General features: G+C 40.3%; 6 protein-coding genes across 11 annotated transcripts in view; all 6 read left to right on the top strand.

Moving 5' to 3' along the window:
• Positions 1-17: 17 nt before the first annotated feature.
• LOC123984061 (MARVEL domain-containing protein 1-like) lies at positions 18-2,424 on the top strand. The gene is made up of 2 exons (XM_046070669.1): positions 18-860; positions 2,166-2,424. Exon 1 carries the CDS (start codon positions 249-251, stop codon positions 744-746), a length of 498 nt encoding a protein of 165 aa, XP_045926625.1. The 5' UTR covers positions 18-248; the 3' UTR covers positions 747-860; positions 2,166-2,424.
• A 6,354-nt stretch (positions 2,425-8,778) lies between these two features.
• LOC123984352 (phosphoglycerate mutase 1-like) lies at positions 8,779-12,774 on the top strand. The gene is made up of 4 exons (XM_046071198.1): positions 8,779-9,044; positions 10,034-10,308; positions 10,948-11,128; positions 11,710-12,774. The coding sequence occupies exons 1-4, from the start codon at positions 8,906-8,908 to the stop codon at positions 11,877-11,879; spliced, it is 765 nt and encodes a 254-aa protein (XP_045927154.1). The 5' UTR covers positions 8,779-8,905; the 3' UTR covers positions 11,880-12,774.
• Positions 12,775-13,554: 780 nt separating this feature from the next.
• Positions 13,555-26,164, top strand: slf2 (SMC5-SMC6 complex localization factor 2). 3 transcript variants are annotated; one of them, XM_046070943.1, is made up of 21 exons: positions 13,555-13,716; positions 14,412-14,446; positions 15,825-16,363; positions 16,499-16,747; positions 17,561-17,606; positions 18,212-19,680; positions 19,810-19,892; positions 19,988-20,101; positions 20,204-20,371; positions 20,710-20,815; positions 20,905-20,992; positions 21,094-21,235; positions 21,356-21,443; positions 21,558-21,734; positions 22,762-22,856; positions 23,009-23,096; positions 23,236-23,352; positions 23,510-23,587; positions 23,732-23,818; positions 24,642-24,710; positions 24,850-26,164. In XM_046070943.1, the coding sequence occupies exons 1-21, from the start codon at positions 13,682-13,684 to the stop codon at positions 25,453-25,455; spliced, it is 4,479 nt and encodes a 1,492-aa protein (XP_045926899.1). In that variant the 5' UTR covers positions 13,555-13,681; the 3' UTR covers positions 25,456-26,164. The 3 variants fall into 3 exon arrangements, with proteins under 3 accessions (XP_045926899.1, XP_045926898.1, XP_045926900.1); XM_046070942.1 differs by having other exon boundaries at positions 13,556-13,716; positions 18,209-19,680; XM_046070944.1 differs by lacking the exon at positions 14,412-14,446 and having other exon boundaries at positions 13,568-13,716; positions 18,209-19,680.
• A 1,117-nt stretch (positions 26,165-27,281) lies between these two features.
• On the top strand, positions 27,282-38,170 carry washc2c (WASH complex subunit 2C). Of its 2 annotated transcripts, XM_046070897.1 has the most exons (30): positions 27,282-27,486; positions 28,738-28,881; positions 29,084-29,248; positions 29,428-29,496; positions 29,683-29,856; positions 29,975-30,068; positions 30,150-30,217; positions 30,316-30,372; positions 30,493-30,597; positions 30,716-30,800; positions 30,998-31,057; positions 31,175-31,299; positions 31,419-31,509; positions 31,605-31,658; positions 31,747-31,941; positions 32,053-32,207; positions 32,791-32,871; positions 32,958-33,059; positions 33,158-33,265; positions 33,360-33,535; positions 33,688-33,811; positions 34,054-34,485; positions 34,592-34,729; positions 34,829-34,930; positions 35,068-35,142; positions 35,392-35,451; positions 35,925-36,152; positions 36,266-36,970; positions 37,077-37,248; positions 37,397-38,170. In XM_046070897.1, the coding sequence occupies exons 2-30, from the start codon at positions 28,738-28,740 to the stop codon at positions 37,540-37,542; spliced, it is 4,290 nt and encodes a 1,429-aa protein (XP_045926853.1). In that variant the 5' UTR covers positions 27,282-27,486; the 3' UTR covers positions 37,543-38,170. The 2 variants fall into 2 exon arrangements, with proteins under 2 accessions (XP_045926853.1, XP_045926854.1); XM_046070898.1 differs by lacking the exon at positions 35,392-35,451 and having other exon boundaries at positions 27,283-27,486.
• Positions 38,171-39,187: 1,017 nt separating this feature from the next.
• zfand4 (zinc finger, AN1-type domain 4) lies at positions 39,188-53,621 on the top strand. The gene is made up of 10 exons (XM_046070645.1): positions 39,188-39,502; positions 40,949-41,260; positions 42,691-42,766; positions 43,469-43,536; positions 43,662-43,848; positions 44,240-44,387; positions 44,870-46,111; positions 47,233-47,287; positions 50,881-50,995; positions 52,561-53,621. Exons 2-10 carry the CDS (start codon positions 41,077-41,079, stop codon positions 52,694-52,696), a joined length of 2,211 nt encoding a protein of 736 aa, XP_045926601.1. The 5' UTR covers positions 39,188-39,502; positions 40,949-41,076; the 3' UTR covers positions 52,697-53,621.
• A 5,347-nt stretch (positions 53,622-58,968) lies between these two features.
• Positions 58,969-66,069, top strand: part of march8 (membrane-associated ring finger (C3HC4) 8) — a 79,033-nt gene continuing 71,932 nt past the window's right edge. Inside the window, exons 1-2 of one of the 3 annotated variants that reach the window (XM_046070572.1) lie at positions 58,981-59,097; positions 59,321-59,371. The gene's annotated coding sequence lies outside the window, so the exon portion shown is untranslated. Of the gene's footprint in view, positions 59,098-59,320; positions 59,372-66,069 lie in introns of all 3 variants that reach the window. The other 2 variants (XM_046070574.1, XM_046070573.1) reach the window with 2 other exon arrangements.

The following is a 66,069-nucleotide window of genomic DNA, read 5'->3' on the forward strand; positions in this document are numbered from 1 at the left end:
AGAGGAAACGGAAAAGACGAAACATACAAGAAGGTTTTTCATTTCAAAACCCCGGGGTTGTGGAAAGAACAGGGAGTTCCTTTTTATTACCTAAACGTGTCCACTTTTGGCTTCATCGTTAGACCACAAACCCGGACTTCCTCCCCGTTGTTTCCACAATTTGCCCATCTCTTCCCCAGCTGTTTGCAGCTGGCAGAAAGCACCCGCCCTGTTCGGGAAAAGGGACGGAGAGTGACCGGAGGAGAGAGATGTCACCCCAACCTCACCAGCCGCAGGTGAGGCAGAATATCCAGAAGTTCCTCAAGAGTTTTTTGGGAATCGTCCGGATCCTGCAGATTGTGTTCGGGGCCGGGCTGTGGGTCACCATCGCCGCCAACAAATACGAAGGATCCATCCATTTCGTCCTGTTCGTCGCAGTCCTCTTCTGGCTCCTCACCCTCGCCCTTTTCTTCCTCACACTCCTGGAGAAGCAGGACCTCGTCCCGCTGCTGGGAGGGGAGCGTTGGTTGTTCACCAACCTGGCGCACGACGTGGCCGCCGCCGTGCTCTACCTGCCGGCCATAGGAATCATGATCTACAAGACGGACCGCAACTCGTACTGCAACCTGGATCAGTACACGCACCCCTGTCTGTACAAGGTCTACCTGACTGCCGCCGTGTTCGCCTGCCTGTGCTGCCTGGCGTACATCCTGTCGGTTATTTATGGGGCGTGCAGGAAGTGTCGGGGAGAACAGACGGTCATCTGAGGAGACTGAAGTGGGGGTTGATGGCAACAGATGGGGGGGGGGGGCATCCACAGCAAGATGAGGAATAGTTAACTTCACTGTAATAACTTAACTCAACAGCTACTCTAATCACAGGTTTGTCTCTATTGTCTGTCAACACCAAACTTTCCACTTTGGTGAGTCATCCCTCTGTGGCCTTATAGTCAGTGTGTTTAAGGGACATATATAAATACTCAAGCAGCTCCTGGTGCAGAGGCCTAGCTACCCAGAATGGCAGTCTGATTGAAGACGTGTTTCTATATTAAGGCACAAGTGACGTGTTTGATTCCTAGTTGTAGTTAAGGCCATGTCGCCACCTTTTCCCAGTAATTTAATGTAAGTGTCCTTCATAAAGAATCACTCAATATTCCTGTAGGGACTTATAATGTGCTAGCAGTAGCCTATATACGTGTTAAGTGTACAGTACAACAGTGGTGGACAGTAAATAAGTACATTTTCTCACGAACTGTACTTAAGTACAGATACAAATACCTGAGTATTTGAGTAAACTTGAATATTTTCTTTTCAAGTCACTCTCTAGCCTACTTCAATTCCACTATATCTCAAAGGGAAATATGTACTTTTTACTTCACTACATCTGGAATATTTAGTTACTTTAGTTACAAATTAAGCTTTTTAGACACAAAACATATGAAGAGTTTATAAAATAGGATTTTGTTTATGAATTAAACTACCCAACAGTTTATAAGTACAGCAGAAACAATTAGTAGGTTGACTGAAAATTAATTTGCTACTATTTTGTTTTTCCAGCTTCTCACATATGAAGATTTTCTGCTTTGACTATATGTCTATAATAACTGCAAAGTTTGTTAATAAGGGTTTGGACTGTTGGTTGGACACAATAAGCAATATGAAGGTGTCAATTTGGGCTCTGGGTAACCGTGATGGCAGAATCTTTACAAACCAAACAATCACTCGATTAATGGAGAAATTAATCAGCAGATTGATCAAGAGTGAAAATAATCACAAGCTGCAGTCCGTTACTAAATAGTTCAAAAGGAGCTTGAGCTCAACAACATGAGGAATAGTAATCTGATTATATAATATTTAAAAGTAAAACAGCCACAGGGGACATATTTCTGCATAAAGTACTTTTACTTTTAATACTTTAAGTACATTTTCCTGATTACACTTTTATTTAAGTAACATTTTCAATGCAGAACTTTTAATTGTAACAGAGTACTTCAGTGTGGTATTACTTTTACTTCAGGATCTGAATACTTTGTCCACCACTGCAGTACAATGGCCTTAACATACATTTTGGAGATTTGTGTTGGTACTGTCCAAACTAAAACCTAACATTATGACAGTTGTTTTCACAGGGGATTCTTTTCAGTGCCTTTATAAAGTATATATTTTTTATGTGTTTTTGTATGACAGCAAACTATACGGAACAGTTAATGAAGCATGACGGAGTGAAACACTTGTGGGTATCCTTTTCTCATTTCAACATTGCATACTGTTTTATCAGTGCCTTTCTGTCAGAGTGCTGTATACTCAACAGGTTGTCACAACAACAACCCAACAATATGGATGTGATTGGTGCTACTATGTGTATGCTGAACAAAAATATTCCTGAAGTGCTTATTATGTAAATCCAAAGAGCAAAAAGCGCACGAATAAAGACCAGTAAGTGAGAGCCAGTGAGATTTTTCTTTGGTTGTCATCACGTCTTGGTACAAAGAAGCATTTTGACAAGCTGCTTGTTGAAAATTTTTTGCAAAATGCTCTTTTAATTTAGAGCAAGAGCTGGGCCACATGTAAATATTGTGCTTTTGGTGGCTTTTTCCAAATGAAACACAGATTGAGAGGGACTAGTGACGGAAGACCTCAGGAACTTCCTGTTGGGAGATAAAAGCCTTGGCCAATCAGCAGGGATCATTTATATGCTATGCCCCTTGACCACATGAAAGACATGGATCTTTAGACTTATCTGTGTCTCTAACAGACAACAAGAGAGTCACTCTCAATGTGCGCACACACTGACAACGTCTGTAGATGTGTTGTATGATAAAGAGAATGTGTGTGTGTGTTGCATGGGAGTTATGTTGGGGGGAAAAAGTCTGTGTTGTGTGTGTAATAATCTGGAAAGAGGCTTGAACTTACCGGAACAGTCTGTTGGGGTTCTGGAGGTGGGCTGATGTTCAGCCAATGGAAATGAAGCCAAGCGGTGGAAGATGATTCAACTTCTTGTCTATTCCAGTGAGCATGTAGTTCTTAAAAAACATGCTGCAGACAAGTTGCTTTTGGTTACCTTTACACAGTCAGCAAGAAAGTACCATTGCTGTGTGTGAACAGCTGCGTGATTCCATGAAAAATTTGTATTTATACTTTGAATGCTTGTTGCCGGCATTGCGACGTGTATGTGGTAAGAAAATCTTCAGAGTACTCACACACTTCTCCTGTTTGTTATAACTTATTCTTGGAAGGGAGCATTAAAGATAAAAATGCTGCATTGTCACATCCCAGTTTCACAATCAAGAATCACAACAAAGGCAATAACAATGCAGAGATTAGAATATAAAAGCAGCACAAATGCAAAATATGAAAGATGTGAGAAATATCTTTTTTTTTTGCTTCCAAGAATATCTGTTGTTACATGATTCTTGCAAGTATCCTTGACTCATTTATTGGTTACATTTCAGAGGCAAAATGACTCTAAAAAGTGACCATATAAAGATAGAGACTGCAAGCAGTATTTACTCAGTTTGTACTTCATGTCAAATTATGCTGAAAGAACTGTACAGTAAATCATCCAGTGGGTCAGTGGCATTTCTGTGCAGTGACGACAGGAAAAATACAGTGTGTATTTGAGTGCAAGGTGACCAGAGTTGCAGGAGTGTAAGGGTTAACGTTAACCAGCTGCAGCACCGGGATATAAATCTAGTACTTCTAAAGGAGGAAAGGAGTCGCCCCCCCCCCCTGACACACACACACACACCCTCTCCCCCTCTGAGATTTCCACAGAAGTGTTGTTCTGTCCACGTGTCAGCGCCTGTGGACAGGACAACAACCAAACAACCAAATGGAGACAATACACCACAGCCCAGTGTGCTGCATAAACAAAGCACCGAATCCAATAGATATCAAAAGTAACCATGGTGAATCATTTAAGTTTTGGATGACTCACAATTATTGCGTATGCTGACAATTAAGGCCAGAAAAGGATTCTCCACGTTTACCCTGAAAGTCTTTTTGAGCTTATCACATGAACAGTCTCCGTATTATTACAGCGAACACTTTATAGATAACACGTCTGTTGTTAGATTTTATGTATGAGCCCATTGTGAATCTTTTCCTTAAACCTCACATCCATGTCCAAACAAGAAACCCTTGTAACCACAGGTAATAACACGAATTTGGCACCATAAGAAGGGTGTGGGCACCACAAGAGTGACATTGTTGGATTTTTTTCCAGCTACACAGACAGTAAAGAAAATCTAGACAACTTGGTATAAGGGGGTAAAGAGCCAGGCGCTTCTCTGGAGTGCCAACTGTGTGATATTTACTTTAGCTGCTCGACCAAAGAGACATTTCCTGTATGTGCTCTCCCACCCGTCTGCAATAGACCAACTGTCCAATAGTCATCATAACCCCTCTAAATGGTTTCTTTGGCCCTCCCTGAAAGTTTAGCATTATGCACTGTTGTCATGGACTAATGTCAATGAACTAAATAACTGATGCAGAGTTCCCAGCCAGAACATCTAAAAGTGAGCTCTTAAGTCCACATGGATAACAATGACATGACTGTGACTCATGGCTAAAAATTAAATCACTGGCGAGATTACCTTGGACAAATGGCAAGAATGTCGTTTGTCCCACTCAGTAAAAAATCTGAAAAACATTGATGCAGAAAAGCATCGTTAGAGCTGGTAGAGAAGGTCGTGTCAGATCTATTTTACCAGGTCAGATGATGCCTAAAAGGGATTCAACTCAGGTCTATGCTAAAATAAAATGACAAACCTTCTAACCATACATCACTTTGTTGCTTCAAGATTTATCATTATTGTAACAAAAAAAAACACTACGAATCATTAAACCATACTGACATCACCATGAACATTTGAAGGGTTTTAGTCCATACTGGCTGTGAAGATAAAATTTACCCCTGAAGTGATTTCAATAAACGCTGAATGCTTTCTGAAGTTCAGATTATGCTAATGAGGCATAATTGGTGTGAGTGGGTAATTTCCAGAGTCACATGCTATTTTTATACAAGACTTCCTCTTTCTTTCAATGTTCTTCCACCAAAGTGCAGCAGAGAAACACTGTCTTTGTTAGATAACCATTTGATTTGACTAACTGCTGAAGCCTCATATTAGCTTCAACTGTTTTAAAGAATGAGGACTGGATTTTGTACCCAGTCTCTTATACTGAAATTACTTTGGGAAAGAATCACTTTCATCACCTGTATGAACAGGAGGAACAATTATGGCAACCAAAAAACCCTTCGGTGTTCATATAGTAATGTCAGTATTGTTTTAAGACAGACTTGAAAAAATGTGAACTTATCCTTTAAACACTTTGGGTTTTTGTGTATGCTCGGCATTATTCAACAGGTAATTTTAATATTTAAAAGAAATATCAACACATTACCACTATAACCCACGCATGTTTTTACTATGCACAGTCCTGACGTTCATCTCAGTAGCCTTGTTTTCTCACAGACCAGAGCCTGATGTTACACAGAGTTTACTGAACCAGGTGCATATACTTGGTTTGTTATAACACATTCAGCAGCTGTCCAGGGCTGGATGAGCCCCGTCTGTCTTACCCACCCAAATTCTGGGTGGGTAATTCCCAGTGGAAGTGCTCCAGCCTATCCAAGTGTGTCTCTTTTTTTTCCTGTCCTGACGGTCTTCCTCCCCTGTCCCGTTTTTGGAGACTACATGTACACACATGAACCATGAAAACACAGACACACGCACACAGTAGTGCCCTGCTAACCACACTTTCATCAGAAACTGCTGAGACGAACATTCCAGCACAGAGGAGAGGGAAAGAGGGGCTGGGACAAACAGATGGAGACTGACAGAACAAGTGAATGAGCAGGAAGAAAAGCAAGAAGTGAGAGGGGAAGCAAAAATGCCTTAGGTAAAGTTCCAAGCAGGAATCTGAGATTGACATTTCCTGTCTGTGTAAGGCATGAATCGGCACAGTGTTCCAGGCGTGTAGGCCTTGTAGTTTGTCTCTGACACTCGCCACTTTATAGTTTCCTAACATGGTGACTGGGGTTACTGATTCCACATCTGTTACAGCAGCTTTAGCCCATACAATACTTCTGAATGGGCACAGTGTTCATGTGTTGCGTGAGGGCAATGGCAGCCAGTGGTGGGAAATTATGCTATTTATAGAGCCTTGAAAATACCACAGCTTTCTTCACAATGCCAATCGTTAGCCAAGCTGTTGAGAGTGTGTTACAGAGTGAATGCGTCTGAGAAAGTTAAAGTGAAAAGGAGGGGGAAATGTACTAGAAAACTCTTTACATACAATGCATCTTTAAAGAATTTCAAAGGGACACACTCTGGGAAGTAAAACAAACATTCCTTCCAAGTGTGGTTCAGTCCATGATAATTGTTCACATGGCTCAGAACGGCTTCCCAGCCTCACTGTTCCCACAGTCTTCACACACAGAAGCCCAAATTCTCCTTGTTACTTCACACTGTTGTTTGCTGAAAAGCATCAAATCTAAAAGCATAATTTCTTCTCTTATTCCCACCGATTCTCTCAATTTATTCTGGTCATAAAATGACCAAATGTTACTAAGACCACGATATTGGAAAAGGTAGATATATTAGTGTTGTTACAGTGCACTGCCAGAATTATGAATCGTAGTTTGATAGCAACAGCAGCAAAATCAAATCAAAATAACAATATCCAATGTACTGAAGAGACACTGTGGGGAAAAAAACTAAAGCTATTAAGTCACAGATAACATGTTTCTGATGGACTTCATGGCTACATGTTCAAGGTCTATTGCTCATTACTTTGATGGGAAAAAATATTTTACCTGGATACCTTTATGTACTTTGCTCATCTTATGTGGTTTTAGTCAGTGTTTTGATACATTGAACATCTATGATATTGTTTTGTCTGACGTATACTCCTTTCCGGTGAGAAGTGAGTTTCCACTGTGGCTGAAGGCTGATGAAGGCTTTTCTCGTAGACTCCGCATTTGTTCTCTAGCATTAAATGTTCTAGTCTGTTTCTCTGGGCAGACTCTCTGATCACCCTTTTAGTGTAGGGGCTCTGCCCTTTGGCTGAATCTCGTGCTCTGCTATTCTTATTTTTAATAAATATCTCAAAGACAATTTGTAAGGTATTTATTTGTTCATTCATTCACAAGGAAATATACAATTTCTACCACAAGTTCAGACATAAATATAAAATTTCACTGAGAAGGTTATAAACAGTGATTTAATTTACCCACTAGGAGGTGGAATAGGGCTTCACAAAACATAGGCTACGTTTGACAATTTGCAGTTTGGTATATTGGTTTTAAAGGAAATGGCCTAAAGTTTGTTTTTCTTATTTTCCCCCTAAACACATCCACTGGAAGTACATGGACAGCAGTGCTGTCTTCTCTGTCACCTGGACTGCATAAAACAGATCAAATGTTAAAAACTAAACCTGTGTATCTTTTTGACTGCAGCTTTACAGCAGAAATCCAGCAGCAGACTTGTTTCTTTTCAAATATATATAGTATGTAGCTAAAATGTCATCATGTCAGACAAAGCCAGTGGCACAACCAAAGAATCTATGTAGTGCTTTCATATTCTGCATAATGGTGTAATGCAATGCTGTGTAAAAAAACAGAGACTGTACAATAGCTTGAACAAGATATGGCAATGTGTCAATAGAATTTCATCTCTGAAGTGGTGAGAGGCAAAACACTTGATCTAATGGCAACTTGCAACATGAGAATAACTGGAGTCCACACCTATGCTAGGACATTTGGTACTGTAGGTGTACATGGAAACAGTGTTGCACCCACTTGAGGGGTGTTCTAACCCTTAGGTCTTTTTTCCAGAAGAAATGTTCGCTATAGTAACTAACGACAACAGTTTTTGACCAAAGTCACCACCTGCAGATCTAAAGGAAGAAAAAAAGTGGCCAGAAAGAGAGGGGATTAAAGGTAGGCTACAGAAAATCAAGACAATTTAACCAGGCTCAGACTACAGACGTTTTAATATCCTTACCGATTTTGAAATCGGGTTGCATCGTGCACATGAGGGGAAACTTCACAGATGTTAATCTCAAACATGCACACACTACAACATTTGAAAATAATGGTGCATCACACACTACAGAATTATCTGACAGAGGGAGCAATGCACCACCTCATGTGATCTCACGTGATCCCACGGGTGGAGCAGATGTATTCAAAATGGAGACTGACCTGATGCAACCATTGACTGTGGACACTAGTGCAAGAACTTGCTGTAGGCTTAGAAATGATGAGGTACAAGGAATTCTCTACAGATTTCTTGCACATACGTTCTTCAAAATCCATACTTGGTCCAGCTGTCCTTAGAGTTCTAGTTCTTAGCTTAAGTTGTCTGCTGTATCTTTTGTTGCTTTTGTCTTGAAATGTGTGACTATGGCCATATACCTCTTTGAGGGGTCTTTATGGAATAAAGATAAGTCTAAAAGTCCCTCTACGTCTGTCAACTCTTTAAGATACATGTTACACAGTAACATCATTGTGATAATGTAACCTTATCTTTGATGTTTGGCCTGTATCTTTCTCACATGTTTTATAGATAGATAGATAGACAGATAGATAGATAGATAAATATGGTGTAGTCTAGAGAAACACAATGAAAAGTCAATAAAGTACAATGTGCAATATGAAGGTCAGGGAACAGTCATCGACGTTCACGCCCACCGCTGTCATTGGTCGAGAATTATTTACGTTCTTTGGCGGAATCTCATTGGATGTGAAAACCAGGAAGTAGGGGAGTAGCCAATCAACGGCATAAAAGTCCTTACCGGTGTGACAGCAAAGAGGCTTCCTTTCTGGAGTAGCGAGTTCTCAATTTGACATCCTCTGCATCCGTTTTTTTAAGTTTAATTAATGAATTAGTCATTCATTTCATTCGGGCATATTGTAATCAATCATGGCTGCTTATAAATTAGTGTTGATTCGTCACGGAGAGAGCAACTGGAACCAGGAGAACCGCTTCTGCGGCTGGTTCGATGCAGATTTGAGCGAAACCGGGGAAATGGAGGCGAAGAGAGGCGGACAGGCCCTGAAAGGTGAGGAAGAACTTACTCATTTTGCTCCCATCATCCACTGCAATATCTCCGAAATACTACAGGCCTTAGCACCGCTACGATTGCATAATCGCCTCTGCAACAGATCAAGATACCGCCCCCCGAGCGTGTCAGGAATATGTGGAAGATGTGCAAACGTGCAGAAGTGATGCCTTTATGTGGCTGCAGTAGTACAGGGCCATTGAAGGAGAGTTTATTTAGAGTTTCTCATTAAAAAAAATGATGTGATAGTCTGCTTGACCCCAGAATAAAAATTTAAAAAGGATAAGGAAAAAATCCACAGCTGGTCAGTTTTGTTAAATGTACATCATGCATTTGGCCTTTTCTCTCTTTGTTACCAGGAGAACAGTGATAAATCACAGCAGAGACCTACAGGCCCACTAATCTAAATACACTGAGAGTAGCTTCAATAAACCACAATGCAATGTAGCCAGAGCTGAAACCATTAGTTGATTAATCAAGTAGTCAATTGCCAGAAAATGAATCAGCAAATACTTTGATAATCGATTAATTGTTTCAGCCATTTATCAGGCAAAAATGTCAAACATTCTCTGGTTCCAGCTTCTCAAAGGTGATCATTTGTTTATCTTTGTCATATGTGACAGTAAATTGAATATATTCAAAATAAGCACATTGAAGACATCACTTGGGCTATGAGAAATTGTAAACGACTTTTTAACATTGCATAGACTAAATTGAGAAAATAAGCAGCAGATTAATTTATAATGACGAGTTGTAAGCTGTTGCCATCAATGGAGCCACATAGCACCTTGTATTTTCAATTAAGTTGAGACTCAACTATCTTCATGGTATCATTTAGTTTAATGCAACATGTGCAGACTTGTTATTGTGGAAAAATTAAACAAGGCTGAAAGAAACAGTCAAAGTATTTAAGTGTAATTTTCTTTTAACAGTTGCAGTCAAAATGCATTCAACTCTCTAAAGTGCCTCTCACTCTCTGTAACTCTGAGATGCCGGCTTTCAGTTTGACATTTGCTACACCTCCGTGCTGAAGCGGGCCATCAGGACACTGTGGCTGGCCCTGGACAGCATTGACCAGATGTGGGTGCCAGTGCATCGGACCTGGCGGCTCAATGAGCGCCACTACGGAGGCCTGACTGGGCTAAACAAGGCAGAGACGGCCGCCAAGCACGGAGAGGCTCAGGTGAAGATCTGGAGGCGCTCGTTTGACATCCCACCTCCCCCCATGGGCCCAGACCATGACTACTACACTATCATCAGCAAGGTAAGATATGATATCTACAGCATATATACACAACCAAGGAGCTTTGTTGGCCTGTGAGGAAAGAAATGCTTTTGTCCATATTGACCAACTTGATCAACTAACTGCACACAGGAATAACAAAGAAGAGGCATGACTAGAACTGATCTCTGCAGTTATGCCATAAAATCAGCTATGTCACTATGAATGAGTGAAAGGTCATGTGTCACGGTCTTTTTGTCCACAGCACAGTCAGCTGTTACTGTTTGGTAGCGTGTGCCCTAATGTTATTACGTAATAGTACGTCCAAGATGAGTTAATATATAACTGGTCTACTAAGTTCAAGTTCAAAGGTCAGTCAAGGTGGAAACAAACTCATCGGATATCTGTGTAGACAGCGGTATTTAGAAGGTAAGATGTAGTAACCCTACACTGGCTGGATAAGTGATCATCAACATGTTAATGGTGTTATAAGAAGAATTAGGTAACTTAGGTAGCTGATTGCTTAATGCCTGCAAATGATAATGAACACGTCACTATATTGCTTACTTAATGCACATGGTCTCATAGATAGCTTTACTCCTCACTCACATAAATACATGTGGACAATAATGTCTTTTTATTCTGGCCTATTATGCATTTAACATTTTGTCTTCCCTGCAGGACCGTCGCTATGCAGACCTGACCGAGGACCAGCTTCCTTCCTGCGAGAGCCTCAAGGACACCATCGCACGGGCGCTGCCGTTCTGGAACGAGCAGATCGCCCCTCAGATCAAACAGGGGAAGAGGGTGCTCATTGCTGCCCATGGAAACAGTCTGAGGGGGATTGTTAAGCACCTAGAGGGTGGGTGGCGTTTTTGAGTTTACACACAGAGCTTTGATTAATTCTTGTAGACAATACTTCTCACCACTGACTTTAGCCGGGGATGCCGTCTTGCTTTGGCAGATGTTTTTCATATTTCATAGCTTCTTAGCTGAAAATACAAGTCTTTTACTTGTAATCTCAATATTTGACAGTTTTCTAAACAAATGTTTTTAAGTAGGGACTGTCCATTTTTTGAAGTTTTTGAGACCGGCATGCACTTTAAATAATAATCTATGGAAGGTTACTTCCATTTTATTTTTGAAATATTAATATTGTAACATTATGAGAGTTATAAATGGTACACATAAATCTACACTTTTCAGACACTTTCACTTTGTCACAATGTTTAGGTACTTCAGTTTTATTACTGGTTTGTCTTCTTGGAAAAACAAATATGGGATTTTTCAGTTGTACTTAAACTCTGTCACAAAGATGCAAAGTAGTCAAGAATCTTGGAAAGAATAGTGATTGCATATGGCATAAAACATGGTGGTGATCCAGTGAAAACATATTTATAATGAAAAACAAACTGTTCTTTTTGTATGTGCTGCCACCTGTAGGAATGTCAGATGAAGCCATCATGGAACTGAACCTGCCAACGGGCATCCCCATACTTTACGAGCTCGACAAGAACCTGAAGCCCTTGAAGCCCATGCAGTTCCTCGGAGATGAGGAAACTGTGCGCAAAGCTATGGAGGCTGTGGCTGCTCAAGGAAAGGCCAAGAAGTAGAAAAGAAGAACAAAAAAGTGTATGATAGTGTAGGATGTCCCTAATGACTGGCCTCAGATTAGTGTATTTCCTAAATCTTAAGATTTGTTTTGGACTGTAATACATGATGAGCACACTGTAGATTGTTGTCAAAGACAACCTCCCACTACTTGCACAGTACAGGGATAGTAGATGGTGAACAATTGGAGTATATTAGGATCAGGGGAGCCACAGCTCTCAAGAGATTGTAAATATTTTTTGCAAAATGGTCCATTAATATTACAACCTTTTTAGAAAAGTAGCACTGAACTGAATAAAAGTATTACTGTAGGCTGAGATGATTGATGTCAGGGTAAATGGTAATGAGCCTAAGGAAGTTATTTGTGTCTGATCATAATGACTTCATAATCCCATTAATATTTAAATGGATGACTTAGAGTAGTGGAATATTATAGTATGTTATAATTTAATAAAAGAAGACTTTTTATTTACACTCAATGGCCATCTTAGATTTTGTATGAGACAAGAAATGGACCACTGCAGAAGGTGACAACTTATTATCTCATTTTTCAAAGCATTTAATTGATGCATTACACTGATAAAAGGATACCATTTTGCAATCTCTTGAGAGCAGGATGGGTCAGTAGGATGGCTAAACAGTCCTTTTCTTTTACTTTCTCTGTCTATGAATCGTATTTGTGAAGTGTCCTTGTATGTTACTGTCTGTGTTGTGTCTGACACTTTGTATTTTTCTCTTCATGAGGTTCATCATCACCTATTTAAAGGTGCCAAACACTGCATTACTGTCAGTACTGCACTGTATAAGTGATACAACCATTATTTGGATTATAGCCCTCCAGTTTACAGTACTGTTGTGAAGCATGATTAACCAAAAATAAAAGGTCTATAAATGTAACTATTTGTTATGACTGCCTTTGGTCTGTCTGTCTTTTTCTTTTGGTGTCATAGTACTGATGTGCCTCCAGCTCCTTTTACTACATTAAATGCTCACAGGTGGCCTCACAGCCTAATGAAGTAGCAGAGGTGGTTTTAGGAAAACGGTCTACTAGGATTTGTTTTGAAATATTCCATTATGTCATAGAGTCTTAAAAAATGTAATTCCCTGTGTGCTGGTTGAATGTACCCTGAAAGCTCTGATGTAATACACATCAACTATGTACAAATCTAATGTGTTTGTGTCTGCTTGTCTAATCTTGATGAGTTTTATTTTTATTTTAGTCTCTACAGTATAGTTGTCAGACAAAAACATTTTAGAGGTATACTAACATCAAGTCTAGCTTATGACCAAACTATTAACTTGAGTTGATTCATGTTTACTTACTGACCAAATTTAGGCAGGTTTTTAGCAGGTATTGGTGGTCAGGCCAATTTGTTATCAACAACATAAAGTAATAATATGGGAAACTGCCAAAATATAAATGTAGCTTGTTTATTCTGATTAAAAAGCATTTACTTATAATTCTCCTCCCAACCACCTCAAATTGATAACACGTGATTTTCCTGTTGTCAGTGGAAGTGAAGAATCACTAAGTAGACTAGAAATACAGCCATATTTTCTAAATAGCCGAAGGTGGCAATAGAGAAAAGTCATTAAATTTGTAGAAACCTTTTCAGTGGAACATCCCTTTATACTGGATCACTGTTGGACTCCAAGTACCATAATGCAATTCGTGTAACGTTAATGTTGGTCGGTCAGGCGGCAGGCGGGAGAAGATCATAATGTTGAGATGACTTCAGCATTGAAGCCCTGAGTGCGTTATTGTAGCTGTCTGTGGTCATAGACAGCCTGCCTAATCTTCAAAATGAGAAGAACAACAGAAAATCAAGGAAACACTCGGTAAGAAAACCTGCCGACTTTGTTTGCACTCTGTTGCTAAGTTTTAAGTGTGTTAGCCAGCTAACGTTAGCTAAACAGATCACTTCCTGAAACAACGACTTACTAATATTAATTTTCCATATTTTTATTTTAAGTTAACCAGGCATTATGAAGAAGATCGGTATATAACGTTGCGCTCTGAAAATACGGAACGCTAGGTACTTAACGCTAATTACACTGCCATGTTGTTAAAACCATGTAAACATCCTTTATGTTTCCTTGCTAGCGTGCGTGTAACGTTAGCATAGCAAGCGTTAGCCAACGTTAGCTATGTTTTTCTAGTTGCTTGCATCAGCACTGCTCCATATTGATCGTTGTGTTAATGCTACGTCTGTTTGTGATTGAGACTGAACAATAATATAACTAATGTCAAAGCGACATAACCGCGACTAAGTTAATCCTCTGAAGCTTCAACGCTGCTGACCCATGTTGTCACCTAACGTAGCATGATGTGATTGGTGGACAGGCAGAAATTGACTAGCAGCAGGTGTCTTATGTCCGCAACTCGTGATAAGTTTGTTGGCTCTGTGACACTTTGGTTCTTTATCTTGTTATTTGAAAACTACACTGCTAAGTTACATTATTGTCGCCTTGGTGACGAAACTAACGTTGATTATCAAAACATGATCAGTTTCCCCTCTCTGGCTTTCTTGCAGAACACTTTCAGAATACTTTTCTCCGAGGAGTAAAGGTGGGTCAGTGCCAGATCGTGCCAGATCCTGCATCATCAGTGTCTCGTAAAACCACATTGTGTTTAGTTAAATTTGCTCCGTGATACTTGCGATAACATATGCATAACTTAAGAGTTATGCATATATATGCATATATAAAATAATTTACTGTGTAGTAAGGGATGGCATGACTAGGTTTGTTTTTTATATTGGGTACCTTAAACAAAAAACAAAAAAATGTAGTTTAATACAAAAACCCTTCTATAAATCCTACCTTCACAAAAGTTATAATGTTCAGCTTTGTTAAAACTGGTTTGCTGTTGAGTCAAAGTTGGAGTTGTGGTGCTGTTGAATTTAACTGAATTGAATTGTCCACCCCTTTTATGTCAATGAGTGTTGACAAAATATTAGAAGTGTATATTTGCATGTTAAGATTTGCAAATAACTTTTTTTTATTTTACTTGCCCATGTGTCCAGTGGACATATTATGTCTACAGTGCTGAAACACACCCTTGTCACTATATGCTATTTGAGTTTGTCATACATTCTGTTAGCATCAATATTGTATAAAATTAAATGCATGAAAAATGTATGATTTTGTTGAAGTCTTCCAGAGTGCATGAAAGTTCAGAGTCATTGATAAAATCATGTGGTTGCCACTTGTAATGTTGCCTGACCTGCTTTAAGTGAATAATTTCAGTTAGTCTTTGTTGGTAGTGATCTCTAGCCTCCAGTAGAGCTTTGTTGGTGGTGAGGAGTTACCCTCCTACAAATGAGGCTTGTTTGTACTGCTTAAAACTGATAAAGTAAGAAGTAATGACAGATCTGTTAAACGTGCAAACGCTTAATTTCATGCTCTTATTAACCTTCAGAAAAACTAAATGATCTTTTGCAAATGAAAATATATGACAGTACCCCGCAAGAGAAAAGGATGGCAGAGCTGCAACAACAACAACATAACAATTCATTTCATGTCACTTGGATTTTTAAAAGAAGAAAACCAAAATACAAAACATTTGGTTGAGGAAAATCTATTTGGGTGGGCCATCGCAGTGAAATCTCAACATGGCAAACCATAAATCCAGCAACATCCAGCTCTAATTAAGTGAGGATCTTATGCCTTCCTCCTGGAGCAATTCTAAAATAAAAATGATGTCTGAACATTTATTAGTAGTAACAGAATATAGCCCAAAGAAGTGATGGCACTAGGTGCTAAAATAATGGAAAAATAATAACCACCTTGTGTCGCGCAGCACAATAAAGAAAAATGCCACATGACTGATAGACGAGCCACAGCTATAGGCATCATGTACCCTGGCTGACAGACGAATGACAACATGTCAAACCTGTTCACATATGACTTAAGACCATAATGTACACGTTTCTTCTGTGTTTTAGTGAAGGATCTCGCACTCCAGCAGCGCTCCACACCGCATTTCACACCTTTTCTCCACGAGACTCCAATGAAGCCCTCTCAGGTCCCTAACCGGCTTCCTCACCCTCCACCCAGGAGAATGTTGCCACTTCAAAGCCCTGAGCTGTGCCACCGGGACAGACTGGGTCCACCACGGCACCCTTGTCCCATGTATCCACCAGGGTTTGGTCCAAGCAGCCCAACTAACATTGGGTACTCAGCGAATAGGCCCCATCCCATGCCCAGGGACAGACTGGGTCCTCTGCAGCACTCTGCTCAACCTCCGGGGTCTTTCTACCCACGAGTTGTACCAGTCAGCCCAACTAACAGTGGTATTACAGCTAACAGACTGCAGCAGTTACCTTCCAGTGTCTTCCACCCTACTTCCCCTCCCTTTATGAAAGATTTAAGCAACCACTCCCCGTCATCCCACATCCGGAGAGATCCAGTGACTGAATCCAAGATCACTTTGTCTCACTCAGGAAGTAAAAATGGAACCGCACAAAGACAAGAATCCATCAAGGTATTGTCTTCTCTTTTTTAATAAGACAATTAGTAAAACCTAGATTTGTTTTTACAAAAGGGTTTTGATTGTGACCTTTACTAAAGCAGTTATGTCCTGCTGAATTGTTGTGGCTTTTTTTTTTCATTTATTTAGGCTCAATCCAGCGATGTGAGGAGTTCCATACAAACTGTCCAGCTCCACAGGCCCCCTACGGCCCCATCACTCAACACCAGAGCAGCTCAAGAAGTTTGCCCCCTGCCCCTCTCAGACTCAGAGCACTGGAGTCCTGGTAACAGCCAGTGGTCCTCAGGGGGCTACCAGCCTTCTCTGAGTACCCAGTCTTCTGACAGGGGTAGTGGTTCCAGTTTACCCATCATGCATAGCCCTGTAGCACCTTGCAAGGTAAGGTTTATCATATGTGCTGTAAAACATCAACATCTTAACATCAGAGAACATGGTGTCTTGTTCTCAGCCTTGGTAATATGATTTAAATAAAGATACAGGTGATATAACCTTATAATCAGACTGAATTGCCATTTTGTTTCACTTAACCATAATCACCGTAATTCAGTTTCACTTTCATTTTAGCTTTTTTCTGTTTGGAAAATGTTGCTATTTTGCCCCCAACCAATCAGTAGTAAGGGATCTATCCACCCCACCAATGTCAGTCAACACAGAAGCTGTGGTGGCAGTAGCTAGGAGCAGTTATCATGCATCATTGAAGAAATGTCTGTCTAAATAGTCCTGATTTTGAAGTTCACTTAGATGTATAGTCGTATGTATAGCTGATCTCATCCAGGGTTGTTGTCACCATTTCTTCTGGCTCTGCCACAGAAAGATGACGTCTCCATTTTTAATTCTGCCTATAAAGCTCTGACTAGCCTGGTGTTTTTTGCCAACCAGGGAAACAGCCATCAATAGATGCAAGAGCAAGCTTATTAGAGCTGTTAGCATTGGAACCAGGATTCAGCTGGTTGGTCTCGAACTAGCAAGTCTTAGACAAGTTAATTAGCATTTGCCAGGTGTTTTGTAAGTCAACAGATAACAGTTAACAGATATTTATTTGTAACTGGTTGTCACTTGTAAACAATGCAGTCTGAAAATGTTTGGCAACACATGACCCAGGTGTAACTTGGTGGGATGCATAGTAACACTATTATTGCTGTTGTACAACTAAACTAAAGAAAGTCTTCTTTTTATCTTTTTCTTTTTTAGGACCAACAACATAAACAAACACCTTCAAGTGAAAAGTTAATGCCAGGTAATTTTGTCAAAATAAATGACGTCTTAATTTATACACGTCATTGTAAAGGTACAAATTTGAAGCTTTTGTAGTTATTATGAAAACAACCAAAGTTTAATAAAATTCAAACCCTATAGGTCAGTACACATTGCCTATTACTCCTTGCATGCAGATTTGAACAATGTTTTCCTCTTCCTGCTCATAAAGCTGTAATCGTTAACGTAGTTAGCATGTAATCTCGGTGGCACTACAGTGACGGCAATCATCGGGTGTAGAGTTTGGAAAGTCGTTTCTATTTATTTTAGTTTATTCTAGTTTGAATTCAGTGAAAATGTCACTGACATGTATGTAAATTCACTTTACTCAAATGATGAAGATGAATGGCACTGGGTTTGTCAGATGGTCTGGTGTGTCTTAAAAATTTGCATTGACATATCTCAGTAGCAGTATAATGATCATCTCCAGCAACAGTGCCATTTTTAACCACAACAGTGTGAAAAAACATAATTTATTGAAACATGAATTAATGTAAATATCAGCTCTACATTGTAGTAAAATTCCACTCAAACCTGCAGACATTAGCCTACGATGAAGATTTTCATGTCTTTTTCTGTTTCCAGCAGTGGGCTTGAGTTTCTCATCTCAGAAGAGGTGCAGGGACTTTGAGGACTGTGACAATGGTGCCAAGAAACTGTGTCCTCAGGGTGCGAACTCTGGCAACTCACTCAGCACTGCACTGGTGTCTCAGCCATCCTCGAGGCATTCTTCAGTCTTGGAACTGTCATCCAAAACCACAGATAGCCATCTGTGCACAGAACCAGCGTCTGGCCTGTCAAAATGCTTGGAACTATCATTCGAATTTAAACCCACCCAGTCATCCTGCGCATCACTGTCACCCAAACCTTGTATAAAGAGAAGACCACCAATGGGGGCAAAGCAAGCCTATATAAATTGCACTCAGAATCACCCTGTGAAGTTAATAGAGTTAAGGTCACCTACAAAGCCACGTGAAGAAAGTTTGAAGAAAAGAAGCGAGGAAAACAATAAAAGGGATAAATCAAGCTCTTTGTTCTCCACTGTGGGGCCCCAGAAGGACACTGGGAGCTCACCTCATGCTCATGTTCAGTTAGATAACCACCACTTGGGTCATTCTCACCATAGTACCTCAGTCTTACCAGTCAAGCGCTTGAGCAGAGGTAATCAGGTGGAGGAGAGCAGGAAGTCGGTCAGTAGCACTTGCAAAGCCGCCTCAAAACCAAATTCTGGTTCTCTGAGTTGTCGCACAGTGGAACGGAACAAAACTGCCCGCCCACGAAGACCTGTTGCTATCCCTAATGATATAGGTGAGCTTTTCACCCCTGATCCTTTGACGTATGTAGTCAGCCCTTCATCTAAGACTGCAAAGCCCAAGATAGATGAGGGAATGGTCAAATCCCCCACCTTAGAGAGAAGTTGTTCATCCAGCATTGTGAGCAGCTCTAGTACCCCAGTTACTGGATCCCAGTGTTGCAAAACTCAAAATGTCTCAGTCACCGATTCACCTCATGCAGCGGATACCAAAGCCTCTTCTTTGTCATCAGCGCGTCACCAACAAGTATCCTTGCCAACTGTAACTTTACAGAGGGTAAAACTTGAAAACATAAGATCCATTTGCTCTAAAGGCAGTGAACTCAAAAACAGTCCCATCACCACTTCAGGCAGGCAACTTAGAGATGAGAGTGTCAAATCTGACGAGAAACGCACATCTCTTCTCTCAAACAATGTGAGACCATGCGCGTTTGATACTCACTACACTGCCTCTGAACAAACGTCTACATCTCATTGTTCTCAGCCTCCACTGCTGGAGAGGGAGGCAAGTGAAGGGAGTAGAAAGCAGGTGAACGAAGAGGATCCTATAGATGTTGAGCTGGACCTAGACCTGAGTTTTGCATTAGACATGGATCTAACCCAGAGCTCCCATAGCAGTGAGGATGAGCAGCTGATTTCCTTGCAGGAGATGATGGAGCGTGTTACCAAGCCTACAGATACACCGGAGAAGGACACCTTCTCAGAGCCAAGTACACCTGGACATCGCAGCTCCCAGTCAAAAACTGTAAGCTCCACATGTCTTTATTGTACATAAACGTTTAGAATGCATGATAACCATCTCTTCTGAGCAAAAGGATCGGTAAAACTCAACTTGTCTCTTTCTCTTAAATGTTGTCGGTTGTGTTTCCCACAGCTGCCATTGCCATCCACCACAAAGTCAGGCATCTACAAGAACAACCTTGATCAGATGCTAAAGGAAATAAACACCATTAAAAAGTATATTATTCCGAAAATGCCACCTTTTCAATTTTAAGCTACAGTAGCTGCACATGAGAGGAGTTAACTTTCTCCTCATTATTTTTATCCACCAGAGCTAAAGAGATTGAGACACAGCTTCTAACTGCATGTAAAGAGGACCTGTTGAGAATAGCTGAATATGAGGAGGCTGAGGAGAACCGGGAGGAGGGCATCTCCACCGAACAACAGTACGGCATGCAGAAGCACACGGACACATTATACTTTGTCGCTGGGACGCAGTCCTTGCACAGTCAGTAACTGTAATCAGCATTGTTATTGTTTTTTTTTAGGGAATTCCTACAGCGCTACTCGTTGATGTCCAATGCAATCCGGGAAGTGCCTCCTGGAGAAGTAGTGTTCAACCTGGAGAAATTTGGCCGGATCTTCAACCACGATACACTGCAGCTCAGACAATGCATGGTCAATCCACAGGGGACAGCACAGAAAACACTTCTCTGGTGAGTTAGCGGACTCACGTTCACACTTCCCAGAGGTTAATTTTTTCTGTTTTGGACACTCCTACAGCTGTCCTCTTGCAGTGAATTTTGCTGAGCACATTCATGCTCACAACGTGGGATGCACCCTTTTGATTTAAATGACATTATTTAGCCTCACCACTAGTAATGCTAAAAATTATGAATCTTCAGCGTGTTCTTGGGTCCATCCAGCTCTTTATACTGTGGGATGTGTTGAATATTGCAGCCAATGTTGACCATTAGACTGTAAGTTTGGCTAAATAATTCATTAATCCATCTAATCCTTCTCACTACACTTATGTTGCCCTGCCCTCTGTCAGGTCCAGCCCCGCTCAACTGAGATTGCATGTAAATATTGGATTGTTTCAGGAAGCTTACGACTCTTGCTCGCCCTGTCCAGCTCAGGTTACCCGTTTCCTATTCAAGGTAGGCCCCTCACACACCTGTTGCATGTCAGTAGTGATTTCTGTCCAAATGTCTGAGCTTTGGCAGTAATTCTTTGTTGATCTTACCAGATGATGTCAGTCCATAATGAGAGGCTGGTATCTGAAAAGATACTACAGGCCCTCTGTGACATCGCCTGTACTGCTGCTTATCAGATAGGTCAGTGTCTTTGTTTCCCAGCCTCAGGTGTTTGGTATTTTTTACTTAATATTTTTAGACATGTTAACATGTTTTTTTTTCCTGTGTGTATGCTTCCTCAGTGAAACATGGGAGCCAGCAGTTTAAAGTGTGGGTGCCCAGTTTGGCCGATTTGGCGCTGGTCCTGATCAATATGGGAGTTGCGTTTGTTACTCTCTTCCCTTTCGAAAATCTGCAGCCTCCATTCACAGAAGGAGATTTGCTGTAAGTAACTGTGTATAGGATTACGCACTCAATTCCTTTTTTCCTCAAAGTTGTTATCTGAACGTTGTTTATTTGATGTCTCTTTAATTTCATTTGTAATTAATTTGTGTGTTTGTTTAGGGAGGACATCTGTATCAAAAGTGAGAGTCCTTCCAGTAACAAGGAACAGAGCACTTTCCCTGAACACAACTGCAGCAACATCTTGAAGGTGCGACGCAATAGGAAACAGATGTCTGATAGGAACAGCTTGTTGAGAAAGCACATCTTCACCATTCAGATCACTCATTACTCTGTTGTTTCTCCCGTTTTTTTTCACGTGCAGTACCTCTCTTACTGTATGGGCCTCTGTCCACGGGCGTACAGCGACGATGAACTGCTGCTGCTGCTAACTGTGATGGGCAGGTTGGGCCTGGACACACGGCTCATCCTCCAGTCCAGTGTGGAACTGTACCCACTGCAGTACAGAATTGTCAAGAACATCAGGGACTGGGACGCTATGGTCAGTTCACGCATGCCTCGGATTCCTTTATTTTCAAGTTGCAGAGGAATAATGAGAAATTAATCATAAATTACCATTAGATGACAAGTTTGAGCCATACGGTCATGAAAGAACTGGGGAAATTTGACAATTGCGTTTTGAAAAACATGGAATCCAATGGCATTGGTAAAGTCACTAAAATAAAGTTTAATAAGGTTCACTAAATATCAGTTTTAAACATGACGTTTGTATATTTTCAATCTCATAGTTTCAGAGCAGACGTTGTTTTGCCTGGAGTAACGTCCAATCTAGGTCGCAAGCCATGTATGAACAATATATCCTATAAGTTTGTAAAGACCAAGCAAAATGTGAATTGTGGAACGGGAGAGAGAGCGCAGTGAAAGGAATGACTGGATTTATCGAGTTTGAGAAGCCTGTGCTTTAGCAGACAGTTATCGAACTGTTTTAGTCATTATTTCTTGCTTTTGGGCTTCAGTTATAGTTCTCTCCATCTCGCTCTCTCTCACCCGTGCATACAGACATTTATTTGTCTTGCTTCAACTGGAAATTTAACATTACTGAATGAGATCCCCGTACAGTAGCTTATCAACACCCCAGTGAAACTGTTGTTAGCCGTATAAAGAAGATGTGTGAAATACAAAGCTATTTCATCTTTCCATACAGTGTTGTGATCTGCCTTTTTAATTTAGAAAAATTACTTACACAGACGCAACTCAAAGAATAACAGATGAATGAAGCTCAAAACCAACAACTAGATAATTATCTCAAAGTGTAAATGTATATGATCATATCATCACAATACACTTCCACTAACAGTTGATAAGATGAGGTTGAATTATTACCATTTCCTACTGTATTCAACATGGACTTGGGAATTATTGCTGATAATTTTTTATCATAATTTTCATGCATACACAGAAATCACACAACGTTCTTCATGGAAAAAGTCATGGAAGTCCATTGGCCAAAATGTTTGTGAAAACTGCTCACTTTTGTCAACTTAATTATTTATCTAAAATGTTTCCAGCTGCCCAGAATCTGTCTGGCCCTCACTGATCTGACAGATGACCACCACAACATGTGTCTGCTAGTTCAACTGCTGCCTGACAACACACGTGGAAAGTAGGTCCTTTCTGTTTTTATATTCTATCTCAGGTCGGCTTGTCTCCATTTCCCTCATGCAATGAGTGCTTTTTCTTTTACATATGATTTCATTGTATTGTTTTTTTCTTTTGAAAGAACACATTTAAAAGTATTTACTTTTGTTCATATAGGCAACTGCGTCGACATCTGAGCCTGTCCATGATCTCTAAACTGTTGGACGGAAACTGCACTTACAGACCTACAGAAAAAGAGATTCAAGTAATTTGTTGTTGTTTGTTTAGGTTATACACTAAAACAGTTCCTTTTATTTACTTTAGATACTATTTTAATAGATTCATTCAAATAAATGCCTTCATTAATCTATAGTTCTCCCTTCCTTGTTCTCTGCCATGCTTAGCTCTCTGAACTGAGGCTGTACCTGCCCCGTATGCAACCATCCACCCTTCTCAGAGGCATGCTGAGCTCCAGCAGGAGTGAGAAAGATGTGGAGGACATGGCCTCTCTAGACCAACAGGTGGTCATGTGGTTTATGCCTTGAACTTCTAAATGTTCCAATCTAAAAGACATTTTAGAGTTTTCTTGTCTTGTTTTGTATGTCTAGTTTTATTTTGTGTAAATAAAATAATCTCATATTCACTGAATTTTAACTGAATGTTAATCGTGTTTCTCAGTCCTACTACCTCTGCTATAGCCTTCTGACCTTGGCAAACGAAGCTTCCAATTTTCAGTTTTTCCCAGCTCAACAAAAGGTATGAATTAAATTCTTTCCCATTGTTGTCTGATCAGCTAATCAGCTAATTTATCATGTTTTTTTAAATATCTGAGTATGATGATGACCTTTTGCTTCTGAGAGGTGTGTTAATGTTGCCTTGCCTTTTCCTTCTGCTTCTCAGGAGCAACTGCTGTTTCTGTGCTCTGCGCTGGAAACTCATGTAAAGTGTGACATCAGAGAGAGTGAGAAATGTCTTTACCGGAGCAAGGTGAGTGTGAACTTCAGGTATTTGTGTGCATCAGTGTGTATTTTGAAAAGTTGTGCAGCCTTGACAGAGGTTTGCGGTTTCTGAATGTTATCAAGTTTGAACTTCAACTTTGTTGTTAACTTTGTTGTTATCTTAACTGTATTACCAGATTTTGCCACATAATGGCTACAGGGATAATAGAGCATCTATTGCGCCATTTGGTTTAAACATCCTGAAATGGGGCCAGAAGTAAGGAAATCGCATCAAAGTGGGTTATTTGGGCGGTTAAAATCAGTTGAGACTACATTGCTATAAATTTCCTGAAGCTGGGCTTGTTGCACCATGATCATCTCACTGGCCACCTTGACCGACTTTGCCAGCCTGTTTTTTATTTACCAGACAAAACAACCAAACGGAGCCTCAATAAGTTATAACAGATTCAATAAAAAATCTGATAAAAACAAAGTCATAGGAACATTGCACACCTGAAAATAATGTAATGATTAATAGCTTAGCAGCTTTTGCAACAGACGGTAGGAAAAGTATAGGTGTGAGTAATAACATTAAAGATGGCTTTGTTCTATTTAAGTGTCCCACAAAGTTTCAACAGATCACATGCACTGCACGGTTGCATATTTTGAGTGCCTATTCATCCTGTCAGAGCCAGACTTTTATTTACTAATGTGAATATGTAAAAGTGATTCATAATCCATGCCAGTAGTGATGACGTTAATAAATCATTGCTGACTTGATTTCAAGATGCAGTCATGTGAGCCAGTCATTAAAACTAGGGTCCGCTCGGTTAATCTGTTAATCAACTTGTACCTTCCTCCTCTCCCGCCAGGTAAAGGACCTGGTGGCCAGGATCTACACCAAGTGGCAGATGCTCCTTCAGAGGACCAGGCCTCTCCATGTACAGTAGTCAAACACTCTTAAATGAATACTATTTTAAAATTTAGTAGTTAGTTAAAATAGGCCCAGTTCAAGAGTCCTCCAATAAAGTCAAAAGATTTTGCGATTCTGATTCACAATTCTGTATTTTCCATCTGTAGGGTAAGTTGTATGATTATTGGCGGCCTTCAGCTGTGGATATATTGACAAGCAGCCAAGAGCAGCAGGAGATATACTACAGTGATGGTGGAGAGGGCCCTGCGATGGAGGAGGATGAAGAAGAGGAAACCAGTGGAACTGAAGAGACTGAGGTGGCAATGAACCCTGAGGAGGAGGAGAAGGAAGAGGGAGACGATACAGTGGCTGACACAAACGAGACAGGGGATGACTTGCAGCCAGAAGAAATGGATGGAGAGAATAAGATGGATGACACAAACAAGACTGGGGATGACTTGCAGCCAGAAGAAATGGATGGAGACGATAAGATGAATGACACAAACAAGACAGGGGATGACATCAAGCCAGAAGAAATAGAGGGAGAGGATAAGATGGATGGCACAAGTGAAAGGGAGGAAGTGACAGAATCAGTACATGGAGTGAGAGAGATGTCAGAGATGGAGCCTGGAGTGCACAAGGAGTCTAGAGTGATGGATGAGCAAATAGAGGCTGGGAACATAGACCATGCTGAGAGGGAGACTGAGAATCTGGTAGAGATGAGAGAAACTCCTCACCTTGACCCGGTAGCAGCATGTGATTTAGTGTCTTAGAGATTTTTATTTGTTTTCAGGGCTTTCAAAGCTATCACCTTAATGTTAAGCTCAATTTGCACAATCTATCCATAACCACAAAGTTTCATTGTTAATACAAATGTTAATTGTATATTTATGAATAAAACCTAACCTGATTCATGTTTCCCTTGATCATCTGGTGCATCTGTTTTTCAGCATTGGCAAGGTCTGGGACTTGAAACAATGACTGCCTTTGCAGTGACATCATGCTTTACCATGTTCAGAATCTACGTGACTATGCAGCATGTTCATTATAAGTTATTTGGTTTAGATACATCAGTTTGTGATTAGGTTTCTCAGCCTTTATTGTTTACAGTAGTTACTGTAAGACTGCAATAGCTCTTTTGCAGCAGACAGTAGGAAAAGTACAGGTGTAATTAATAGAAATAAGATGGCTGTGTTCTATTTAAGTGTCTGAAGTTGTGACAGAATCCATGCACAATACCAGGACCATGAATCAGCCATAATTAATGTCATTGTTTACACTTGGCTTGTCCTACTGTAATTGACTGTAAATAATTTCCTCTTACATGTTATCATGTTTTATGATTCATTGTTATAATTTCACTGTTGTGTTGAATGTGTGTACTTTGTTAAATTTCCCTTTTGGGAAACTATTTTTTTAATGCTAAACTTTTTTATAAGTGTTGCCAAATACAGAAAATAAACTATTTACATGTTAACAAAATTCTTTGTTGGCTTTGTGAACTATCTTGGGTAAGATGCTCCCATCAATATTAGCAATATTAATATATTCATTATAATCTAACCAATATACAATAATTAAGCAACTAACATATTTATGTTGCATCCACAACTTGCAAACAAATGCTTGAAGCCAAATACTCATGTTTGTCCTGACAGATTTTAAAGTGATGATTATGTACTGTGGTCCTTTGGTTAAGCATTGAAAGACATTCTTATTTTTCAGCGACATTAAATTTTAATTCAAACTGGATTAGATTTTTCACCATGTAGCTATTGAGATTCTCACAGTTAAGGTAGTGTCAAGAAACTATGAACTGTTACCTTTAAAATAGTGTGAAATCGGTGCGTTAACCAACATTTATCATTTTTAGCTACAACCCTTTTTATATACAGTCTGCTACAACCCATATCATTTGTCATAAACACTGAACCCTAAATTCACATCACCATATGTTATGGGTTTTGGTTGGTTTCAAAAATGCCTTCGATTGATGGTGAGACTAGAAATTAATGATCTAAGGAAATGTAAATGGTAAAATAAGATTTGTATCAATGTGTCAATCAACGTCTGTCTTTTTGGTTTCCCCCGGTTCCATATTTATTCAATAACGTCTGCTGAAAAGAAAAAATTAATTGGGGCTGTCATTTGGATGTCATATTCTGATCTTTTGCATTTCCTCCTGAGAGGAAAGTCTCAGTTCCCATTTCCAGTGTTCTTGCTCTGCAGGCATTTACTCCATTTGAGCAGCACTCTTATGTAACTTGATTAACTGTAATCAGAGTCATTTTGGTTTCAGTAGGTGTGTGTGTTATAAATACAATTTCTGATGCAAGGTGGTGAGTGCAGAGACAATCTTTAGTGAGAAGAAAAAGTAGATTTATTTTCAAGACAGTCTGAACTAATCAACGCTAAATATGAAATGGTTCTGAGGCAGTGAATAAGTTAGTGGACATACTACCATAACTTTGGATATAAACAACAGGTTTACTTTGTCCTACACATGAAGAACTCTGTGTTAAACCTGTTGATTTAAAATGGAGGAACATATATGTGAGACCAGAGACGCTTTAATGCAAGGTAATCACCGACCGAAAACTAGCTTAGCTTCAGATCCACTCCGCCCCACTTTCAATGGGTTGCTGAGCAACGATAGTCAGGTGACTGTCTGCAGACAGAACATGGCTGACCTGTCAGAAGACCAATGAGGGAAAGGCCAAATTTAGCATAATCGATCTTATTTTTTACGTCGTTTCTCACCACGGTTGACCGTCGTGGACAGCATTTAACCAGAGGTATTCAAGGTAAGCAAGAGAGCGCTGAAATGTAGGCGGATAAATGACTCTGTGTTGCTTGGAACAGCTATAGCTAACGTTGTTGTCGGCTAGCTAAGTTAAGCTATTTACTAGCCAAACAGTACCCGCTTTATCTTTCAGAAGCAAGTCTATTTGAATGTGAAAGCGAACTTAATGGGATGAAATAACTCTTAGTCAACTTTATATGGGCACAACACGTTGTCTTCCGCACATTTGTAACGTTGTTGTATCGCCAAAGCTAGCTTGTTGCAACGTTGCTGCAAGTGCAACGTTAGCAGTAAAACTAACGTAAAACAAAAACGGAATGTAACTTGTATTTTAGTGACTCAGGAAACCAAAGTCATTATCCACACATACACACACACACACACACACACACACACACACACACACACACACACACACACACACACACACACTCCCTTTGAGCAGGCAATAAGAGGATCAACACTTTGAATTGTTTGTGTCATCAGTTAAGGTTACTTTTGCACTTCGTTTAAGTTAACGTTATTGACTTCGCAGACAAAAAATGAACACATCACACAAACAAAAACATTGGGATGAATTATCTTCCTCCCTGGTTTATTTCACAGAGTGGACTTTTAAACCTTCGACCAGGGGGCAGCAATTCACACTGGTTGTTCATTTGTTGGGAGGCATCATGTTTGATTTATTTGTCAAATGTCAAAGTCCTGTCACATACCTTACTTTCTGTGACAACCACTGTACTATAGAATATAAAAATCGAGATTTTGAATGTTTTAATGTAGGTCTCTTTTTTGATTGATTTAATATTTAGCTGTTTGCAGTGTTTTCTATATTTTTGAAGGTGTCCTAGGAGGTGTCTCAAACTTCATTGTCTGTGGAGTAGTTCTAGACTTGTTTATAGGTGATATCATCACTGCAGTTTATGGTTTGGGCTTTGGCAATAACATTACACATTTGCAGAAGACATCTTGTTGTGTCCATATAAAGTTGCCTAAATGTTGTTTTTCTCCAACAAGCTTTTACATTCTAACACTCTCTCAGCTTTTTACCTCAAGCAAAGACTGGTTCAGATACGCAAATTAAAGTAGATATGTGGGCTACATTATTACACAAGCAGATTACTTAGCTTTTAGGTAGGCTTTTCCTTTTATGATGTGTTAATGACATAAAAGGAAAAGCTTTTACGGCAGTTTCTTTAAAGCCCTTCTGAATTATTCATTACATTAATAACAACAAGTGATCTAATTGCAGATGAGCGGGTTGCCGGAGGGTATAGCAAATGGCCCAAGCAGAAGTGAACATTTAGAGAAAGATGCTCAAATTTGGGAAAGACCCTGGACTCTTGAAGAGATGCGGCAGAACAGTGCCAACTGGTCCTTGGCAGCTGACTCAGGGGTAAGTCAAAAACATTTTCCCCAGCTTTGGAATAGGCCAAAAAAACAGTAATTCATCTTTTCTCAGATAGGCAGATAAATGCTTTAAATCTGAGTAGTTGAGTGTATTGTGAAATGTCTTCTGCTTTGGTGAAATGGAAGTAACTTTGCAACTGTCGTGCTGTCTTCATAACCGTTTTGGGTTGGGGTTTTTTTCTTCACAGCTCTTCCTGTTCCTCCAAGACTTCTCCCAGAGAATGCTGTCAAAGACACACGAGATTGAAAAGCAGTTGGACAGTCTGATCCGCGACACCAAGGCCACAGACAGCTGCTTACACTCTGTCTTTAATGACTTTCTCATGCTTTCCAATACGCAGTTTATAGAAAATGTAATGTATTTTATTATATAATTCAATTTTGCTTTTTATACTGTAACTGTGACAATTAAGTCCATGTGTTTGTGTACTTTTGGAACTAAAAATGTTGCAGGATGTCTTGTGGTGATCTTTTACATGATGTAATCTATCTGCTTAGAAAAAAAGTCTTTTTACTTTGTGTCCTGTTACAGAGAGTGTATGATGAAGAGGTAGAAGAGGCTATTCCCAAGGCTGATGTTTTGGAGAAGCAGCCTGAGCAGGTATAAAGAATTTGTCCATTCTGCTCCTCACAATTGCTGTCATAGAATACACCACTGAGCAACCAGTACAATACTGAATAATGCTTTTCAGTATTATTATTTCAAGGATAATATGGCCACAGCAGTCGGCACAATATCCACAAGTCTTTTATTGCTCTGTGAAAACCATTTATGTTTTCCTTTAAGGAGAAGACTCGAGAGCAGAAAGAGGCCGAGCTGATCCCTAAGATGCAGGAAGCTGTAAACTACGGTCTGAGAGTTCTGGAGTCGGCCTTTGAGCATCTGGACATCAAAGCAGGAAACTCTGACTCAGAGGACGAAGAGGTCGCAGACAAAGTGGAAGCCATCCTCGAGCCTAAGGTGTGCTCTTTATGTTGAAGTAGCAATTTAGGATTACTGCAATTACTGCAGAAATGCATGTGATAAAGCATCTCTGTGTACTTCAGCGTGTGTGTCTGTTTTTTCCCTTGTCTTTTAGGATCTATATGTGGACAGGCCACTTCCATATCTCATTGGTTCGCAGGCCTTCATGGAACAAGATGATGTTGGACTTGGTGACCTCTCAAGTGACGGTAATAAACTCATGGCAGCTTCTTCAGGCAACTGTACAGTATAATGTTTATTTTCCCTCACATCTATGGTTCCTTTTCCAGAAATGTCCGTTGACAGTGACAGTGACCGAGACAGTGTCATTGAGAGCGAAGATGGCAAAGAACAAGTTGTAAGATCTATTTTTCTTTTCTTTCACAGTATTTTTTAACATTTTTAATTTTGCATCTTGCAAAGGAAAATAAACACTATATTGTATTTATTTGACAGCATTCAGATGAGGACTTTGATCAGGAGGAGGACGAAGGTCACAATAACATTAAGAAGGTAAAGCTGGCTGCCAAACGCATCAAAGATTTAAACTGAACATTTTAACATGGCATTTGCAACTGGCATTTAAACTGAGTAACTCTATTCATGTTGGATTCTCCTCCCACACTTGGCCAGAAATCATCCATGTTGAGTTATGAGGATGATGAAGAGGAGGAGGAGGAGGAGGAGGATTCTGACATATTTGGAGAATCAGACAGGGATGATGACGACGACTCAAAGGTATGCCTATTATAACTTTTCTTGAGTAGTTGAGAGACGTCTTTGTGAGTGGATTATATGCAATTTCTTTTGGAATCTTGACTTTACACTCTTCTGGGTTTTTTTATGTCACGTTCAGAACACAGGCCCATCGTCTTTTGCCGATGAGCTGGCGGCCCGAATTAAAGGTGAACCAGTCAACAAACCAGAAGGAGATCGCGCATGTGAGTCATTGTCATTATTAACCAACTGGTAGTCTGTCATCTCACTTGAATTTACATGACATTTTTTGTTCCGCCCACTCTTCATATTTAATTGAACAAGAAGTCGTCATCAAAGTTTGCATTTGAGATTCAAGTAATGGGTGCCATAGTTGCATGTGCATGCTCATGGATTTTGTTTTTTTCTACCATCTTGGAAGCATTGACATCTAAGAAGAAAAGTAAAGGCAGGAAAGAACCAAAGCCTGCAAAGCCACAGGGTAGGACTTTCATTCATCATCAGTGCAATTTTTTGTTGAATTTTGCATTAGTTATTTCCAAAGCAGAAGTATTGTTCACAGTATGCTGCTCAATGCTGTTTATGTTCATTGTTACAGCAGTTGAAGAGGACAGTGATGACATGTTTAAGCCACCAAAGATGGATGACGATGACTTCTCGCCGTTCGGAGGAAAAGGTGGCCTCTTCAGTGGAGGGAGAGGCCTCTTTGACGATGATGATGAGGTATATGAAACTAAATGATTTTCAGAGCTCTCACTCTCTTATTCACGCTACTTTCACATTACATAAACTCTGGACTACAGCCAGCATTTGATATGTGCTGTATTGTGTTATGCATTCAGGGTGATCTTTTCTCGGAGGCACCAAAACCTTCTGTGTCCCAAGAGAAAAAGGTGCAGAATGAAGGAATGAAAAGCACAGCTCAAACTGCAGGTATGACCTAAGACTTTCTAGACATAAGATGGGTACAAACATATAGGGAAAAACTGAACTAGCAGATTGCTATATAACTTTCTTTCCCGTCCAAGAATCGGACAAACCTGGAAAGAAGATTCCACCGGGTGCCATTTCAATATTCCCAGGTAGTAGCATTTATTTGTAAGACCGCTAGTATCACGTCCTTGTCTGCTTCATCATACTCAACCCAACCAAATCACTTTCTCGCCACAGATAACAGCCTGTTCAGCTCGGGGAATGACTCTGAATCGGTGGAGAGCAAGGAGAATAGAACTTCAGCTCCTAAGACCAATGCTGCCTCCAAACAGGTTCCTGCAGGAGCTGGTGTAGGTGGAGGTGGGCTATTTGATGATGAGGACGAGGACGATGACTTCTTCAGTGGTAAAAGCCTGAATAAGTCTGAATCTGGTAAGCGTGTGAGAACCTGGCACAGTGCTACTGTCCAAGTTTGGGTGGGATGCTGCTTACCCTCAAACCACTGTGTGTTGGTTGTTTTTTTTTTTTCCTTCTTTTTTTCAGCTGGACAGGAGAAACCCAAACCCAAGAAAGCTATTGACCTTTTCGATGATGACGATGAGGATGGTGACATATTCAGTGCAAAGTACAGTGTGCCAACTCCAGCGCAGAGCAAGAAGGAGGGAGTGGAGGAGCAGGTTAAATATCCTGAGAAAAAGGTAAACATCAACAGAAACCTGCGTTTGAAGATGATGGCTCACAGTATTAATAATTGTACAAATGACATATTTAGTTTGGGAGTGTTTTTATTTTTATTTTTTTTGTGGTCTATAGACGAGTTCCTATGTTGACGATTCATTGTTATGTTTAGCTGCCAGCAGGGGCTGTGAATACACCTGATACACCATCAACTGGTTGTCAGCCACATTGTATTTTCAAGTTTTATCTACAAAGTTATTGCAGTTTCAGTGTAACTTGATCTTTACTTTTTGTTTTGAGGTCGTGCCTGCTCCTACAATGACTCACAAGCTCATTTATCGGGCACGGATGCCATTAAATGAACAGACCTAGTTGCAGTCAGTGTATTGATTTGCTGTGTGCCATTTTCGAGTGCAATCTGAGGAAAGGCCAAATTCGATTTATTTTGGAGAACACTGCTGGCCTTTACCCCTCTTGGCACAGTTCAGTTCTCTTTGCCCTGTACCAATATTTTCTTTCTAGACTAAGACCTCATACTTTCAAAATGGAACAATTTAGAAAGCTATTAATATTAAATTGTCATCTTCATGTTTGGCATTTCAGAATGGGCCTGCTCCAGATCCCGGGAAGGTGACTCAGAAAGCCCAGGCCAAAGGCCTCTTCTCTGATGATGAAGACACACCTGTAAGGCTCTCAAACATCACTGCTGGAATAAAAAAGTGTTAACCATAATAAGGCTTTTTAATTATACTGTATTTTACCTTCCATAGGGATTTCCAAACATCCCCAAAAGCCAGTCTAAGCCTGAACCTACAAGCCAGGCCAAAACCAGCAAAGCGCCTTTGTCATTATTTGATGACGAGGAAGAAGAGGTGAAAATAATTAACTAATATTTTGCACACTCAAAACTGAATAAGGTTAGGTTTGTTTTTGCTTTGAGTATATAACATCAATCTTGTTCACCTTGCAGGATCTGTTTGCATCTGCAGCTAAATCTAAACCTAAACCTAAACAGGCTAAAGCCTCCACACCGCAACCCAGTAAGGCTGTGTCCAGCTCCCTCTTCAGTGATGATGAGGTACAAAAAGTAATATTTGACTGCTGCACACTCATATTTAATGGCGTATGTTCCATAATGATACATTATTTTTCCGGGGATATTTGAATGACAGGACCAGTGGATGAGTTCTAAAAGTAGTGCTGTAAAACCAGAGGTTAGGACAGGTGGGATGAAGTCCAGTGCTAGTGCCCCCTCCAGTCTCCCCAGTGCCAAAACGTCTCAAAAAAGCAGCCTCTTTGACGCTGATGATGATGATGATGACCTGTTTGCTCCAACAAAAGAGTCGAGGTATTTTTTTTTTTTTTTCTTTCAATACATTAGAAAACAAACATCTACTCACAATTGTATTAAATTCACTCTCATTATGCTCCACAGAATAAAGTACATTCATTTTCAAACTTTGTAATCCCAGGAATCTATCCTCTTGTTTCTTCATATAGTCAGAAGAAGCCTCAGAGAGTTGCTCTCTTGTTTGAAGACGAGGGCGATGATGATGAAGAAAAGGGATCCCTTTTTGGCATCAAACAAGCTGTCACCACAAACGCTGCCGCTCCAGCTGCTAAAGTGAGTGCACTAACTTATTTTTTGTCATTAAAAACGATCAGTTTCATAAGCTCATGGGGTCTGAGAATTTTGTCTGCCCCTAGAAGACCATTAGGATCAATTAGACAGAAAACGCCAATAAAAAAAATCAAGTTGGTTACAGAGTGGTATTTAAAATTAGATTCTGTAATAGTTCATTTATTACACTATTTGCTTTATCTCCCACACTGATATTAAATTCATTTAATACCTGTATTCATCAGACACCTGCTTTGGCCTCTCAGTCGTCCTCCCCGATAGAAAAATCCGAAGAGGTTGAGGTTTCTAGGACGGCAGGAGAGGACAAGCCTTCAGAGCAGGAGAAGTCAGTGGCAAAGACCCCTGAGCCGCTCCCGTCATCGCCATCACCAGAGAGCAGTGAAAGTAAAAAGAAGTCTGCTGGAGCCATCGGTCTTTTCGGAAGCATCAACGCTCTTGCCAGCAAGAAGGCAAAGAGCCCGTTGGATGAAGTTGACAATGATGATGGCTTCCTCTCTAAGGAGAGCCCGCCACCAAATGTTAAGAAGGAGGAGAGGAGGGAAGAGAAAGTCAAAACAAACGCTGTTAGCCTATTTGATGAGGAGGAGGAGGATGAATCCGATTGGAATGATCCCATATTCGCGCCCAGTAAACCCACAGCAAGAAACACACTAAAGGTTTGTGTGATTTACAGTGAACCTACACATAGTGTGAAGAATTGATTTAGTTGCAGTGGTATACTGTTTCTCTTGCTATACAGGTATTAAAATGTGTGTATTTAAGTCTTTACAGCCTACAGAGGAGCGGCCACAAGCAAAGAGCACAGGTGTGTTCCAGGATGAGGAGCTGCTGTTCAGTCAGACGCAGCAGAAGGACAATGACCCAGATGTTGACCTCTTTGCCACCTCAGGAAAAGCTGCAGTCAGTATATAGTCTTATCTGTTTGTATCTTTCTTTTTTCTCCACATACAGATGTATTTCACTACATGGTAAGGATACATGACTATGTTTACCTTTCAGAGCTCCAAGCCCAGCTCAGCAAAGTCAGCAGCACAAAGTCTGTTTGCAGATGAGGATGAGGATGACCTCTTTAGCTCCATCAAGCCAAAAGCTCCTCCTCCGGTAGCAATTTGATTCTTATTTATTTATTTTTTTTGTGATTGCAATTCAGTTGAATTCTTGCTTCCGTAGCATCATATATTTGTACATTAGTACTAGTATTAGGAGAACTTTCAAACCTTTTTCATTTTCATTCTCAGAAAGTAGCAGAAAAACCCAGTAAACCTAATGACAGAGCACCACTAGCAAGTCCAGAATCTGTATCAGAGATTCAGGTGAGTCTACTGAAAGCGAATACTGCAGTTCCAATAATATCATGCACTTGTTGCTTCTTTGAGCCACCAACACACATGCCTGAGTAGCCATGCCGTTTTGATTTAGGGTTTATTTTTACTTGTTTTAGCCGTTTCTTTATAATTTTTGATATGTTGTTATTTATTGCCTGTTGAAAGATGTTTCACGATGAACACAAGAAATGCCTTCATTGGATTCATTTCTGAACCTGCTGTAATCTCACCACACAGAAACCTGCACCAAGCCCTGTAAAACCTAAAGATTCCTCATCAAAGATTGGGAAACTTCAAGTAATAGTTTTGTTTTTATTGAATCAAATCCTGACATTTCACTTTGATTCCTCCTGGGGATAGAACTTTCGATTCCCACTTATATGTTTTCTCTTTTAAGGCTTCTACTACCTGTGCATTTTCATGTTCCAACTGTAATAGCTTGGCTATGATACAACAGCATGGCTACCAAAGTGGACATAATTCTGTTTTGATTTGATTTTGCTCGCTCTTTCTGTCAGTTTAAGAAGATGTTCCTGCATATTGCATTTGCCTCATTTACATCCGCAGTTCTGGCTTTCCTTTGAATGATCTGCTGCTTGGAAGTCCTCTGAGAAACTGCAAATGTGTAGTGTTGAGGCATAGAAATTAACCTTTGTACGGTTTTAACTTCCTTCTGTTCTAAATAGTCTTTGGTCAGTGCTCAGGTATCACGGTGTCATTTTCACCTGGATAAATTATTATACTGGTGCATCTGATCTTATCATATTCAGGCCAACCTGATGATCAACCCTGCTGCGTTGCTCCCTGGTGCTGTGCCCAGTATGCCAGGCGCTGTAAATGTACTCCCTGGCATGGGTCTTAGTTCCTCCTCTGGTGTGTCCAGTTCCAGCCAGAGCCCCAGCCCTGCCACAACTCCTGTAGGAGCCCAGACAAACAAGGAGGGAGGAGTGAGCTTTGACTCCCCAGTCCAGGTTACAACACTGCAGAGCGCACACAAGGTGGGTTTTTGATTCCTGGAGTGTTATGTCTGCTACCTTGAAGTCTTTGAGTTGCTTTTCATTTGCTTGGATTTCTGATGTGATAATATGAGTGCAAATCTTCTGCCATGCAGAGCCGTGCCAAAGGTTCTGTACAGCGGAGACCCCAGTCCAGAGCAGCGAGGCAGCAAGCAGCCCAAAGATCTATGGACAATAATGAAAAGACCCTGGGTGGACGTGTTCCTGGGCCAAACCCAAGTCTGTCTGGTTTAGCCTTACCTCCAGCAGACAAGTCCAGCCAGGCGTCTGCCAGTCCGACACTACCTAACTCCGCTGCGCCCACAGCCTTGATCGCCTCCTTACCTTCTCAATCTTCTCTCTCTGAAACCTCCCCCAAACCCTTTGTACTGACTCTGCCAGTATCCACAAGCGCTGGAAAGAAAGACTCTAGTAAAGACAGCATCAGTACCAAGGTGCTACCCCCTTCTGATCAGGATGACCTTTTTGGCTCTGACAGTCTGTTTGGGGCCACCTCAGTCACTAACACACCCTCCACCCTCCAAACTACCAAGACTACACAACCTCAGGCCGGTAGCAATGCAGGATTGAAGAAAGACAAAGACAAAAGCACACTCCCGTCCATTTTTGATGACAACACTGATGACCTTTTCCAAAAGGTCAAGCCAAGGTCAGCTACTAAGAAAACCAAGGCTTCGTCCTTCTTGGAAGAAGATGATGATGATGATGAGGACATCTTTGGAGTGAGCAACAGCTCCACTCCCACATCCACAAGTAGTAAAGAAATCAGCAGTAGTTTTTCAAAGCAGGACATCTTCCAGGTACTTCTTTTTTTTTTTTTTTTTAAATCTTACATTGATGGGAATACTGTCGAGGTTTTCTGCGTGTTCATTTCTTTCCTTATCGGCTGACTTTCTGTGTTCTTAGGATGAAGTAGCCACTGTGCCTAAAGTTCACAAGAAGCACAAAGAGAAGACCATCGATGCCAGCTTGTTTGATGACAACATAGATATTTTTGCTGACCTGACGGACACTTTAAAGCCAAAACAGAAGTCCAAGACAAAGGGAGAGACCAAATCAATATTTGATGATGACATGGGTAAGCAACAACAAAAAGCATGCAGGCATTCATGTTTTTTTTAATGCACACTTATGATCTTGTCTGTCCTGTGGTCTACCTTTTTTTTTTTTTTTTTTTTAAATCTGTGCATTTAACCAAATATTTTGTCCATCTCTGTTCTTTAAAGATGACATCTTCTCACCAAGCACAGTAAAACCAGTCACCAAGGCTCCCCATAAAGCAAAGAAAACGCCACTGTCTCAGGAGACCAGTACAGCAGCGGATTCAAGCAACATATTCGATGATCCATTAAATGCTCTTGGTGGGAAATGAACAGTTGTTTCTGAGTAGCCAGATTTGTGAAATTGTGGATTCATTCTTTTGTCATTTTGGATCGCTGAAAGATTGGAGATCGGATACACTGTTGATAGAGTATTTATTCATATGAATTCATATAAATACTGTGGCGTGTTTTCGGCAGATAAAGACTTAAATGAAAATGATTTCAGTCATCTTCCGACAGCACTTTCAAATCATCTCGGCATCAGATCATATTATGTAACAGTTATTATGTACTGGTAATCTTTATTATACATGATAGCACTTTATAAGCATACCATATGCTTTGCCTCAAAACCTGCCGAAATTAACAGTAAATTGTTTGTTTTGAAGATGTTCATCCTTAGGCTTTTCCATGTTGAGATTTCATTTCTTTGGGTTTGTCACATATCATTATTATGAGAAATCAGTGTGTTTACTTTAACGTCTTAGGCATTTTGACAATGTTTTTATTAATAAGAAATTCATCAATTTCTTAACTTTGCCTGTGATTAAAAAGGATATTCATTTTTAATAACTAAAAAGAAACATATTTTATGCTATCTGAAATGAGTGTGATTATTTCTGTGGTGGAAATTGTATTCCTGGTGAGAGGTTGAGCAAATAATTGAGTTACAACTAACCGTTGTCTTTGAAGAATTTATTTAACTAAAGAGAATAAACAGAGAAGTACTACAACAGAATCAGCTGGACCAGAGGTTCTGTCTCCTAAGACAGTCACTAACGTCTGGCCCAGAGCAAACAATTGCATGATCATTAGACAGTCTGAGCATCTATGTTTTGGGGAACAAAAGGTCCTTGACTGATCCCAGTCAAGGAAGGAGAAGAACAGCTAGTGAGGAAAACAATCAACAACCCCACATCCCTGACCTAAACCCCACACGTGTGGACAGACTGGAATAAGAAGAACAATAATAAAGATGGAACAGGTTAAAGATTTAAAACAATATATAAGACATAAAGAGAAAAATAGCACTCTTATAAGTACTTGCATAAAAGCTGATAAGTGCAGGAAGAAAACAATTTTCTGCCCTTACAATTTCCAGTTCACTTGTCATGTGTGTTGTTTGTCTAGAATTAAGTATTGATCAGTGGCGAATGAATCCCAATCCAAAGAAAGGTCTTTCTGATTATTAAATTTATTTGTGTTTCATTTTTGGATGATTAAGGTTCAGTGATTTTGTTGAGTCAGTATTATTAAAGTAAAAAAGGAGGAATTAAAGTTGCTCCCTCATTAGCATTTACAGAGACATTTTGCATACAAAGTAAAAGCTCTAAAAACTATAAAAGCATAATTTGTAGGTCAAAGGGCGAAGTCCTTGCATCTTTTTGCGCTTTGAACATGGCATCAAAGCCTTTTTGTCTCACATATAGGATTGGCACGTTTCTGTTGGTATTGGGTTACAAAATAGCAGACATTTGACAGAAATTGTTAAAAATGTGACTATAGCCTATCAACTGTTGAAAGATTATGTTTTTTCTGGGTCCCAGTCTTTTTACATACAGTCTATGGTGCCAGTTGAAAATGTTTAGCCCCGGTTTTGACAGAGACAATTTGTTGTCCCGCCCACCTCACCACCGTTACGCCAATTGGCTCCTTTGTCTATCAATCACATGAAGTCACAGGTGTTGTTCGGCCCTTTGACAGGTATGATGATGTCGCCAACAAGGGGACCAAGGCGACCAACAACGGTCGACAGCCTACTTTGTTCCGCGTGGAGTTTTTAGAGTTAAACGTGATGAAATGCTGCGTAGTTTTGAACGAAACGTTTCCTTCGACAGCTGCACCGGACGGGACCAGCCTTAAGCCCTTGAATGTAGCCTAGCCGCCTGCTAGCCAACCGCGGAGAAAGGTAGCCATTGTTTGAGTTACTGGCTAACATGGAAACGAAAGCTACTTGCTAGCAGCGTCGGCTAAACGGGATTCACTGCCGTTTTGTTGCAGAGGATAATGGTAAGCAGGATTTAACTATAAAATACTAAGGTTAACCAATATTTTAAAGTGGTTTATGAAAACTGGGAGATGTTTGACCTTTCTCTGCTAACGCTAGCCGCTGGATTTGTGTTGTTCGCACGGTTGCGAACTCCATTCATCTCCGTTGTCAGGCAGCTAGCAAACGTTAACCTAGTGCGTCTTGCCGACTTGACCTGTGGCTCATATTGTTGTGGTGCTGTCAACCACAGTTTCAATTACATAAGGTCAAATGTAGCTTGACGCAATCTGCACATAAGGCCGACTGTAACTTGACGACCTAACGTTGCTAAACCATTTGCTTTAGAGAATGGCCTGTTATGACAACCCTGAAACCTCTGAATGGGTACACCTCAGGCCTTGTAACACTGTAGAATCAACAACCAGCCAACCGTTCATCTTCCGTGCTGTATAGCTTAACTCATTTGCGTGCATGAGTGGTTTCTTGAGCTCCTGTCAGGCCCCAGTAAAGTGGAAGGTCTCAATTTAAAGTGTTAGTGTTATAAGTGCCTGTACAGCGTACAGAGTATGGACAACAGTACTCCAAATCACATAATAATCATCAATTCCAAACCAGAAAATGTGTAACGTTAATGTTTCCCAGGGGAAGAACTGATGTCCATGTTCTATTGTTTCTGCTTTGGTGATAGGACATAAACCAAAGTCTCCTGGGTTATAAAAATTGTCTCTGGTTATATGAGACAACATTAATTCATATGTGGAATTCAGCTTGTCTTCCATTTTCCGAGTAAATAAAAGCTTGACTGGCTTAACCTGCCTCTGACGTTTAGATTTTGGTGAGTTAAGTTGATCTGTCAAAGGCTGTGGTAAGGCGCAGGACACCTCACACCATTGCTGGGCTTATGTAACACACCTGATCTTCTTGAATTTTGGCCAGGGCCACTGAATGTTTTATGAGTGGGTTACACATGTCTGCTGCCACTGATACATACCATTGTTCTAAAACAGTTTATTACACTTTATTTTAAAATATTCCACAAGACAGTCCAGCCTGTTGGTGTTACCTACAAAACCTAATTATGTTCTTATTTATTTATGTAGATAGGTAATGGGAGGCCCACCTAAATAGATTTTCCCCGCCCAAAAAGATTTTTTTGTCTGCCTTTCAAAATTCTGCTCAGAAATGCTGTTGAATGCATGGAATGATTTGAAAAGTCTTTCAAAATGGTGCATTCATGTGCAGTAAATTACTTGACTATTAGAGGTTAACTTTTGAATACTATGTAAATGCTTGGCCGACTGGCAAACGTCAAATTTCAGAACTTAGACTATCACAAATCTTTGACCTAAAGGAAGCGCATACAGTTTATTTAAGACACTGGATTGCGGGGGCAGGGAATGATAAAACTAATCAAACCTTCTGAAAATTTATGATAATCATGCAGTGCTTTTGTTTTTTTCTCACAGCTGTGGTCATCCTGCATAATGTGTGATGGTCGTGAAGCCAGTGAGCAGTCCCTGTCCCTCTCTCCCTCATCTTCGGCCAGTCCCCCCATTTAACGATCTCCCTGAAGTCTCTCTCCCAACCTGCTAAGATGACCGACAGGAAGGAGCCACCCTTCTTTAATGACGACAGTGTGGGAGCTTTTCACTATAAGCTCCCTTTCTATGACACTATGGAGCTCTTCATAGAGACCCTTACAGGCACCTGTTTTGAGCTGCGCGTGTTGCCCTTTGAGGCTATCATTTCAGTCAAGGCAAAGATCCAGAGGCTGGAAGGTACAGTGCTCGCTTATGTGTAGCTTGTGTGTTTTAGTCTGCTGTATAGTTTAAGTGTACATATTTTATAATTCAAGATATTGCTGATTGATAAGGTTTACAGGAATGTCTTTTGTATGGTCCATTCAGTCTCCATAGTTGCGATGCTCTGGATGTAACTACTTTATGGAGTCAGTTTTGCACAATTACAGTCTCTTCTCAAAGTTCTTGCTGTTGACTTGGATCAGAGCTGCCGGGCATAATGTAACTTGGTGGGGGGAAAAAAAAAATAGATGCCGGAAACCCGCGTTACATTCATGTTGGGAGCACTTAGACGTTTTGTCATTATACAACTTGTCAGTGTTGTTGTGTGTGTGTGTGTGTGTGTGTGTGTGTGAATATATATATATATATATATATATATATATATATATATAAAATAAATAATAATGTGTGTTTTATCTATAATGCTTTGTCCTAATATAAAATTTTGTGAATAAGCACTACAGGCAGTGCCTTGTCCTCCAGCAGTGGTTGTTCATAAAATGTAATGTCATTGCATGCATTGCTGTTGATGATGTTTTTATTTATACAAAATGGAGGAAACTAGTGAGCTGTGCTGACTCAGAACACCAAACCATTTTAGAAGTAATGTAATTAGGACTGGGCGACGTGGGTTTTGTTGGAATTCATTTAAATGAATTATGTTCTCATTTATTCAAGCTTGATTATTATTTTTGTTTACCTTGGCTGTCCTCTAAGCTTGCTTTTTTTTGTAAATCAAGGTGACCTTTCAAATCTACCTTCTACTGCCGTTTTCAGTTTTGGTCAGAAAGGCCTGTGTGTGAGGAGGTGTGTCAGCTAAGCCTGTGCATTTGTGATGGAGCATACCATTCTGCAATGAAAGGACCTCTGCTCACTCACTAACACTGGCTCACCTCCAATACCGGGTCAGCAAGTTCACTCATTGTAGGCACAGAGATCTACCTGACTACGCATACGCTCCACCTCATTTCAAGGAGTAGCTGTAGAGAGCCTTTCTATTCATTAGGCTGTCATCCCTCTACTGGGGTCTTATTATTTAGCTCTCGTTTTCAATAATGTTCGACAATATTGACATAGTTGTCCAACCAAGCTTGTGTATTTAGCTGCAAAATAAACTGACTTTATGGTGAGGTAACTCTAAACCACATTAGCAAGTCTCTTTTTTTTATTTTATTTTTTATTTGCACTCTTTATATTAATTAATCTGTCCTGTGATTTGCCCCTTTTCAGCAGTTGCATAGCTCTGTCTTTAGGGGGCAGACATGAATCATCTTTAGTGGTGTAGGGATGCTTCTGTTGGTAGCATTCCTATCTTACCTGTCTGTCAGATTAGTAAAAGGAGTCTATGAAATATGAACAGGTTCTTGTCAACTTTGGTTGTGTTCTTTCTTCGACTGTCTGTAAAGGTATCCCTGTTGCCCAGCAACACCTTATCTGGAACAATCTGGAGCTGGATGATGAACATTGTCTACATGACTATGGGTAAATCTATTCCTCCTTTCTGTCCTACAGAGCACTGACACAGGAAAAATCACAAAGACACCCAGGCTTGTTAGAGCAATTACTAGTAATGTGTTTGAAAACATGCTGTGTACATTTAGAACAATTTGCATGTGCACTCTGTGGTGAGTCTGCTGACTCAGTCTTAATTTAATTCAGTATGTTGTAAATGTGCCAGAGATGTAGAGCTGGATAAGACAAGTGGCATACTGCTCATTATTAAAGAGCTTGCCCTTCCACTCTTGTCAGTTTGAGATGCAGACCTCACCCTCCAGTGCTCTGCTGGCTGCAGATGGTTGCATTGTTATGAATGCTTGTCACTTAATTTTCCACATGAACAGCCTCTGGTGAGATCTTGCTATGCTCGCCGATCACACTGCAGCAGGCTTTAGAAGTTTTATAAGTGGAGGCGTAGAGGAGGCTATGAAACATCTGCTCATAAAACAAATGTTCCAATGGAATGCCCAGCCATGCACTTAAGTTCATCTGGAAATCATCCTGACCCTTGGAGTGCTATTTACTTTAGATCAGAGCCTCTCCCCTCTGCCTCAGATGTAAAGCCTTTCCCCTTAAATGTAAATATGTTGCTTTCTGTTATTTCCTCCTCTCCCATTAGAATTAGATACACTGGGGGGGGAGGGTGACAGATGTATTCATTCTATCATCATCTGTTTGTCTTTGCAGCATTGCAGAGGGCTGCACATTGAAACTGGTCTTAGCTATGAGGGGAGGCCCAATTAACACCAGGAGAGGTAAGGATAAGACCAAAGGAACTGTACATTGACATAATAGCTGGACATATGTAGCTAAAATTATAGCAAAAATGTGGACTAATACATTAGGGAATTAAAATATGCTCGCTTAATTCTTTTGTCAGTTACCATGGAGGATCCTGTCAAAGAGGTCGCTGACCTGATGGAGAGCACAAAGGAGGAGGGTTGGGAGAAAAGCTTGTCCAACAAGCAGGTCACATTTGTGGTCTATCGTGAGGGTGACCAGTTGAACTTCTTCCGAGTGGTCGACAGGGGAGACGGCACCCTGACCCCTCTGTCTGAATCTCTGAGGTTGGGATATTATTGAAAGGAATTGGGCAAGGGGTTTGCTCATGTTGGTCATCTTTAAACATACAGTAACATCAGAAATGTAAACAGGTCATTGCATTGTTCTGAGTATTAAGAGAAGTAGGATTAGTAGTATAAAGAGTAATGCAGGAAGAAAAAAGAGGCACAAATAAGGAACAAAACAGGAGTATAATTGTACACCCAGGGTGGAGTTGAGTACTTAAGATTGATTATTCAGTGGTAGTTGGTGTGCAGTAGACTTGTGCAGTTCATGTCCATTGTGGCGAGTCGACAAAGGTTGCAGCTAAAAGGGCCACTGAAGAGACATCTGTTTAGCAGGCTGCTTTGTTAGATTACTAATGGGAAGAATGTTTTTGGCTCTCATATTTTCCAGTGGTGACTCGGTGTACAATGTTTGTGCAGAGGAGGAGGAGGATGGAGAGGGCTCTGCAACTACGCAGCAGAGCCTTGAGAACTCAGTCACCATGAACAAAATGAAGCTACTCAAAGCCAAGATGGAGGACATGAACCTCAACAAGAAGGTTGGAAGCTACTGGGATCATGGAAACCTTTTTTTTTTTTTTTTTTTTTTCAGAATGCAAATGTGAACTAAATTTCTTTTCAAACCATTAAAAAGAAAATGTAGACATGCTACTAAAACACGCATTGTGCCCTATATTCCTTAAGCAATTTTTTTTTTGTTTGTTTTTACCAGTAAAATAATGAAACCAAATTGTTTAATATTGTCATCACATAGAATCCAACTTATCATAGTCATGGACAAAAATGGTAACCCGCAACCATTTTACACAATGCAGATGTACTGCACCAAACACTCATTTTTGTATGTTCATAATAGGATGGTGCTTTTCATTACATTAAACTGTAATGACTCTAATGTGTTTTTTGCTCATAACTAATGATTATGACTATGATTTAGTTATTTGGGGGGGATTACTGAAAATGTACAGTAGGTTTACTGTGGTGTAATCTGACTGTCATTGTTCATGTCTCCGTCCTCCAGCCGAAGAAGTCGGTGAAGGTTAAACCAAGGCCCCCTGTCAGCCCACACCCCTGCGGTGGCTTTCTAGGACCTTTCAGCGCCCGACCTCACCATCGGCTCTTTCGTACGCTCCCCCAGCTCAACCAGCCTCGGCAGTCAAATGCACAACTACCTCCAATCGCAGACAATAAATCCGTAGACCCCTTCCCGCCCTCTTCTGCTGCAACCTCTACCCACTTGTCCATCCCCAGAAGACCCCCTCCCCCTTTCTCCTCGCCTTCTTGTTATATGCTTCAGGAGGAGGAGGCATGGGAGACATGCCCACAATTTGCAAAGATCCGGCCCCCTCCCAAAGTGTCACGGTTGGACATTGGCAGCACCAGGTTGATGAGGGACTGTGTGTACCCCCAGCTCCCTCCACTGTTTATCAGGGGGCCACCTGAAGCCACTTTTGATCCAGCTGAGCCTGCAGGCGAGGCAGTCAGGCTGGGTTTGTTAGAGGAAGCTGCTGGGTTGGTGATGCCAACACAACCTGGAGCTCCATTTGGGGAACTGTCAGACCCTCTGAGCCTGGATGTGTCTACCCAGCCAGACGGAGGTCGTCTGTCCCTAGAGGTTGGGGCTCAGCACCAGCTGCCGCTCTCCCCTTCCCCACTCAGTACCTGGACACTTGGGACAAGTGATACTCTCACTAGCAGAGCTGATAGGACACAGCTTGGCACATCATTTCATATCAGCCCTCCCTCTCCATTGCCCACCTCCACTTCACCATCCACTTCTACCAGACCGCCACCTCAACCTTTTGATTCCACTCTTTCCTGTTTACAGCCCAACTTTCGAGCAAAATCCTCAGCACAAGTGAAGCCAGGCAAAACATCCCCTCACCCCTCCACCAGCTCATGGTCTCATCCGACACGCTTTCGTGGTGTTAAAGTTGAGTCACCTGGCAAGAGGCCAGAGGTTATCTCTAAGAGGGAAGCAAGAGGCATCACGAAGATGGCCAACCAAGCCTGTAAAGAGCCACTGGGGTCCCTGAACAACTCTGAACTCCTGGGTTCTCTCTCTACAAGGGCCCTGGACAGTAGCAACAGCAAAGAAAGCCTTGGAGAGAGTCTGGGACTTGCACTGGCATTGCCCCCTGCCACTGACTCAGGACAGGGCAGCCTTAGCTCCAGGCTGCCATCCATCCCAGCTAACAGGCTCCTTCAGGATGATCTTATAAGACAAATGTCACCGTTGCACCGAGCAACAGCCTCTTACATGGTGAGCAAAGATAGGTTTCGATGTTTGCTGGATTTCTGGGATTTTAGTGCTCGATTTGTGTTTTGCTCCTCAAAGAATCAAAGTGTGTTGAAGTATTTATGTGGGTCTTTGAACAATGTATTCTGTAAATTGCTTTGTGTAAAAGTGAACTTAAGTCTGTGCTCATCCTGACACACAAAGACAGCGGTCTTAAGAGTAGAGGTGGGTGATGTGAAATTCTTTTTTGCTGTAATTGTCACAGCATTATGTTGATATGACATTCACTGAATTGTTCAAAATTGCATGGTAAGCTCTCAGTCAGGTTAATCACACTGAACATTTTTTTTTCTAGTAGACCAGACTGCATACATTGTTTTGTCAAGTTTGAGATTTCATGCTGTGACAAATATTTACTAGCATCCAACGGTCATTTAGAGATAAGAATTGTAAGTTATGATATTATGAGTTTTAAGTTGTTTTGAGATGGGATGATAATGGTATCTCCCAGCCCTAGAGCAAAGCACACAATGTAATGATTTAGTAAGAAAACACCCAGGCACTGCTTCTCTGTTGAAATTTTTTGTTAAAATGTAGTAGTTGAACTTCATCGGGCATTTATCCTTGTGACACGGTGAGTTATACTAAATGTAATGTTAAATTATTACAGTGTGAAATTTGTGAATTTTAATATTTTAAAACGTATAATATTTGAAGCATAAACATCACAAACAAAATTCAATTCCTCTTTAAGTAAGTTTAATAAGGAGAAATGCAAATATTAGTCATGGTTGATTGGTTGTTGGTTGGAAAACAGCTGAAATATTAGAAATCAAAATTATCTTTGAGTCCAACTTGTGATTATCTCCCCTTTTTGTTAGGAATATCGAGTCCTCAAATCCATATCAGTTCTCAGTTGTCCCTTCGAAGTGATAGTTTGTCCTGCTGCGTACACTTAAAACACCTCACTGTTCATTCTTGTGAAGATGTACTGAACATACCTTTTATTTTTTCGCCACTAATGGTGATTACTCTTTTCAAGCACAACATATATATTTTTAAAATTCATATTTTTACCAAGAAAAAGCACTGCTATACTCGTGTATTTGCTCTACAAATATTTCACATTGCTGTTGTTTTCACAGGCCACTAACAGTCTTGCGTCAGCTGGGGGAGTCATGACTTCATTCGGGAGAATAGGTAAGGGAGACATGCAAACACATTTTATGTTCTCAAAGTCCTAGCATATAAAGAAATTGTTGCATTTATAGCCACCTCTTGTATTTTCAAAGTGCTGTTGGGCGCATCAGAGTGCACACACATTAGCCAAACTGTTCTAAACTAAGACGCAGCCCTTGAAAGCTGCAGTCACATAAAGAGAGGATGTTGTTATGTGAAAGCCGTCCTTTGCATGTTGTATGTAAGCACTGCAGCAGTTCTAAATATTCATCATTGCCATAACTGCAGAGGCAGCACACACAACACAAGGCACCAGGCCTACACTTAAAAACACTCACTTATTTATGTCAGCCACTGATATGCTTAGGCTCTTCAGACAGTATGGATCAATACACCAAGCAGTAAGTCCAGGTACTCACCATTTCCCCTATTACTAGAATTGAGTTTATCAGTATGAGGGTCTTCCACAGGCTGAGCATTTATTAGTGGTCGATTGCAAACATCAAACCAACTAACTACTGCACATGAATGACTTCTCAGTTAGTCTTTACTTTCAACTGCAATTCCACACAAAATTGGAAAGGCATACATAATATATACAAAGAAATCTTTTGGATTGTTCTAAACGTAATTGAGTGGGCTTCTAAAATAAATTCAATCTATCAGAGCCACTAAGTATGCTGACTCTGGTGTTCACATCTCCATGAGATATTCAAAAAAGTGTAATTTACTCTTCAAGCTTTTATTTTTAATTCCTGATTGAACTCATAGGGTCTATTTTATTAAAATGAAGCCTAAAATTTCTAATTTACATAGTATTTTATTCAGAATGATTTAGGCGCACCAAGGTTTGGTCTTTTTGGTTTGTCTTCACAAGCTTCACACACCTACACTTTGGCAGATTCTTTCATTCCTCCACATTGATGCCCTCAGGCGCTCTTAGAATATATGTTTTTCTTGGAAAACTAAATATATATTTTCACTGGCCTTCAGGTCTGGACACTGAAGGGGCCACTCAAGGACAGTGGACTTAAATCCACTGTGTTATTGTTGTCGTGCTGAAAAGTGAGTCATTGCTCCACTTTGAGATCGCGTGTGCTCTCTAGGTTCTCCCCATATTCGTCATTATTCATTATGGTTTACTCAAGTAGGACATATTCCACTTCAGTTTGATTAGAAACTTGCTCATAGCATGTACTGTAAGGATGTGTTGTAAGCAGTGGAAATATTAGCATTCAGCATTTTCAGAGTTCCGTTTTTGTCTTCTCCCTCGTACTATGAATGTTTGAGTGCAGTTTTATAAATGGTGTTAGTAAGTTCTCTAGGATATGCAAAAGTCAGGTGATGCATCTAAGCTCAATCTGGACGTAACAAGGAATCTGAATGCAAAACATTATGTAAATGAGGCTTTTTGTGTTGTTGCTAAAAATGGGTTCTACATCTAAACCAACCAGTACATATCTTGGTAACTAAGCTTCATTTCCCCTTTGTGTCCCTGATTTTCTTATAATTTCCCAGAGGTTTCCTGGAAGCAACTATGTAATGTGGTACCAATTACAGGAAAAATCGAGATGGCTCAGTTGGATAAAGTTTCCATTAGTAAAAAAATGACAAATTAATATTTTCTTGGGTTTAAATGGATTCAAGGAAAACATATTTTCCCTATAATTATTACTACCTTATAGTTCTTTCCAGTTATTAGGAAAGTACAGACCTGTAAAATAAACCACATCTTAATTGGTCTGTGAAGCAGATTCGTTGTTTATAGAAACCCATTGTGCTCCATTTTAAAAACACTGGGACCTTTTCTGCTGCCATCAGTAAATGAACTGCGGAGCAACACAAACAAAACAGTCAGTAGTTACAATGGTGATGTGCACACTGACAGCAAGTGAAACCAGCTGAGATACTTCAAGTTACCAAAAAGTCACCTTTTGTCTCTCGATGCACCATGTCTCTGTAGTGCTGTTGTGTGAGCAGAAAATGTGCATATGAGATCCTAAATGATCATTTCCCTGTATTAAATGAGTCTGATTAGGATTGGGAGCAAAGAGAACTTGATTGGGACAACCCTTGGTTAAATGTAATCAAATTCAAGTGAGGTTGATTACACAGGAGAAGGTGGAAAATGTGCTTGGGTCTGAATAAATTTGAACCCAGTGTATGTTTGTATGGTAGCAGCTTCAAGCGAACAAAACAAAGAAATCCAATCCCATGCCCAAATGCTTGACGACGAGCTTCCTGTAGCTTCATCGCAGAGCTGTTTTTTATCTGTATGTTCTTGTATCCCCACATCTCCCAAACCTAGCTGCATGCATCCACAGACATGATTATCACGGGTACAAGTTGACATAAAAAGGTGTTCCCTGCATTAGGAAAGAACTGTTTATTTTCTGACACATTTTCAAAAATTACCATTTCAAGAATAGCAATGTCCCAGGGCGGCTGTGGCTCAGGAGGTAGAGCGGGTTGGCCGTTAATCAGAAGGTCGGCGGTTCAATCCCCGGCTCCCCCTGGTTGTGTGTCGAACCATGCAAGATACTGAACCCTGAATTGCCCTGGCGGCTGTTCACACTCACTGGCGGCTTAGTTAGTTTCCTTTTGAGCACTTAGGCTCAGTGAATGTGTGTATGACTGAATGTCGAAACTAGAAAGGCGCTATACAAGTACATTTACATTACAAATGAAACATAAAATGCACACTATATCATAAAGCAAGCTTGAAATTAATAGTCAGGACTGACAAAAAAAACGTAGATAAAAATACGTGAATGTGACAGTTTGAACACTGTTTTTATTTCTGGAAGTGTTTTCCAGTGACATTAAGCTGACATAATACATTATATGAAAACACACTGCCTGTGGGCAATGGGAATAAAATAGAGACTTGGACAGAACAAAGTAGAATGCTAAAGATTGACACTTTTATTTTGGGAAATGTGCAGCAACATTTACTGCATTTCTGGCCACACACTAGTTTGTGATTTCTAGCTGGTCTTTTTGCCTTTGACAGCTGCTTCGACATCACTGCTGTGGTTTGGTCAGAAGTACAACATGCCTGAAAGTACCAAATGGAAATAAAAGTGCTTTTCCTCCTTTTACGTAATTCTGTGTTGATGTAACCTTATGGCTTCATGATTCCTGTGATGGTTCTAACTTGAGCAAATTTGAAGCCTGTAAAATGTTAAACAAGCACAAATTAAAGCAAAGAGCTTTGTTTAAGAATAGAAATGGTTGTAAAAGCTCTTGTTACGCGTTGTGCAGACACAAGGAACACTTGAACCGGTGTAATTTACATTGGGCTCTATTATTTCCGAGATGCAGAAAACACAGATGGAATAGCAGAATTTGATGATAATGGAATAAACTGTAAATCACAGGATATCGTGGAATTTGCTAAAATCTGGATGATGGACATTGGCATATTTCTAAATGCATATTTGCATAATAAATCAAATTAATTGATATTGATTAAGACACAAAAGTGAAAGAAAGTAAATGATTGGACTGTGTGTAAATTAATCCATGACACTGACGCAAACCTTTTCACTACACAATCAGTTATTCCACACTTGCTCCTGTAAAGTCAATAAAAATGTTTCCTCTACTCTCAGGCACTTCAGCATACCACCTACCTCCAGTCAAGGCTCCCACATGCGGCAAGAAGAGCTCAAAACACTGCTTCCTTTGTGGCAAAAAGACTGGCCTGGCTACCAGTTACGAGTGCAGGTACAAGTGCCTGTAGCATCTCCACCTGCACTCACTCACTCACTCACTCGCTGTCTGACTCAAAATCAAATCTCTCCCTATTTGTCATTCTTGTCCTTGAAGCGAAGCTTTTAGTAGAAAGTAGTCTTTTCCTAGTTCATCATTTTGTCTCAGCCATCTCTCCCATGAAAACACGTCTCTGTTCACTGCTTGTTCTGCCACACATTTTTAACATCATCAAAGTTTCACCCTGCGACATCCATCTGAATCACTTCCCTCTCTCAGGCCTTGTCCAGGACAGAGACACTAAATCTGATGCAACCGTATGTAACTCTAATCTCTTAAAACCAGCCACTTGAAGTGGAACTCCCAACTGTGTTCAAAAGACTGTCTGATACCAGTTTAGTCAAATGGTAAACTTCTCTGATTAAATTACAGGGTTCTCTGCATCTCCCAGCAGTATACAGCTGAATCAGGTGCTTCTCAGCTTGAGGACAGCACCCTTCCAAAGGAAAAACAGAGACTGGAGCTCACTGATTTTCAGCCTTTAATTGTGCAAACAGACTACCTTTTGGACGCCACTGTGTCTTCATCAGAGTCAGAATGGACAAAAACTTGAAGCAAACAACATATGTAGGCAACCTAGAACAGGTATACACTTGTCATTGGATAATTGGTTGAACATGATTTTATGTCTATTGGATAATGAATCCCAGAGTGGGAGTTGCCAAAAATGGAATACATTATTATGCACAGGTTAACCATGGCTCTGCAGCATCATTGAAGTTCTGGGGAATAGAAAAAATGTCACCCTCTCCTAGAGGTGGAGACATATCAACTCAGAGAGGCATATTGGGTTCACAATCTTAACACAGTGGCATAAATGAAGAACTGAATTTGTCATATTTACTCTAATTTGTTGTACTCAATGGATGCAGCACTTGTATTGTCATTCTTATCTCTAACTCCAAGATGTGTCTGTGTTTTGTCTCTGTGGTGTGGGAGGGTGGCACTTGGTCACTGACTGTGGCAACTCCCACTCAGGGATTCAATTTCCAATAAATGAACATGGACATGAAATGCTATTCAACCAATTATCCAATGACAACTGTACACCTCCTGGTTTGACTATATATGCAGTGTGCCTCATTTCCGTTGTCACTCTGAAGACTCTGCAATGTCGAAACGTTAGTCCATTTGCACAATTAAAGGCTGCAAATCAATCAGTGAGCTAAAGTCTGTTTTTCCTTTGATAATTAACTCTGTTATTGTTCACACATGAAATAAGACCTTGCTCCTTTTACTAATGGACTTATACAAAGATTAAAACACATAAAGGAGGCTTTCAGTCTGAGAAGACTTGGGGGAATTAAAATAAGAAGGGAGTAATGTGACTCTGCATTCATACTCAGCAGAATAGCCAGATGATTAGCAGGTAATTTTTGCTGATGGATGAAAAGAATTCTTGGTTTTTATTTGCTGACTGTTACTCTAAAGTAGTATTACCAGATCTGTTTTTTTGTGTTTGTCTGAATGGATCCTGTTTTGGATACACAACAACATATCTGTTTATTTAAATCTTTCAGGTGTGGTCATAACTTCTGTGCCACCCACCGCTACGCAGAGATGCATGACTGCACTTATGACTACAAGAGTGCTGGCCGGCGATATCTGCAGGAGACCAACCCTCTTATCAGTGCTCCCAAGCTGCCTAAGATCTAGCCCTGAAAACCCTCACCTCTCTTAAAGGACGACCTGAATAACAGGTTAAAGTGACTGAATGAAAGAGATTCTGCAGATGGAAGGAACTTATTCACCACTGTGTGCTTTTTTTATCAGCCAAGTTTGCTTCAAATTTAAATAAAATATTCTGTAAAGCCAAGTGTGAACAAACAAGAGTGGACTGAAATGGCACAGAACTACTTATCACCACTTGACAAAGTGAAGATGTTTTTATCGTTTTTATCTGTTACCTTGTTCTTTTCCCATTGCCTAAAACAAACAAAAAAAACCTGTGCATGTATGTAGGTAGTTTTTGCTAAATATATCTGTTGCACGTTCAGACATCTAATTTTAGTTTTGTCAGCCTTTTCGTTTTTTAAAACAAGACCCCTGATGACTTTTCATGCGACAAGTTTTTGACAGATGCACTTTAGAACTATCATATTTATAAATTTGACGTTCCATATTGTTGAGGGGGAAGGAAACTTAAATTTCTGTGTTTGTCTTATGAAGTGTTTGTTGTCGTCATCCAGATTTTTATATTCTACCTAAACGTCTTTCTTACAAGGGCACATGCATAACTACATCACTAATGAAATCTGTCTTAAGAGAACAATACACCCACTTATTGATGAAATAATTCATATTTATTAATGAATACTACTTATTTAAATTCAAGGTTGGTTTTGAAGTATGCAACGTGTGTAGGTGTGAATGTCAGTTGTAATCTGTAATCCTATAAAATAAACTGTATTAGGATGGTGGGGTGGTTATGGTATTTATGATGTGTCTAAGTAAGGTGGTTGCCATAAAAAAATCTTTTCTAAGTCATTTTTTTTATTGCTCAGCTGTTGCAAAAACTTTAAATGCTGTAATAGTATCTACAGGGGTTTAATCTAATAAAGTTTCTTTCTGTACGATCCAACACCTGTCTAATTATATTTACAATGGATTGTATTTACAGATAGTGCTGCTATAATTTCCTCTCATTTCTTTGCAGTCTTGCTGTTGCAGTTCCTCATTATCTGCACATTGTATGTTTGACCTTTCCTGAGCTTTCCCCTTAATAGTTCTTGCTTTGAGGTAAATGAGAAACCGTTTGTTTGGTATCACTGACTCATTCTTGCCACAGTACCATCTCCTCCTGACTCTGACCCACAGCTAGTTTCTTAGCAACAATTTTTTTTTTAACCATTTTTTCTAAAACACCCCCCACACACACACACTCTCTCTCTCTCTCTCTCTCTCTCTCTCTCTCTCTCTCTCTCTCTCTCTCTCTCTCTCTCTCTCTCCAAATTCTGGCCAAAGTTCGGACAAATGCAGTTGTTAGTTCTCGGTGTCACCGTCTCAGGATAAACTTGTGATCTTCTTACTGGGCTGCTATCTGCTAATTTCTGTCACTCAGTAGGTTGTGTGTTATAAGATAAGTGCTACAACACATTAACACCCTTGTTTTAAAAAAAACCATCTCTGACTAAGAACACAAGTGTCTGTGTGTGAACTGGTAATTTTCTCTAGGAGTGAGTTTGTGTGTTAATGACTAACAGCAAATGTTGGCTATAACTTATGGTAAACAAAAAAGCTATGTTATCTTTTATATACAACACAAAGGCCAACATTCAGATTCACCAAATGGTCAAATCTTTGAGGTCTGGTTCTGATAGGACTGTCCACAGATGGATTGATCCCACTGGGCCTTCTGCCAATGGTTCATATTTTCAAATGCAATGTTGGCATATTAATTATTTGTCAGAGAGAGCACTTCAAAACTGTAGTTTGTTTATATCCACACATGCAAAATACAGACTAATCCTGGAGAGATGAAAGTAGATAGTGTTGCAATCAGTAAATATTAGAGCACTTTGTGTAATCAAAAATCATCAAAATGTTGTCTTTCTTTGCTGGTAATTCATTACATTTATCTGATGCTTTAATCCGAAGCGAATTTACAACAGTGTGTTAAGGGTCTTGCTCAGGGACACAATGGTGGTGGGTGACAGTGGGAATAGAACCCAAGTCTCTCACACCAAAGGCATGTGTCTTATCCATCACCACCTCCTGTCACTGAGTAGAAAGGTTCAAATGAAAAGTGGGGGCGCCGCTCATTATTCACTTTGCTTTAACTTTGGACGCTGCGCCTATGCAACAGACAAACTCTGACCTGAATCACGTCTCAGTGTTTTTATCCTCACTTTCGTCCTTCATGTTGTCTGGCTTTGATCCAAAATAATTGGGCTGTGCAGCATATACTCCTGAAAAACGACTCTGTCTCTCTCCTCAGATAGATGCACCTCAACGTGGAGAGGGACATCATTTTCAAAAGGATGGCGTTAACAGGCATCTCCAGATGAATTTTTAGAAAAATACATCACAGGGTTTTCATTTCAAACGCCTCAGTGCAGCAGCAGGAAGTACCATGTTTATTATGCAAAGTTTCTGTTCTGTTTGAAAGAATTTGTCATGCAGCCTACAGAAAGTGGTCAGTGCAATAAATGAAAAATCCTTTTTTAAAAATGAACATAATATTTCAAAGTACTCGATGACCATGGCCAGCATAGACAAAAACCTTGCCACTCCACTGGCCATCACACACAAATGCCATTCAGTTCAGTGTGTTCAATACTTTATGACTAAATATCTGCAAAAAAAACAAATGCCCTCATCAGCCTCAGCTGCACCTTCTGTTTAGTGCTAATTCTCAAATGTTAGCATGCTAACCAGCTAAACTAGGAAGCTGAACATGATCAATATTATACCTGCTAAACATCGCATTTTTTTTGTGAGCATGTTAGCATGCTGATTGATGTCAGGCATGGCTGTGAATAATTTTCTTTTAAGGATATTTTAGATAATGAACCCAAATTGTTCAAACAGTATCAGAGATTGTTTTATAAATTGACTGTTGCATAGAAAAACCCATTAGGTATGATTCCTAATGGTGAACTTTGTGCTCACTGCTGTTGCCTGAGTTAGTGACTGACAGCGGGTGAGCAGAAATAGGGACTACTATGGCCTACAATGCTGCACCATGCAGAAAAACACTGAAGACACACATTTCTGTGCCACCAGAAAGTGAACACAAGTCACCCCTGAAAATTGTCCAGGTCCTCCACTGGAACTACTATCAGCCTGTGACAACAGTTGCACAAAGTTTTCTGCGGCTCTGGAGGAGCTTATTGTCAACTCCTCCAAGTGAAGTGACATCACTCGGGTATCTCGGCTTGGTCTCGGAGACTACACATTATTAACAAAGCCTTTGTTACAAACTGGGACGTGGAGTTTGAAAGATGTGGGTATTTAAAAGTCTGGGAGTGAAGGATCCAGTGTTTTTGGAACTTGAGTCATATTAAGGACTAAAGTTGAGTTACTAACTTTATTAAAGTGCAATAACGTTACTAAATCTTTTTTTCCACTTTTTCAAGAGTGGATTTGTTTCATTCTCAGCACATAGTGTACCTTTTGGGATATATTTACAGATATAGAATTGGTTTCCTTCAGCTGCTTCAGTGGAACAGTCTTCCACTGTTTCTGTGCAGTGTGTCACACAAACATAACAAACCAAATGCCTATTTTCTGTTTCAGGATTGTTCCACTTGCCTCTTGCAACTCTGCCAAGTGCTGCAAGTGTATATTCTGAACAGAGCAAAAAACAATGCTTATTTTTCTCCTTCTTTTTTTAAACACGGCTTTTAGGAGAACTCCAGCACAGCGAGGGTGGCAGTGGACATATTCAGTTAAAAATCTGTATAGGATTGGAAAGGACATACATTGCAGGTTACAGATTACCGATTTAATAGTAATCCATTAGGGCAGTTGAACTGTGCAATGTACCAGGAAATGTTAGAGTTGGATTTGTGTGATTTTTACCTCTAAAACCCATAAATACTTAATTTAGTTATATAGTTATAATAATCCCCAATGTACAGACTAACATGTGTAGTGCTGTAATGAGCGTCTTCAGTCATTATTAACCACTAGACTGTTTTATGATTGAAAAAAAACAATCTCCAAAACTGATGTTAGCACATGCTGGCATAATGAGGAACAGTGGTCACAAGTTGAAACTAACCCATAGGAATGTGACAAACAGAGTACACAGACTATTGACAGATATCTGCTCATTTTAATGCACCTGAATATGATACGTCAAAGTTCTTCTAATTGTATTTCTAGTATTTATTCCATAGGTATCTGCACCTTTTCCGGAATCAAAACATGGCCCATTAACACTCAACCTTGTGTGTTGTTCTAAAGAATAGCCTTGCTTGCATGAACTAAGAGCGTTCACTCTGCTGAGTCATGTGTGCTCAGGGCTGGAGGGATCAAAACATGAGACAATCAAGCTCTACTAGTCTGACAGGTTCCCCACACCAAGTAAGAAAGTAGGAAGGTCACACCAAGAAAATCTTAACATTGTGAAAACAAACTATCTTAGCTCTGCCCACCCACTCCCCTTCTGAATGTTTGTCAGTCTCTTCCTGTTTCCTCTTCTTTTTTATGAATTATTACATTGTACACTTTATTGGAACAAGCTGGTCCTAAACTCGCGCACCGTGTCCTAATCTGTTCAGGAGAAATTCTCCAGTTTGTAGGCTTGGCTGGCAGGGTTTAAAGTCCTGTAAATGTTGTGAAAAGGCTGCTTTAGTATCAAAATGACAGCTGTGTTTCAGTTTTTCCATCCTAATCCTTCCATGCCACACAGAAAGACAGCCTGTATCTCTCCGACGCAGGGACACATGCATGACAATTTGTCAGACTCACTTCTGAGGTGCCCACTTTGTCCAGACTGAGCACAGAGACTCTGTTGTCCCACCCCAAGGACAGTGTGGTGGACTGTGCATCAGTAATAAGCCCAAACACAATGACAGGTTTCACAGAGAGATAAGAGCTGAGGCTTGAGTCAACAGGGGATACGATCCCTCGTTTAATAAGTAATAATAACATACTGCACTTTGAGTGAGGCATTACAGTACATGGTGTGATTCACTCAACGTAAGATAGTCATGGAGTACACTGGAGGCAATTCATAATCTGAATTAATGACCATTGTACCAGAATATATTAATATAGTCTTAACAGATAGGAGCTATTGTCTGGACACAATTTTCTATAGGGTAATAACAAATCTATTATATAATTTCCATTAAATCTAATGTTATAATAACAAATATCTATAATAATAAATCATTAAACAAAGTATATTTATAATTGTCACATCATAATCTTTGAAGGGAATAGTTTGACATTTTGGTAAACGCTTATTCACATTCTGGCAGAGAGTTAGATGAGAAGACTGATGCCACTATTGTGTGACTATGCTAAACTTGAAGGTACAGCCAGCAACTGGTTAGCTTAGCATAACTAATGGTTCAGTAGCAGTTAGTCTCTCCTTCGTTCCTCATTTGTTCCCAGGTAAATGCTCAATAATTTGTGCCCCTTATTGTAAAGTGTTACCATTTCCAGAGTCATGAGATCTTCCTACACATAACTCCCTGTAATATTGAGAATTGTCATTTCCACACTTCGTTTTTATATGAATTTGAAAAAAACAGGATACAGCATGCTAATTACTGAGCTTTAAAGGTGCTAGTCGGTGCTAGTAGGTGGATTTTGTTACCTTTGAGCAGAGCCAGGCTAGTTACCAGGCTTTCTGCTGAAGCTAAGCTAATTGGCTGCTGGCTGTCTCTTCACATTTAATGGACAAATATAAGCAATATCAATATTCTTTTTTAACTCACCCCCAGAAAATCAATACAATTTCCTAAGATGCTGAAATTTATCTTTAAAGCTTCATAAATGTATTTGGACCACCTACTGGGGGTAGTGGAACAAGTTGCTTGCCAAATAGATTTCAGGACATGTCGCAACATCAGCAGTCGTTTCTCTGTCCACCTAATGTAAGTTAAGTCCAATAGTAACTTTTAGCTCAGTTTTGGTCGCTATGAACAAAATATCTGACTAAGGCCCACTATGTTCACCAGCTAATTTGGTAATAAGAAGGCCTAGGTAGTGTATTGTGAGTTTATCATATCTTTTTAGCTGAAAACTAGCTGCCTGCTGCTGCTGGAGGAGGTTGGGTTGGTAAGTGAAACAGAAACACATATAGGTCTAATTATATAAATATAAATAAGTAGGGTTTTAATTATTGGCTACCTAAACCACTTTTCACCACTACTGCCATCATCATTATCATCATCATCTTCCTCATTATCCTCATCCTCGTCTCTTTAATAACCCCAGTGCGCCCGCGTGCGCCGCCTGTCCTTTAAATCCCTGATTTCCCCTTTGCATTCTTTTTCACTCCATCTTAACGCGGAAGTCAGTGACGCACCACTACACACAGCTGCTCAGCGGGGACGATGAAATAAACAAAACGTCGTCATTCGGTGCCAAACACAGCGGTGAGTATCTTCTATTTTTTGTGTTAGTTGGAATATGGACCAACATTTGGTCCAATGCAGCTATGCGTATGTCCACACTGAGGCTTCTCTTTCTCCTCTGCGCCTCTCGCTTTATTAAATTCAACCGGAGGCAGCTGACGGTTTGTCGGTAGGACTGACGGACGGACTGTTCTGGGATGTGAATGTGTGAGAATTTAATTTTTTTTTTTATTGCCTGCTGTAGAAGCCGAGAGTCGGCCCCTGACGACGGTCACCGTAGCCTCTTGTGATTAAGGTATGAAAATTCAGTTTTATGTCAGGGACTGGTGCGCTCTGCAGCAAAAAAAAAAAAAAAAGAGAAAAAAAGCAGCAACGCGTTCGTGTCAGCCTGCTGTTTTTGAAAATAATTTTATTGCTCGGGTTCTGACATTCAGCATGTGTTTTGTGACTCGAGAGGAGACGTAATGTTGACTCCATAAAGCCTTAGCCTTTGTAACGCTCAGTTTCAGGTGGAATAAGACGGGACCACACGGTTAAGCATTATGCTGTTGGATATGTGAGCGTTTATTCCCACCATTGCTGCCTAGGATGCTGTTAACTTGCCTTTTTATATGGATAAATCAAGGGTCACAATATAGCAGTGTCTGTTCCCTTTGAGTTTACCATACTGGATCAATATTGATGGGTCAAATGTGCATGGTGGACTACAGACAGCAGCTTCCTTTGTCTCACAGAGCATTTGCTACTGTAGTTTAAATTTACTGTAAACTTTATGTCTGAGGCACACTACTGGCCGGATGTTCCCATATTTTGACCCATAATAAAGCCAAGCAGAGCATAGCCCTAACTGCAGGCTACAGTGACTCTATTTTCATATCTTCAGCCTGACATCAACAGCACATCAATTCCACAGCTGGGTCAAACTGTAAAATGTTGCTTTGCCTGATAAGTAGCTATGGTTAGTACCCTATTCTGCCATTAGACCCAATAATCAGTTAATTGTTAGAGTGGCTCTCACATTACAATCTGTCTTCTCATTGGCTGCAGTATCAACTTTCCTGGGTTTGGGCCACCGTACTCTCCAGTCCTGCCTGTGTGCTATGATACCTGCTGCATAGTCCATGCATGTGTATTGCAGTTGCAGCTTGTCTTTTTTTAAAGATGTAGCAAAGCGCTCTTGTGTACTGTACAGCTTTCTGTTCTCACTTCCACTGTGTGGATGCCTGCTGTGTTATTTACTTTTTCAGTAGGGGGGCAAACCGTTTACTTATGTTCATTCCAAGGTAACAAGTCTTGGCAGCTTCTTAAAATACCATCTTTATGGTGACGCGGTCTCTGGTATGGTGTTCAGCGACTGTCAGGGCAGGAACCAGCTGTGCATGTCTGTGTGTGTTACATCACTGTAGCCTTTGGTTATGTCTTTGCCAGTTTGTGAAATACTGAGGGCTTGTTACGATAAGAAGCCTCATTGTCCCGTTGGTATCTGTGGAGTGTGCATGCAGTAAGATGCAGATAACACGATGCTTATTCTCTCTGTTGTGCTGCTGTGTAGCTAATCCTGCCTCCTCGCATGGGATTACCGCATACAGATTGGCTTCTTTTACACAAACACTTAAGTTTTTGATGCAGGCGAGTGTTTGAACAGTAGGGCGGGACTGTGGCCTTTTTGTAGGCAAGCAGTTGGAGCTCTAATCTTGGTTTCATACTTGAGTTGAACAAAAGAAATATCTTGACTTTGATATAGAAGTAATTGGTAATGCTTTTAATCTACAATAGCAGAAAATATTAAAAGCAAAAGAGATGCCAGGCTTGTATTCATGAGCCTCTTTCAGCTTTTTGGAGTTTTCATGTTGCGCGCACAGATATTTTAGTTGAATTGTACACAGCGGACCATAAGAAGTAGGGAAGAAAAGGTGCTACATATAGGTGTTTTACCCCCGAAGGTTTGACTCCAAAAGCATTGAGTGCAATTGCACCAACTTATTTGCAGCAGAAAGTTCTCTCATGTTACCACAGCATACACTTAGGACAGTCTGCTCATCTCCTTCTACTTTCCTCTCCCTGACCTGACCTTCCTTCATGACCGTGTGCCCTCTGACGATGAAGGATCAACAAACATCCTGCCAAAATGAGAAATCTCATCTATTCCAGATCCCAGAGCTGTCAACAGACTCTCAAGTTGTCCTGACAGGACAGACTACAGGGAGAAATGAGAAAGAAAAGCCATGATTATGATTCCAAACAGGAGGAAGATGGCGACTGAGACTGTGTCTGTTAAGCTGCTAAAACTGCGATCGAAAGGAGCCTGCAGTCTTAATGGACTCTGCCATTGTGTGCTTGCAAATTAACTCATACTTTCTGCCTTCAGAGACGGGTTCTGAGGAAAGTAATTGGAGGGTGGAAAGAATGCAATCAAAAGTATCTGAGGGCTCTGATAGTAGCTTTCTCCCAATTAACTGCTGTCATTGTTTGACACAATTGGTTGTGATGGTGAAATGTGCCTCCCACAGTATTTTACAATATGGAGCCGAAGATGGGTTTGACAGCCACTATTGTGCTACTCTATAGCAGTTTCAATCAAATTCAATTTAACATCCAAAAACATTTTTTAAAAATTCAGAAAAAGACTTTTAGTTCTGGTTCCCTTACTGTCATCCACATCTTTGTTTTTTGCTGATCAGTTTGTTCCAACTGTACAACAGCTGACAGCTGTTCTTGATGATTTTTATTTGTGTTGACAATTTTTTTTTAAACCCAACAGTTTTGTTTTGTAGGCAATGCCGATCAGTTTCCCAGAGCCCGAGCTGACGTACCTAAATATCTTTTTCCTGTCCAACCAACAGTCCAAAATCCAAAGATATTAAATTTACTATCATAGAGGATGACAAACAGAACACATGTAAGAAGCTGTAGTTGGTAAATATTTGGTTTGTATGTAAATTCTTTCTTGAAAAATGAGCTTAATCACATAAGTTATCAGCTTTCTTTATGATTAATTTTCTGTCCATCAATTCATTGACTAGTTGCAGCTATAGCTTTTTAAAACATGAATTCATTAGAAGTAGATTATCAACAGGACAATGTAATTCTCTCACCCTATCCAGTCTCTCTCCAGCATACACTTCCTCTTTTCTTGTGTTGTTAGAGGATGTGATCATGTTCCAGTCAACCACACCACTTGTGATTTGGGCCCTACTCAATCAACCACATTTTTTTCTTTAGCCCTGATATATTTTTATTCTTAATTTTTAATCTCAACCTGTTTCAAAATGGCACCTGCAGATGTGACACTCTGACTCACACTGCATCTCTATGCCACCTGCTTACCCCCTTCTCCTCACTCTGGTGGTTAATCTGTAAAATAATATTGATTGCATTCTGCATAGAGACAGGAAATGGATCCAGCCAACAGAAATCAGTGTTCGTGCATATCCTTTCCCCTTTACAGGAGTGCTTGTGTTATTCAGGATGTGGGTTTTCCTGGACTCCTGCCTGACTGGAAAGAAGTTGTGATAGTGTCAGTTATTCCCTCACTTTACTAGACTTCCAGCTTAGCAAGTTGTACTTTTTTAATTGATCTTCAGCTGAACTAATTAAAAGTATATTAACAATATTACCGCCATATGGCAGCTGCAGTCCTACCGCAAACTTTCCAGGGCCTCGTAGACTCTGTGCAGCTGTCCCATACTGCTCTTGTTATCTGAATTTGGACTATAATTGTATGAATGCGTCCCCTGCTAGTCTTGCTGTGTCAGCGTCTGGCTGGGCTGTAATTTAATAACATAATAAAGGTATCATACAGTGTCGTTTCTCTTTGCCTCCCTATGCAGCTCAATCCTAACCTGCTCCTGTGTCCCCTTGTGGCTGGCCTTTGTCTGTAGTATTGATCCAATCTAATGACTTCCTCCTATGGAGGATGTCATAAACACCTGTGAATTAATCCTCACTGGAGGCTTAAGATAAAGCTAATGGCAGTAGTTAACAAACATTGGTTATGGGACAACAGGACAGTTGATATTTCTTATATATCGTGTGTGTGTGCGTGCGTGCGTGCACGTGTGGGTGCACGGGTGGAATGAAATTATAATGTACTGGATGGAAGACGGGGAGTGCTCGACAGCTGCTATATATCAGCCGAACAGAGGTGCTGGCTCAGCTGAACGGACTGTGGGATGGCATCGCTGCAGGTAGTGGGTTATGGTTGATGATGTCATTAGGGCTTTCACGATCTCTCAAGGTTTTCTGTCTGCTCGTAGCAACGAATCAAGAAGAGGGTGTGGGGATGGAGCCACAATAGTACAATGCTGTGTGTTACTGTAGCTAGACACAACACACATTTGTGCAAAAACAGTGATTTGTGTTGTGATATTGTGTCAGATATTTAAAATGATACTCGGTAGCTGGATTGAAATGGTGTCGTGTTACAGATGGATGACATATTAAAGGAAAACAAGGTTTCTTAGTAAGGTGTTAAATCATCAATGGCTTCCAGAACAACTTAAGTATAGATTTGGCATCGTCTCTGCTGCTACACAGGAGAGATCAAACAACATTCCTCTAAGATTTATTCCCTCATTTGGCGTTTTGGTGATGGTCAGTCTAAAAGCTCACATAAGTGTTCAGTTGACCCCTTACACAATGTATGTAAGAATCTGTATTATGTTTTTCCTTATTTCTTAACATTTTATCCTTTTATTTGTCACCTGTCTGTGTTTGATGGGTGGACTGACTGCAGACTTGACACATTACTTGCTGATCAGCAGTGTCGACTGCAGCTTCTTGAAACAGGAGCAACTTATAGCAGAATGATATGAAAGTGTGGAAATAGGGATGTAGATTAAGAACAAAGGCTATGTGTATTTAATTTATGTGGAGGTCTTCGTTGATAGTCTCTCCAGTTGCATTTTGTCTACAAAATGTATGGATGTGCTGTATGGGGTCACTCACATTTGTTTGCATGGCGGGACATTAAACGATATTTGATTTTTGAAGCTGGATGTCTATAATGAATCAATCAAGGGAACCTAGAAAAACATACAGCCTTTGTTTATAATGAAAGAAAATCGGTTTAATAAACTTTTTATTAAAGATTATAAATCCTAGCATGTTGAAAAATCAACTTGGAGGAACTTTTATGATTGGAAATCCTTCAACTTTTGTCAAAGCTTCGACTTTATTGATGTACACACTGATTTCAAAAGTGTTTATCTTCTTGTGCCATCATGTGGTAGTGATAGCCTCACAAATCATTATTTTGATCCATTACCAGCAGTTCCTTCCTGCATCAAGTCTAGAATATGACTTTCCAAATCAACTTGTGCAACAGTAAAGTTTGTACTCTGATCAACTCAACGTAATTTCTTTTCTAACTGAAGCTTAGAGCAAGTTTCAGAGACTAATGGCTGTCTCGGAGTTTAAAAATCTAACCAAGTATGGTATGCTAAATCTGTGACCTTTCCTTGTAAATGCATTTCAGTCTTTTTGCTGCTGTCAGTCTCCCTGGTACCTCCCTTGTCCTACAGGCGTCTCATGAAAGTTTCTATATTTGCTTCTAAACACGCAGCATCAACAGCAGTGCTTTGTTTGGACTAACTGGAGGGAAAACGGGGTAATTGAGCAGCAGCAGCCACTGTGGCTAGGCAGACAAAGAAAATAGTTAAGATGTCATTGTATTTTAAACACCGATTGTCATGCGGCCTTTGGCAACTTTGGAACTTTTTTTCTTTTGAAACATTATCAATCCACCATTCATGTGTAATTTACTCGAGTGTTTGTAAACAGTACAGATATATAATCAACTGCTGATTTCGCCAAACCCAACAAGAAGATCCCCAACAGCAGAATAAGTCCCCTGTGGTCATTTCATTAGGAATATGAAATTAGTTTTTTTTAATAATTACTTTTCTGTTGTTCCCCATTGATCGTTTCACACTCTTGCTGCTCGTGTTTGCATTACCAGAGGAGGTTTGCTGCTTGTGTTATTTTTACTTTAGTGTATTCATGACTTAAATCTCATCAAATAATCCTTCAATGTCAGAGACAGTCCCCTGTTACAGCAGCAAAAATAAGGCAAGCTTTAAATCTCTTCTGTGATTCTTTGACCATTTTAATTCAGTCCTCAGAGTTTTGCAGTCATTAACTGTGTTTTTAAATAATTAATTCTGTTATTGCTTGTACAAATTGCTTTGTAGACATAATGTGATGTAGTATGTTTGAATGACTTTTTTCAAGCAGTATATTAGTTTGTTTGACATAATAATTATTCAGTTGAATGAAAGCCAAGTTGCTGTGTGTGTGTGTGTGTGTGTGTGTGTGTGTGTGAAACTGGTGTGATCGACGGACAGCTGTGGTAGCATACAAACCGTTCAGGTGAACAGTCAGCTGGAGTGATGGGTGAGATGGGATAACTGCCTTTTCCTTGACAGCCTTTAGCATAATGTGTGCTGTCCAGAGAGGGATTAAGACAGCTGTTCTGTCAGGTCTCAGGGTATGAGGCTGACATGACACAAGCTGCTTTGTGACATGTGACTAATGTGGTGACCATGGCTATGTAACCACAAGCCTTTTTCACCAACAATGTATTTACATTGAGTCAAACTTGTGAAACACTTAGTTCCCCTTCGAGGGAACTCGAACTGCGTCGGTTACGACACTATGGGAACGCCTCTAGGCGAAGCAGGTCTGAACGTGAATGAAATCACTCCAATCCTATTGGCCTGTTGCTAGAACGGTAAGGTGTGACGGAATAACCGGAGGAGTATAAAGCACACCTGTACACACTCATCATTAGCTTTTTTTCTATTCAGCAGGCGCTCTGTATGTTTGAAGAAAGCTCCAGTCCTACAAGCAGTGTGTCTTACCTGAGGAAGAAGTCTACCAGCATGTCCGGCAACCAGATGTACAGAAGGTGTGTTTTTTTCTTGCCCTCGGTACATCACGGATGGAGATTCTCATGAGATGTGTGTCTCATGTTTGGGGATGGAGCACGCACGG

Source organism: Micropterus dolomieu, linkage group LG15 (assembly GCF_021292245.1).
Source record: "Micropterus dolomieu isolate WLL.071019.BEF.003 ecotype Adirondacks linkage group LG15, ASM2129224v1, whole genome shotgun sequence".
NCBI lineage: Eukaryota > Metazoa > Chordata > Actinopteri > Centrarchiformes > Centrarchidae > Micropterus > Micropterus dolomieu.

Coding starts and splice junctions, on each gene's coding strand:
- washc2c (XM_046070897.1), top strand. CDS start 28,738: ATGAGCGGGTTGCCGGAGGGTATAGCAAATGGCCCAAGCAGAAGTGAA. Junction 32,872..32,957: donor CTGATGATGAAGACACACCT/GTAAGGCTCTCA, acceptor TACCTTCCATAG/GGATTTCCAAACATCCCCAA. Junction 36,971..37,076: donor CAAAGCAGGACATCTTCCAG/GTACTTCTTTTT, acceptor CTGTGTTCTTAG/GATGAAGTAGCCACTGTGCC.
- LOC123984352 (XM_046071198.1), top strand. CDS start 8,906: ATGGCTGCTTATAAATTAGTGTTGATTCGTCACGGAGAGAGCAACTGG. Junction 9,045..10,033: donor AGGCGGACAGGCCCTGAAAG/GTGAGGAAGAAC, acceptor TGTAACTCTGAG/ATGCCGGCTTTCAGTTTGAC. Junction 10,309..10,947: donor ACTACACTATCATCAGCAAG/GTAAGATATGAT, acceptor TCTTCCCTGCAG/GACCGTCGCTATGCAGACCT.
- zfand4 (XM_046070645.1), top strand. CDS start 41,077: ATGACCGACAGGAAGGAGCCACCCTTCTTTAATGACGACAGTGTGGGA. Junction 43,849..44,239: donor CCTCTGTCTGAATCTCTGAG/GTTGGGATATTA, acceptor CATATTTTCCAG/TGGTGACTCGGTGTACAATG. Junction 50,996..52,560: donor GCTACCAGTTACGAGTGCAG/GTACAAGTGCCT, acceptor TAAATCTTTCAG/GTGTGGTCATAACTTCTGTG.
- LOC123984061 (XM_046070669.1), top strand. CDS start 249: ATGTCACCCCAACCTCACCAGCCGCAGGTGAGGCAGAATATCCAGAAG.
- slf2 (XM_046070942.1), top strand. CDS start 13,682: ATGAGAAGAACAACAGAAAATCAAGGAAACACTCG. Junction 20,993..21,093: donor TACTGCTGCTTATCAGATAG/GTCAGTGTCTTT, acceptor ATGCTTCCTCAG/TGAAACATGGGAGCCAGCAG. Junction 23,819..24,641: donor AATGTCTTTACCGGAGCAAG/GTGAGTGTGAAC, acceptor CTCTCCCGCCAG/GTAAAGGACCTGGTGGCCAG.